This window comes from Trematomus bernacchii, unplaced genomic scaffold (assembly GCF_902827165.1).
Source record: "Trematomus bernacchii unplaced genomic scaffold, fTreBer1.1, whole genome shotgun sequence".
In the NCBI taxonomy this organism is placed as follows: domain Eukaryota; kingdom Metazoa; phylum Chordata; class Actinopteri; order Perciformes; family Nototheniidae; genus Trematomus; species Trematomus bernacchii.
The window spans coordinates 1,565,901-1,637,989 of NW_022987727.1; the positions used below are offsets into that span (position 1 = coordinate 1,565,901).

General features: G+C 40.7%; 5 protein-coding genes across 5 annotated transcripts in view; 4 read left to right on the forward strand and 1 right to left on the reverse strand.

Annotated features, from left to right (window-relative positions):
- Nucleotides 1-2,342: 2,342 nt before the first annotated feature.
- LOC117494281 (putative helicase mov-10-B.2) lies at nucleotides 2,343-6,537 on the forward strand. Its single transcript, XM_034145119.1, has 4 exons — nucleotides 2,343-2,374; nucleotides 2,876-3,035; nucleotides 3,107-3,261; nucleotides 6,441-6,537. Coding segments are annotated over exons 1-4 (414 nt in total). The 5' UTR covers nucleotides 2,343-2,372.
- A 29-nt stretch (nucleotides 6,538-6,566) lies between these two features.
- On the forward strand, nucleotides 6,567-9,876 carry LOC117494074 (putative helicase mov-10-B.2). The gene is made up of 12 exons (XM_034144750.1): nucleotides 6,567-6,640; nucleotides 6,776-6,873; nucleotides 7,294-7,391; nucleotides 7,471-7,569; nucleotides 7,682-7,787; nucleotides 7,928-8,045; nucleotides 8,129-8,320; nucleotides 8,929-8,997; nucleotides 9,095-9,220; nucleotides 9,386-9,474; nucleotides 9,569-9,679; nucleotides 9,806-9,876. The coding sequence occupies exons 1-11, from the start codon at nucleotides 6,581-6,583 to the stop codon at nucleotides 9,672-9,674; spliced, it is 1,161 nt and encodes a 386-aa protein (XP_034000641.1). The 5' UTR covers nucleotides 6,567-6,580; the 3' UTR covers nucleotides 9,675-9,679; nucleotides 9,806-9,876.
- A 1,751-nt stretch (nucleotides 9,877-11,627) lies between these two features.
- Nucleotides 11,628-21,685, forward strand: LOC117494056 (putative helicase mov-10-B.2). The gene is made up of 23 exons (XM_034144727.1): nucleotides 11,628-11,853; nucleotides 11,952-12,054; nucleotides 12,847-13,028; nucleotides 13,231-13,330; nucleotides 13,448-13,589; nucleotides 13,729-13,978; nucleotides 14,091-14,201; nucleotides 14,862-15,042; nucleotides 15,844-15,986; nucleotides 16,095-16,271; nucleotides 16,741-16,853; nucleotides 17,021-17,217; nucleotides 17,476-17,573; nucleotides 17,731-17,828; nucleotides 17,914-18,012; nucleotides 18,702-18,804; nucleotides 18,893-19,010; nucleotides 19,400-19,591; nucleotides 19,738-19,809; nucleotides 19,890-20,015; nucleotides 20,091-20,179; nucleotides 20,392-20,510; nucleotides 20,619-21,685. The coding sequence occupies exons 1-23, from the start codon at nucleotides 11,720-11,722 to the stop codon at nucleotides 20,678-20,680; spliced, it is 3,009 nt and encodes a 1,002-aa protein (XP_034000618.1). The 5' UTR covers nucleotides 11,628-11,719; the 3' UTR covers nucleotides 20,681-21,685.
- A 70-nt stretch (nucleotides 21,686-21,755) lies between these two features.
- Nucleotides 21,756-37,013, reverse strand: LOC117494090 (rho-related GTP-binding protein RhoA-D). The gene is made up of 5 exons (XM_034144774.1): nucleotides 36,902-37,013; nucleotides 26,854-27,009; nucleotides 25,236-25,356; nucleotides 23,944-24,074; nucleotides 21,756-23,225 (listed from the first exon to the last, which is right to left on the reverse strand). The coding sequence occupies exons 2-5, from the start codon at nucleotides 27,007-27,009 to the stop codon at nucleotides 23,052-23,054; spliced, it is 582 nt and encodes a 193-aa protein (XP_034000665.1). The 5' UTR covers nucleotides 36,902-37,013; the 3' UTR covers nucleotides 21,756-23,051.
- Nucleotides 37,014-49,978: 12,965 nt separating this feature from the next.
- Nucleotides 49,979-72,089, forward strand: part of LOC117494331 (chemokine-like protein TAFA-2) — a 70,706-nt gene continuing 48,595 nt past the window's right edge. Inside the window, exon 1 of the mRNA XM_034145190.1 lies at nucleotides 49,979-50,454. The gene's annotated coding sequence lies outside the window, so the exon portion shown is untranslated. The remainder of the gene's footprint in view (nucleotides 50,455-72,089) is intronic.

The following is a 72,089-nucleotide window of genomic DNA, read 5'->3' on the forward strand; positions in this document are numbered from 1 at the left end:
CATCTGGTTTTCAACTATACTCAATACAGTGCACTTTATTGACTATTTAAACATGTTCTGGGATTGTAGACATCAAAACAGTGCTAATGGAAATAAGGAGTTTTTCTCAAAACCATCTGCTCTGTCTACCAAGGACAAGAGACAGGAGGAAGCAATGCAATGATAAGGAATTCACAACATGATATAAACCTTGAAAGGGAGCTACCTCAGCCCTCAACTGAAGAGTTTAACCCCTCCTCCACAGCATCTGTCTCCCAAGCATGATAAAAACACAGCACGTTTAGTTGGGACAACTGCAATTATTTAAACCAACAGCAAACTCTCACTGATATATAATGAGTCTAAGGACATGCCAGGAACCAGTGTGCCAGAAGCTGTGTCTATTCCTGTCTGGGTAATATAAGCACTAGAAAGTGATGTAGTCTGCTACAAATCTGGCTTATCAGTTACAAATGCCATGCCATGTTCAGTTTGCTCCCATCAGACACAATACTTGTACAAAGGTAGCTCTGCATAATAATTCATGTCCATGGGATTTGTAATTAATGGTCTTCTTACTCACTACCTACTAATTGTATATTACACTTGATAATAGCAGTGCAGCAATTCCAATTGAGCCATTTATGAACATATCTTGACCTGAGAGGAAAGGTTGTGATATTGCTTCTATATTTAAAGACAAGCACACTTCAAATCCCACTCTTAACTACTTTCAGACCTCTGAGGTCTTGTCAAAAACCAAACTACTCACTGTTATCTCAACACATTTTGACAATCTCTTCTTATCCTCTTAACTATTACTTATTATCCTACAACACAGGGCTCAGCTGATCTACAATAAACATAATGTCACCGTCACCTCAGATACTCCGACAAAGGGAGAGAAGATCTGCCTCACTGTGTATGAAAACAATGTGAGTATATGATGATTAATAAGACATGCTTTTTGATGATTAAGCTAAAGAATAAGTGCAAATATAAATAAAGTATGAGTAAAGCAAAAGCCGATCGTTTGTTGCTCATTCCTTTAAAGAAAAGAGTATTCTGACTTTATATAATTACCTAATGTATTGTGTGAGCCCACACATCTCTGTTATCCTACAAGGGCCTAGTGTTCTTATATGAATACACTATGACTAAATACACTTGATGGCATTAAGTCTTACCTGGTACAATTCCTAAAGCAGTCTCCAAGAATGTGCACATGACGGCGGATGTGGGTAGTAAGGGGTCATACTAACAATTTGCATCATACATTTCCTTCCCAACAGATAATGGTGCCCCTCACTGTGAAAAACTCTGAAGTCGAAATGGTCTATTTATCTTTTTGGGCTTCTGAACTCGTAAAGGACATTTTCACTGTCAGTGACTGTCATGGAAATATTATCAAGACGCTAACGCAACACCCTCTTAGACCAGGTATGACAAAGACTCTTACAATCAAGAGACAGGTCTCATACGCCTTATGCGAAGTACTCCAGAAAGTCTTGTGTTAGATTAGGCTCAGCACTGGGGACAGTTAAAACTCAGTGGTTTAACAATGAGGATGCTGAATTCATACTGTAACACAAAATATATAGCTATAGCTATTTCATGTGGTGTATCATAAATGTATTATTTTATGATAAATCCAGCCTTGAAATATCTACTATCTTCAGTTTAGTCTTTATAAATTAACATTAATGAATATTGTATAAGCCTAATTTTCTTCAGCTGTTTTCCTCCCATGCACTTTCTAGGAGAGGCATATCAAATCCAGGTCCATTTCAACTCAGAGCATGCAGGCTTCTATGAACAGCTACTGGTCTTTAAGTTTGAAACACGACTGCAGTCTACAGATACATTTGAGGTTATGCGCCTCCTGGAAATCATCCAACGAACATCTTTTGATGAAGAGCCCCTCACTACAGTCCCAGACTCATTGTGCGACATCGAAACTGTGAAATGGATCCCTGTTGAAGGGTAATAAACAAGTTAATATAATGCGATATAAATGTTGTTTAAGTATATGTGTTGATTTGAAATCGTCCAATACAGACACATTTTATGTTTTCACAACTGATCTAATAATCCTAATACATCTCTCATGGCCTTTTTCAGACTTGAACCAAATGTACAGAAAGTTTAAATGTGTAAAGTTTTACATTTTCTTCTGCTTCCTCTCGGACAGTCTTAAATCAAATGGAACACTGTAATTGTTGTTCCCAATAAAGCAGATTGCAGATGTTTTGGACAGTACTATTGTTAATCATTAATGTCTTGTGTTCTTTCTTGTTTTCCTCTCCAGTTTCAATTATTCGTTGCTTCCCATGGTGGTGTCTTTGAAGGGTTACGAGATGCCAGACAGTATAAAAGATCTCAAGCAAACCACAATGTATGTATTTCAAAGTACACAAACACACACATATACACTAAATGAGAAAGTAATAATAGTACATAATCTGTACTAGAATGTATTCATCATAATAAGGTAGTGGTTACCAAATGTTGTGGTATATTTTAAATACTGAGCTTCATTATCAATAAAACAGGTCAGGGCAAAATGTAATAAGTAAAAGAAAATGACTAGCATTGAATAATGACTCTTGGAAATAGTCTCACTCCACCCTGAGCAAAGAGCTGTTGACATTACATAACACATCAAACCAGTTCTCTGCATTTTTATTCCACACAATTTATATTGTTTTAGAAAATGTTTTGCAATAGAAAGGGTCGGTTTGTAGAGGCAAGAATACAAAATAAAGTTTCAAATTGGAGGATCCTTGGCTAAACTGTAGTGAGTGAAATGCCACTATGAGCCATACACTTCCAATAGAGGGAACATGCCTGCTAAGCCTGTTACAGTGATCCAATTTGATTAAGCGTGTTGTTTTAGGGAGCTGGAGAAGATGCCTCTGAACTGGGAAAACTATCCGACGAAGTTTCACCTGCTGCTGTATCTCGAGGAGCTCCAGCAAAAGACAGAAATTGAGAAATACAACCAGGATGCGCCCCTGTTCAGACACAAAGACAACAGAGACCTTCTCATTCTGAAGGTAGTACACAAACACACATCTCACATCTAAGAATAAAACCGTAAACTCACATTAACATTTTGTTTTCTCAGATTGCATGTGCTGCTAAGAACTCCCATTCGAGGCTGGTCGGGAACAAACTGCGGGTGTGTCCTTTAAACCCGTTAGGAGGCCTTAATGAGACATCTTATGAAGCCTGGGTCTGTCATATGGATCTGGAAAATATGTGGCTGCAATGTAGTAAAGGGTAAGACAATTGTTTAAAAACAAGATGTGGACAAATGGGATTAAATTATGAATCCCTTGAGGTGTTGACACAAAGAATATTTGATTGTCTGGTGGTGTATTTGCCCAATATAATTAAATCTATATACGCACCCTCTTTCTTTTACTGCTGCAGATTAAAATCAATAAGAGATTGAGCTATAAAACAGCATTTTGCTCCAAGTGCTAACCAAATAATCAACTTCAAATTGTTTCTGAAACAGGGGTTTCAACACTTTTCATTAATAAACAGAGCTAAGAAGACAGAGGAATCCGATTTTCTGCATTTAGTTTGTTTCACAGCTGGTATTGCTCTAATCTAAAGTTGAATGTACTTTCCTGCAACAACCTCAGGGCTTGAAATGAAATAAGTACATACAACAACATACTAATAATCACTGCACTTCTTCAAAGGTGTCCTAGGGGAGGATGGTGGGTAGTTCTTTTTATTTAGTACTGTAGACGTGGCACTAGAAATACATATTTTCTAAAGTGTTTTATTGTTTGTTTACTGCTATGTTGAATGTGTTAAGTTGTTCACTCTTTAGTGCTGCTCTTATAAATATAAACACAGGTTCCTGAGCTGTTTCAGGGATGGCATGAGGTTCCGTTTCTTCTTCTTTATCAACCGCATGCCATTGCGTAACCAGCACAGAGCAGTTGAGCTGGTGCAAACTCACAGACTGATGGAGGTGCTGTTCCCTACTGGAAAGTTTTCTTCCCACCATTCACGACTAGACAGGTCAGAATTCCTCAAGGTGTAGAAGCCAGGGAAAACATTATGATACGAACAAGGTCATACTTCAGTGCTATCTTATTAACCTACTGACTTACTGTTTGTCATGCTGCTACTCATTTTTTACCCATGTATGAGTACTTGTTTTTTATTAGACATCTGCTTTTTCTCTATATTTAACATGTTAGCAGATAAAAGACAAGCAATAGTTAAATAGCTATGTCACTTTTGATGTAACGCTACAATAATACATCACATCGACCCTTGCTTTTTTCCGAAGCAACTTACATATACCATGGATGCTTGACATGTTGGCTGCAGTGGGAGAGGGGGGGGAGGGGTCAAACCTTTAACCTTCTTTTGCACCTCTATCGCTCTGTCATTAGGCTGATAGAGCTTGAAAGCAACCCTGAGCAGTGCAACGCCGTTCTACATATTGTAGCTGCTTCAGCTAAACCTTCCCCATACCTGGTATTTGGTCCACCTGGCACAGGTACAGTATATGCATGTGGGTTAAAGGTCTCCTATCATGCCAAATGCACTTTTGAATGTCTTTTATACATAAATATGTATCCCCGGTGTGTCAGGGAACTCACAAATACCCCTTTCACACCAACGGTGTTTCAGGGCCGGTTCGGTGCTGGTGCTTGAAAAGCACCGGGTTTTCCTGTTCACACCGCAGCGGAGCAGCGTCATAGCTCCGGAATCCGGTTCGTTTCGAGCACCAAAAAGTTGTCCGTCTAGAAGCAAGAACCGCATACGTCACGCTTACGTCGGAGGGGGGCGAGATTAACCTGAGCTAACACTTAAGGCGAGTACGGCAAATAAAAGTTGTAACAAGCAGTAGTGCTGAGCAAAGTGACTAGAACGCAACCACACACTTGTTAAAAAAAACACACTTTATAAAGTCAGGCAACACTAACCAGGCTTCGTGTGATTCTGTTTATTTGTACCTTACTTTGACCATCCGTTCGGTGTTATTGATCATTGTGGAGAGCAGGCAGACGTTTTGTTTGTTATTATAGCAGCTATCGGATGGAATCAATACATGGGCTGCACAGGTTGTCATGTCCGACTATCACAAGTAGAATCATAATGAAAAATACGTTGGTAAAAAGTGCCTGTAGAAAACTGCTTAGCAAGTAGTCAGTTTAGCTTCGGTTGCTATGCTAACATCACCCATGTTATACCAGAGAAACTTTCATAACAGCGTTGTGATGCCAAACAGCGTCAATTCAGACTGACACCAAACAGCGTCAATTCAGACTGACACACATTCACTTAAGGGGAACTGGGGATATGTATCAGCTGCTTGTGTGACAGTCAGACAGTGAATACTTTAGAGCCGTGTGAGCTAACCCGGAGCTAACGGGAGAATACACTCGTGGAAGAGCAGCCGGCCAGCACTGCAGCGGTCGGTAAATGCCACTGAAACACATTAATAAACAATGAACCACGGCACTCTGGAGAAAAGTATAAGGTTGGAGAAGTCGTTATTTAATTTAATCTGGCTTCGTATGATTAAAAGCAACGCAGTCCCCGGCCCGTTGTTATTGTGAGGTGAGCTCCGGCGTTGGGGAGAAACTCAGCGACGTAAACTGTGACGTCATGACGCAGCAGCGGCAGCACCAGTCGGGCTCTGAGCGGTGTGAAAAGAGCCGGCGCTAAACCGAAGAACCGGTTCTGAACCAGAAAAGCTCTAGCACGGAGCTTGAACCGGAGTTGCGTTGGTGTGAAAGGGGCAAAAGTGTCAGAAAACAAAGCCCTCTCTCTTTTCCTCCTTACCCAAATCTCTAAAAACGGGGGTACAACAGAGCTGATCCAGATTTGCGTCCAATATGACGTAATATCGGAAATGTGGACCCACGGCCCTATCGGAAACAATGCTATCAGAAATGCCCGACGTGTTTTGGACGTAATGTGGTCTTTGTTTACATTAGCAAGCATCGCTAACACTCAGAGATAACCTGTACTGGAGAGCGTATGTGTAAAAAAGCAGGAAATAAAAAAAGGAACTCACCTTGTGGTAAACCTGCAAGAGAAAAAGCATTTGAGCTCCATACTGTTTCAGAAATAATCCTTGATGTGGTTTGGAACATGATATGGCGTTTAATCACGGCAGCATTTAGCTGTATCTCGTAGAATTCTGAGCAGGCACAAGCTCCCCCTCCTCTTCAAGCTAAGGACCCAGAATCAGCCCTTCTCTAACAGGCCTGAAATAGATGGATATGAGGGATGTCTAAAATGCATGATCTGTTTGTATTTTGAGCAACACACATCATAGACATGTTTTTTATATATTTGTATATATCTGAGACCCATAATATATGCCTAAAAATAGCATAGGAGACCTTTAATGCCTCGTGATGCTTACGTTTTGAATTGTATTTCCATTTAAAATAACCTATTTTACATGTTTTTGTCAGGAAAAACTGTGACTTTGGTGGAAGCCATCAAGCAGATAGTGAAAAGGCAGCCCTGCTGTCACATCCTGGCGTGTGCCCCTTCCAACAGTGCAGCTGACAATCTATGTGAGAAGATTCGGGCAGAAAGCATACCCACATCCATGGTGTATCGCTTGTATTCCCTAAGCTACCCTGTGGCAAATATCCCCCCAAAGAGCTTGGTAATACCAATACATAGAGTGTTGCTGCTTCACCTCTATCAAATATCATCATTCATTCTCTGAGACCATTGTTTTAACTTGTGTTGCTGTTGTGTCTATATGTACAAATGTGGGCTTTTGTTTTGTTTTGTATAGTGCAACCTGGAAGAAAAGACAAAAACACTCTCGATTCCCCATAAAGAAATTCTGATGTGGCAAAGGATCTTGGTTACCACCCTGCAAACAGCCGGAAGGTACATTACGTTGTTACATTCTTTTTTAATAGCCAATAAGGATTTTAACCGAACATATGATCATTTTTGACATTTCACAACAGGAAAAGAACAGGAGAAATAATAGTAGGCTACAATGAATGGCTGAATTTCATTTAGGTGTATCAGTTCCAAGTAGTGTGGTCGTGTGCATGCTCGCTCAATAGCATGGTTTACTGGGAAAAGCCATAACTAATGTAACTAGGTACATCTCTGATTCATCAGCAAGTGTCAGCAACAAGACACTTGCTAAACATTCAACAAACATCTCAGCCATAGCAGCAGCATTACTCACATATATATAAAAAAGAGGCACATAATCCACTGTGTGTTACTAGTACTAAACAGCAACTGCTTTATCTTAAATATCTAAATATTTTTGATTTGCTCTCTCTCCTGCAGGCTAGTGTCAGGAGGGATTCCTCCAGGTCATTTCACCTATCTATTTGTGGATGAAGCAGGCCAGGCTACAGAAACAGAGTGTATCATCCCTTTAGCAGGTGAATAGCAAGCAGAGCTTTAACATCAGTATTTTAAATTCTGCATGAGGTGTGACCTTCATTTGTGTTTGTTCCAAAGGTTTACTGGATCCACAAACATGCCAGTTAGTGCTGGCTGGAGACCCTAAACAGTTGGGCCCGATCCTCTCATCCATAGTAGCAGAGAAACATGGCCTAGGTGAGAACTGTCTTTTCCTTTTGAACATATTGGTCAGGTGTTTGATGTCTGTTTATTATTGCCTGTACCTAAAGCAATACAAACAAATATTTAAAATAATTACTCTGTGCAGGTGTGTCAATGTTGGAGCGTCTGATGAACAACATTGTCCTTTACAAGTCACATGAGACGCATGGGTTCAACAACCGCTTTGTATCCAAACTACTGAGGAACTACAGGTGCAGTTGTCATGATGCCCTAATGAGTCACTTTGTCCTTTCACAATGTCACTTTTTAAACCACGGGCAACCATCCCATGCTTTGTCTGAACATGTCCATAATTCACAATAGCCTTTTTTTCCTCTTTACTCTCTCTCAGGTCACATCCTGCAATTCTGAAGATTCCCAATGAGCTCTTTTATGCTGGACAACTTCAGCCTTATGCTGATAAAGCGACATATAGTGCATACTGCGATTGGGAGTGCCTGCCCAGAAAAGTAATGTCCACATGTGCACACACACAAAGTCTCTCTCTCTTTCTACCCCTTACCCTATTCTCACGTCTTTGTCTTTTTCTCAGGGTTTCCCTTTGATCTTCCATGGAGTGGCAGGTACTGATGAACGGGACCATAACAGTCCCTCTGTTTGCAACATGGCGGAGGTGGAGGTGTTGAAGGATTACTTAAAAGCCCTTGTTCGGCATTTTCACAAAAAGGGTGTGACCAAAATTGAACCAAATGAAATTGGCGTCATTACCCCGTACATAAAACAGGTGAATATGTTATCACAATAATCTGGATGTATTAATAGACTTGGATGTAATACAATATTTCTGGAAATACAAAATTAGCTTCTACTTCTTCTAAGGTGCCGAGAACTAAACAACACAAAAATAATCCCCTATGAATCGCAGTACACGTTCCTGTAGACCGCCATTATTAAAACACACCTGTAAAACCGGTGACATGACCTTTATATACACAGTCTATGGACATGACACCTCAAAATCAAACAAGGTCAATATTTATGAATTGCTACTCTTGTACTTTTAATATTTGTAAGAGTTTTTCAGATTCTAGAAAAGCTGTTTTTATGTGCCTAATATCTATCTAAATAGATAGATAGATAGATAGATAGATAGATAGATAGATAGATAGATATCTGTCTAAAATCTACAAAACATGCTGTACAGTATGTTGTGTGAAAATGTAATGTAATGTGATTTAATAGGTTTCTTCTTTGAGCCAGTATGTGTCGTATCCAATATTGCTTAAGTGAAAGTTGCGCATAAGTTTGCATTTGAACAAGCATTAAAGTGACCACAACCACATCTAGTTAGAGTAATCCTGTTAATATCATCCTGTGTTTGTGTTCTGAAAGGTGGAGAAAATTAAAAAAGCCCTTCAGACGGACAAAGATCTCAGGCAGGAAAACTTAGAAAACATAATGGTATGGAGATAGAAAGTTATTGTGTGTTTGTTACAAAACATGGTTAATAAAAGACATTTTGGAACAGCACTAACAATTTGCATTTCTTTTTTCATAGGTCGGTTCAGTGGAGAAGTTTCAGGGTAAAGAGTGCAGCGTTATTCTGGTGTCTACAGTGCGCAGTTATCCCAAACTGACTGCACACAAGCAACAAGTTACTATAGGCTTTGTTGATAATGAGAAGGTGAGAAGCATTGCAAAGACACACAATAACTGAAAGGCAATATTTGTACAAGATGTCCGTTGTATTTTACATGCTCCTTTTAGAATGTTGAGTCCCTTTCATGCCTGCACAACAATCCAAAGACACTCATTAATACATGCACCCTGACAAAAACTCTCTCCTCAGAGGTTCAACGTAGCATTGACCCGAGCACAAGCCTTACTGATTGTGGTCGGAGACCCGAGAGTCTTGAAAACTGAACCAATCTGGAACAAGTAAGGCCTCATTGGTCTAATTCTCTTTCAAGTTTTGTTCGGACAAATAAATATCTAATTCCAACATGCCTCATAAAATAACTTCTCTTTGTAGATTCATCCATTACTGCTCTGAAGAAGGGGGTTACCGTGGCATTGCAGTGTCTGATGGAGAGGAAGAGGAAGAGGAAGATGCACTGCCAAATGTACACTCAGAGTGACTCTGGTAATAAGCACATTCACCAGAACTCCCACACATTTTGCAATGTTTGTCTTTCCATTGTCCTAAAAATCATCTTGATGACTAAGGAATGTTTGGTTTCTCTTTCCGCATTTGATCTACACCCCACAGTGAAGAGTGATTCAGAAACAGCTGCAACCATGTTGAAGGAGCAACACCCCTCACACAGACTGAATATTTAACAAAACAAAAGCAAGAATAAAGAACTGGTTGAGAAACTAAGCTTGAGTGTGCAGTTCACTCAGAAAAGACGCAGGGCAAAACTGCATATCTGAAAAATTATCATTTGTTAACCACATTTGTACATACAATGCATAGAATTGGAGTCATTACTTTCCTATTAGATTGACTTTTTGTGTATTTCCTATCTAAAAAATCTGACAATCATTATTAGGTTATGTAAAACTGTCTGTAGAAATAACAACTTATTTTTTTATATTTAGACTAATGTGAACAAGATGTTTAAGGAAATTGAAGTGGAAATAGATTCGCAATTTAATCTGATTATCGGGCTATTTCAAAAAGAAGAGCTATGTTTCCATGGTTACAATCAGTAACATCTGCTGACAACTGACACATATAGAAAAACATTGACTTACTTTGTGGTTTGCTAATTCTTGTGAAACAAGAAATGCTAGGGGAATGCGTAGGTATGCATATGTATTTCTCAGTTGACATTGAGATGACTCATCAAGTTGTTGAGTAAACATATATTTTAATATCTGTAGTATTTTTATCTTTTTTTTGTATCTCATAACCAAATAATTGTTGTAATAATCACAAAAAGAAGTCATCATCAAGTGTACCAATTACTGTTATGATAAGCCTCCTGTGTGTTTAATGTGTGCAATTTAAGTTTCTAGCATCACCCTTTTTTACAAGTTGAGTACTTAAGAAGCTTTATTTTGAGCCAACACTAATTTCATCTGTAAAGAGGGAAACTAAAAAACAAGGCATTGAAACTAGTTTAACAGAGTGCGTTATCATTTATAATCTGATAGTTGGCGATGCCAGACAAAATAACAAAAGACAATGTGGAAAAAATGTGAAACAGTTGCACAAAGTCATGATCTCATGATCTTTGTTACTTGTAACACGTTTAGCTACCTTATCTTATTGGCCTCATGTATAAAGGTTGAAGGGAATCCAGTAAGACTTTCCTTGCACCCTTTAAACGATAGCTTTACGTTTCCTGCATTAGGGTGGGTTTAGTACTGATAGGCACACACCTATTATCTGGATGTGTGTGAGTGTGTGTGTGTCTGTCTACCTCACTGAACTGCCACAGCTCGCAATCTCATGCCAACATTGTTTTTGATCACAAACATATTCTAAAGGTTGTCCATTTTACACAATCTGCCTCAAATTATAACAGATTATTTGGCACATTCAGAACTATAAGGTTATACATTTTTATAAAGGACCATTTACCTGGTCATTTTAATGTAAACATCCCCATTTTAGCAATAAAGGGCCATGCATAAAACTGCTCTACAGATGTATGAACCTGTTAACATTTCACTCTTGTTTATTATTAGACTGCAGTCAGCAATAATGGTATTGCTTAAAGTTTACTGTATCTTCCATGTTCTGCTACATCCTTACAGTTATAACCGAGTAGGCATTATACAGACTAAAATGACAATCTGACAGGTCACGTTATTGCTGACTGTTCACTGACTGACTCATCCGGATCATATGTTTTTATGACTCCTCTGTTCCACTTGGTTAGGAGTTTCGCTTTGCTCCTTTTGGTGTGTTTGTGAACACGTTAAGTTTCGTTTCTCCGGACTGAGCGGCTGTGTGGGTGCACCTGCTTTATTGAACGTAGCCTGCCGGCCTCAGTGTTGCTGCTCTGTAACACGAGAGACAGAAACACCGCCCCTGTGGACTGTCCGGGGATATAAAGAGAACCGCTGTCTCCGGAATCTATTCTGTGATGTAAATATACAGTAAGGAGTTCACTGTATTAGGTCGAATAATCCAGACGTTTCTTATTTGATCTTCAAACATCAATTTTCGATCATGGTTAATATAAAGTTATCCGTGTGCTGCAGAATTGGAGTCGATTTTTTCGAGTTTTTGAAGGAAAGTGAACGAGCATCCATTACAGACAGATTGGAATTAAGAGACATTTACAACAACGAGTTCAGGAACAGGTACATTCTACATAATAGCGATATCCAATAACATCTTCTTGTATGTATTTTTGACAGTTATTGTTAATACTTTCGAAATGTTTTTCTTTGCTTTTAAGGAATGCATTGCCCAAAGATCCAAGATTCAGTTCAGTTCTCTATGCCCTGATGATGTCCAAGAAAATAACAAGACGGAGGGACAATATCCGCTTCAACTCCAAGGTATGCACTTCCGCATTATATTGTGTGCACCTTAGCCTATGTTTAATAATATTTCAAATGTATGTAAGGGTAACCGCAACTACAGCTTTTGAAAATGAAAATGCAATGTTCAAACTGTGGCTTTCATCAGCTGCAACGAGACCCTTGTCCCTTTAATGGCACACTGAATATATTTCAGATTAAACCTAGAGTTAGAGGGAGCTGGATATACAACAGTCAATTACAAATATAATCTTAAAGAATGTAATTGTTTTAATTTATGGGTCAAAGTCTAATACATATCTGACAGGTCACATGCAATAGTGATGTCACTTTGCACCACAAGTCACTGCTGCAATGTCAAGTATACACATCTGTCTTTTTGTATCCTGGTTCTAAATAGTTCTTCTAGTTGATTGGTTATTTATTAAAAGGTCATTATAGTGTCGTCATTTCCAGGTTTTAGTTTTATTCACTCTCTTTCCTAAAGCGGTGTTTAAGTTCTTCAGTTGAACAAGAAGAATAATCACATTTTTGACTTTCTTTTTATATTTATGAGGTTTATTTATCATTATTGTTAGTTTATATTTTGAAATTGTATTGAATTTCAATATGTTAAGTTGGTGGAATCATGTCTGAAAAAATCCTTAAAATACGCGCACAGAGAAAAAACACCACATGTGCCTTTTCAAAAAGGTGTGGATACCATTATATCAACTGTAAGCAAATCGTCAAAACAGAGGACACTGTTACTTGATTGGGGAATTTTCCATTTTAAGACAAAATTTACATTGCAAGTGATCCTTTGCACAGGTCACAGCTCTTTTTCTGGACCAGTGGCATTCACCAAAGAGACGCCAGCCAGAACCAGTCCTGAATGGAGCGGCCAGTCCCGGGACAGTAGAGACCTTTACCTCTGCAGATCAGGCATTAACGGGAGTTCGAGCCCGAAGGAATCTTGCGAGTCTTCTGATGACCAGCCTGAAGAAAAACAGGTAACGGGTGCCAAATATTATGAGTCCTCTTTGTTTTTCAATGCTGACCTCCTACTATTTCTTTCTACTGTGCGATCCTCTTAAACCAAATATGTTCAGTATTTTTTTGTAGACAACTCAATACAAACAAAAACTGGAATGCGCCACTGTCTACAGACACAAGGCAAAAGTAATTAAACCTGCTCTTTTTTCTCTTCCACAGGGCTCAATTCATCTCCGACAAACATGGTGTCCGCATCGACACTGACACTGAACAGTTCCGGAACGGGAAACTTTCCCTGCGCATTGATGACACATTTGAGGTATTGATGTTGTAAACCAACAGCATTCTCTGTTGACCATCTGCTGAAACACTTAACCCCTACTTGGTGGTGTAAATGTTAAGTTACACTGCATGAATATTTTTATTTTTTAAACAGTGTGTGGTAAATCTGAAGGTGGAAAACACTGGAACAGAACCTGTGTATTTCACCTACTACACCCCGCTGCACTGGCTCAGGGACTTCACGCTGAAGGATGAGCTCAACGTCACCAAGACAAACCCTCTGTGTCTAAAACCAGGTTGCGCATACATCATAAACAAGTTTCATTTTATCTTAATTTATGATGCCATATTTTGCTCAGCTGAGAGAGAATTTATGGACACAATAAACCGCTATGACTACACTAAACATTATGAACTGTTGCTGTCTATTGTCAGGTGCCAGTTATAACATCCAGGTTAACTTCCGCTGCAGTTTGGTTGGTTTCTATCCAGCTACACTGGCCTTTGAGTTCAAAGAAGACCTGCAGTCCTCCGCTGCCTTCCACATAGTGCGCTATATCGAAGCTCAGTGTGTAACTGCCTTAGGACTGGAGCTGGCTCCTGTAGCCCCCTACAAACCCCTCCCCCTCCCTGCCTGGACCCCCGAAGAGTGCTTCTTGATTGACGATGGGCAGAAACCTGAAGGGTACCATCATTCACTCAGCACAATCATAAATATACTGCAGATGTAACAATTTAAATGTGATATGTCCCCTGGTGATGTATCTAAATGTTTCCATGTTGTCTCCTCTTTCCAGGCTGTCAGTGATGCAGCTCAAAAATGTGGTTGAGCTGAAACAGTATAGAATACCACCAAACATGGCCCTGCTCATCCAGTCACTGAAGCAGCTTTACTCCTGTGATAGAAGGTACATTGAGTTTAGTTTTTGATATTTCCAGTAGATAAAGGATAACACTTTTGTAATAACTGGAAAGCCTATCTTCACTTACACGTTTTCACTATGATGTTAATGTCTATAAAAGGTCACAGTGTAGCCAATAGAAAATACATTAACATGCAACTGATTTGCAACAGAAAAAAACAGTTCTAGAAAAAACATAAGCCTGGTCAGTTATTATTTGTCTTTCAACATAATGAGGAAATGTTGGTATTTAACTTATCTGGCTAGTCGCAAAAATGTTATGATACTGAAAAAATCTATTAAATGTTCACGTACAACACATTTTATACATTTTTGCCCAAAATACCCAATCTCGCAATACAATATATACTTGAAGTGACTGTTGCTTTATAAACGTTATGGTATGTTAAGACACAGGTGATGGAAATACTGTAGTTTTAGTTTAGTTCAGATAAATTATGCAATGGCTTAAAATAAAAGCTACAACTTTTATCAACATTTAATCAAAGACATTATCTTACCTCAACCAAAGTGTTTTTGTTGTGTATATTGGCATTTCCATTGAGTCTATGGGTGACTCAATGCAAATGCCAATATTCCTATTTATATACAACTGCAATAATATAGGTACTGCCACATTTGTTCATTCCCCTTTTGTTATTTTAGAAGGGCCTTGCTGGAAAGTCCCCTGAGCTGGGAAAACTACACTGAGAAGTTTCAGCTGCTGCTGTATCTGGAGGAGCGTCAGATGGAGGTGGACATCAAGAGATACAACATCCCCAACAACGAGAAGGAACACACCACCATGTCCAGAGACAAGACCAACAAGAAGCTCCTCATGCTGGAGGTTAATATGTGCTCACTCTCATTCACTCAGTGCTGGCATAACCACTCTTTGCTTCACTTTTTTAAAACGGGTACCAAAAAAAAGTGCATATCATACACCAAAGTTTAAAGGTCCCCTATTATACTCTTTTTCATCAATATAATATAGTTCTCAGTTATATACAAAACATTTCTCTGACGTTTTTTGGCTCGAAATATCAAACAGATCATGCATTGTAGCATCCCATAAACCCCTCTGTTTGAGTCCTGTTTCGAAAGTGCTGATTCTCTGTTTGTTACTTCAGATGAAAATAAGGTGCCACTCCCAACGCCCCCGAGATATTTGGTTAAAAATAACAGAATGGTGCTCTAGGAGGAGATTCAGGTGATAAAGTGGGGGGGGGGGTTACCTTGGTTGGTTATTGGCTCATGGTTACACAAGCCAAAAAATCGTTATGACATCATAAAGTGGCCAAAATCTGATGAGCTCATTTTAAGACAGGTTTTTATTCTTAGAATATAATCTCTTAATGCAGAGGGGACACATATTTATGTATAAAAGACATGAAAAAGTGGATTTTGCGTAACAGGTGACCTTTAAGCCATATAAAGCAAGCATTTGTGATGTGATTGTGTATGTTTCACGTATTTAAGCCATTGATATCCATTCATTACAGGTGTCTTTACAGTATGTGATGGTAGTGGGTGGGTTATGATGCAATATGATGAAGATAAAATACATACATTTAAAATGAATTTAATAAACATTGCATTATATTCACCTGCATATTCTCTTCCTTCCTGTTTCACTTTCTCGTGCCAGTTGCCCGGTGTGGCTGAGAACCGCCCGTCTGTTCTCCGGGGGGATTCCCTGCTGGTGTATCCTGCCGGAGAAAAGAAGGTGAAGTACCGCGGTTATGTCCATAGTGTGCTTCTGGACAGCGTCAAACTCGGTTTCAGCTCAAAGTAAGATCCCTACATTATTGTAAAATACTATAATTAGCAAATAAAAGTATTGATTTATTACGTTTTTTTTATTATCTAAGAGTCACACAGTTTGTTGTGTGTTTGCAGGTTGCTGGATCACTTCATAGATAACATGAAGTTCAATGTTGAGTTCACTGTCAACCGGCTGACTGTGCGTGTTCAGCACCGAGCGGCAGAGCTGGCAGCTGTGTTCAAACTGGGAGAGGTGTTGTTCCCCGTGGCAACCGCTGACCCCTCCCAGCAAACTGAGCTTCCCGACCTCAGGTGAGGCATGCTAGCATATACTGAAGACTGTATCTAATGTTATATAAAGATTCATGTTTGAGCTGGCTATTTCAGTGCTAAATGCTGTATTCAAAATCCATGCCGGTTTAGAATAATTGGTTGTGCAACATTGCTAAACAAACCCTGTGACTTTTTTTACTTGCACATGGAAGAAGTCTGTTGCAGTCTTAATACAGCATGAACACGACACAGACAGTAACCTCAATAAGAGGACAATGTTGGGATCAGAGCAATTGTTTTTTTTCAGAGGGGGTTTTCAAATGTAGCATGTGTAGCTCTCTCTTAGGATGCTCCAGTTTACCATAGGACACACATAAGAAAGGAAGCCTTGAAGCACATTTTCTTTCTCAGTTAGGAAACTTCCTAAGCATTTGATGAGATTTACTGCACGTTCACAATGACTCTTTCATCACATAATACTTTTGTTCCTCTATCTTCATGTCAACAGGCTTTTTGACCGCAAACTGGAGGGAAACCAAGAGCAGTATAAGGCCGTACAGCACATTGTGAACGGCTCCTCCAAACCGGCCCCTTACCTGGTGTTTGGCCCACCTGGAACAGGTACAGCAATTATCAGCATATACATTTGTCTCGTCTTCAAGGGAGACAAATTAACAGAGAGTGTACCCCATTGTTTAAGCAATTTAGATTTGAGCTGATATCATACTAGCTGTGCACAAAGCCATCCATTTAAAAGCACTTGCCTTGACTGTTCTATTCCTGTTTAGGCAAAACTGTGACTGTGGTGGAGGCGATCAAGCAGATAGAGAAGATGCAGGCCACCTGCCACATCCTGGCCTGCGCTCCCTCCAACAGCGCTGCTGATCTGCTCTGCATGAAGATCCTGCAGCACGTGGAAAAGCACAAAGTGTTCCGCATGTACGCCAGCAGCCGCGACCCAAACTATGTCCCAGAAGAAGTCAAAGTCAGTGCCCATTCATTAATCGCATATTTTTTTAAGTTAATCATTGCATAACTGACGTTCACATCTTTCACTCTCAGTCGTGTGGTCACAGTTAGATTATTTACACCATAGTGCGAGTTGTGATGCATAGCAGTGGCATCAGATGTTACAGGACCATTCACTTACTTACTTTCTGCCATACTGCTGCATTTTGTGTTGCTTTATACTTTAAAAAGTGTCTTTTTATAGCCTAATGGAGTTTTTGTGGTACTTTCACAGGCATGCTCTAACCTGTTAGTGGATAGTTACCTTTATCCTGCTAAAGAGAAGCTGATGGAGTATAGGATCATGGTCACCACTCTGTTAACAGCTGGAAGGTAGTGAATGACATTCTCAACTGCATGACGGCATCAAAATTACATTTCACAATTTTATTTTGCAGTATTCACATCCAAATTACTAACAGTCAACTCCTCAGATGAACTTCTATGGAGGTGCTTTTACTGCCTTTTATTAACTCTCTGATTTCTGCAGGCTGGTCTCAGGAGACATTCCTGACGGTCATTTCACCCACGTGTTTGTGGACGAGGCAGGACACTCTGTGGAGACCGAGAGCTTAGTCCCATTAGCAGGTAAAAGGAAACAAGCAGTGTGTTTTTCTGTTATTGAATTAAACTTGGTATGTGTTGCTTAATTTTAGTTTATTGTGTTATAAAGGGCTCCTCAATGCAACGACTGGTCAGGTTGTTCTGGCAGGAGACCCCAAGCAGCTCGGCCCCATCCTCAGATCCCCTTTTGCGATGAAATACGGCATGGGTAAGTGATGACACACTCACATGTAAGCTGTTCTGTTTATAACAAAATGATAAACACTGTAGTTTTGCACATACAGTAACTGCTTTTCGTTTATGCATATACTTTAAAGTTCGCCTATTATACTGTTTTTCATCAATATATTATAGGTCTCAGATATATATACAAAACTTGTCTCTGAAGTGTTTGGCTCGAAATACCAAACAGATCGTGCATTGTAGCATCCCATAAACCCCTCTGTTTCAGCCCTGTTTCAAAAGTGCTGATTCTCTGTCTGTTACTTTAGATGAAAATAAGGAGCCACTCCCCACGCCCCTCTGAGAGATATTTGGTTAAAAAGAACACAATGGTGCTCTAGGAGGAGATTCAGGGGATAAGGTGGGGGGGGGGGGGTTACCTTGGTTGGTTATTGGCTAATGGTTACACAAGCCAAAAATCATTATGACATCATAAAGTGGCCAAAATCTGATCAGCTAATTTTCAGACAGGTTTTTATATAAATGGATCAGGACAAAAATGTAGCTAATCTTTTTTCCTGAAACTTTCAGAATCTCTTTACACAGAGGGGACACATGTTTATGTATAAAAGACATGAACAAGTGCATTTTGCATAATAGGTGACCTTTAACGTAAATAGCAGACTTGCCCTTCTTGTGTGTGTTACTGGAGTTTAAAGGCTCTGCTGTCTGCAGGGTTCTCCTTCTTGGAGCGCATGATGAAAGATTGCTCTCCCTACCAGAAGGTGGATGGCGAATACGACAATCGCTTTGTCACCAAACTGCTGAAAAACTACAGGTGTTGTAGAAGACATGGATATAGATTACACCTCGACAGACATGTTATGCTTGATATCGATTAATTTATTACGGTTGGTCCTTTTCAGGTCCCATCCTGCCATTCTGGAGGTTCCCAACGAGCTCTTCTATGAGAGAGAGCTGCTGTATTGCGCAGATGAAATTCTACGCAACTGTTACTGCGGATGGGAATACCTCAAGAATAAGGTAATGCTTCATCTTTTAGCACGTACACACACTGGACAGACGGTGTCAATAAGAGTACAAAGCAATATGCCTGCACCTTAAGACTTCATTGTGTCATTGTTATTCAATATATAACAGAGCCATTTATTGTCCTTCTAGAGCTGAAGATATTTGTTTATCCAAGGACATTTTAAACATTTTGTGGTGTAAGGATTTGCTTAGTTTCTCAGTTATATATTGAATATAGAATTCAATAGATTATGATGTGCATCACACTTGGTTGGTATGCACATGCACTATGTACATTTTTTTCTTCTTGCAGTTTAGTCCACTTCACAACAACTCAGTATGTAATGTAAAGTTTTCCCAAACCATTTTATTAACCCCTTTAAATTAAAAATACCTCCCAGAACTTCCCGGTGCTGTTCCACGGTGTGACCGGTGTTGATGAGCAGGAGGGCAACAGCCCTTCATTCTTCAATGTAGCAGAGGTGGAGGTGCTGATGGACTATGTGAGGAAGCTGATGCAGACGCAGGGCAAGAAGGGCCTGGCCATCATCTCCCCCAGTGACATCGGCATCATCGCCCCCTACAGGAAACAGGTCAGAATTAACTTAACACACATTGAATAAAATGTACAATGTAGCTTATTGTTGCATTACTGCAGTCCAAGTACAAGTTGAAGTACAACAATTATTATTATTATTTGTGGATTAAAAGCAAGAGCTGTTTTATCTTGATGTCACAGGTGCAGAAAATCCGCAGGGCCCTGGACAAAGTTGCGAAAGAGCTTAAAATACACACTATGAAATCTCTAAAGGTAACAATATTTTTCACACTTCAGTAAAGCAAATCAAACAGAATCAGTGTCTTTAGTGCGTTTACATTCGTGTGTGTCAGGTCGGTTCGGTGGAGGAGTTCCAAGGCCAGGAGAGGAGAGTGATCCTGGTGTCTACGGTGCGGAGCAGCCCCGATTACGCAGAGGTAGACAAGAAGTTCAACCTCGGCTTTGTGAAGAATGAGAAGGTATGAAACACCAACACATGCACCGTGTATATACACACAAAACATGATTGTGACACATGCTGCTCTCTCTTCCAGAGATTCAACGTGGCTGTGACTCGAGCCAAAGCCCTGCTGATCGTGGTGGGAAACCCCAGAGTGCTGGACGCCGATGCTACCTGGGCCCGGTATTTGTCGCCAATATCAGAATATTTACATGATATTTTAAGTGTATTCACATTTTATTTAAATGTCAATGTAATCATCAATACATGAAGACAGATACAGCGCTAGTCGCATGGCTGACTGGTTTCTGCTTCAATTAAAAATGATATAATAACGTTTACATTTTAATTTGAGACAGCAATCCCTGATAAGATCCTTTTCTCCCTCCCTGCAGGTTCATAAAGTACTGTCGAGATGAAGGAGGCTACACTGGCTATGAGCATATGGAGGAAGACGATGATGTGGTGTTCAGACTCTCTGCCCTCTGCATCGACATTGGCATTGGTATTCAAGGTAACTTGCAGATTTTTGAATTTTCATTAATATCTTATAATACACTTTCAATTAGTGTAATTCAAAACTGTCCACCTCTCTTTGTTTCTGTGAATCTTTTCTCCCCAGTGGAGACAGAAGAGAGCGCTGTTCAGCAGCTTCTGGACCCCGAGTGGAGGAGCGACCTGTGAGGAGAGGAGCACAAACCTCCCTCCTGATACATTTGGTTTGCAAATGACATGTGCCTTTAATCCCTTCAAGAAATTGAGCTTGATTGGCATCTTTCTAAAAATCTCAGTTTTTATTGGTTTATGTAAACTTTATGAACTCGACCAAATGTGAGAAAGGAGCAGCTGATAAATGTTAAGAGCAGACCAATTGTCTAAGCTACCTCGGTGGACTGCACTCATTCCACTTAACTTGAAACAGCTTGTAATATTCACAACAAATTATTTGGAGACTTAAATCTTAAGTTTTAAATGTATTGAGATGAAAATATTGAAAAATATTATTTTTATCGACTGAGTCTCAGGGTTGTTATACTTTTTTTACTTTTCTTAATCATCACTGCTTTTAGAATAATGAATAAAGGTGGGGTAGGTAAGTTTGAGAAACCGTCTCGAGATACACTTTTTGTTATATTCCATGGAATGCTCTTAACATCCCGATAGCAATGAATATCTTAAGTGCTTTGACAAAAAATCCTTAAAAAATGTTCATCTGTGGAAGCCGTAGTGCTGTAAAAAGTACGACCAATCATTTTAGCCGGCCCGGCTAAAATAACTGGATGGCCTACCTGCCTGTCAGCCTTCCATCTGTGCACAAACTTATCTCGTGCCCTCATTGGTCATGTGCGCGTTCGTGTGTGTTGGAGGGGGGGCTCTGTAAGGAAGTGGCAGATTTTCTCCGGTTGTGTATTTTCAAATTCTAGCGATCTCGAGCCGGTTTGTCAAACTTACCTACCCTACCTTTAATTGTTTAATCTATTTATAAATCACTTTTAGACAATACTGCCTTTTTCTAACCAAATAAAAAATGTTAATGGTCATTTTTGAAACTGTAATGCATTTTCTGAAAATTCTGAAGTTTTCTTATGTAATCCAAACAAAAGTCATTGTGCTATTCAGAAAGTTATACAAACCATGCTGGAACATGAATGTAAATGCATTTATAAAAAGATTAAAAACTTTGAAAGATTTTGTGTCAGCCATTTTGTACAAATATTTAAAAAGAAATGCAAGCTAAACCAAACTAGTTAAGATTACGCAGTATTTCAAAAATACTTTAATAACATTCAACACATCCCACTCCTGTTTGTAAAGCGTCATCACAATCAACATTTTATCGTGGACTATGACGTGTGATATTACAGACGTAGAGGCACTGTCCAGAAATGAGCCAAACCCGTAACATTCTGATCTCCATGGAGCTGAATGTACTGGATGAAAAGATCACCACGGTTGTTGCTTATGATGTTGGTAAGATCAATGTAGGGACTAGAAAATATGCTTATTGTCAGTGGCATGAAATAGAACCACTGGCTATCCACTCAGCTATCCAATCACATTTCAAGGATCGTCCCTTGTGTGTAGAGTCAAATAAAGGCCTGTTACACAAAAAAGCCCCAGTTTTAAATAGTCATGGGTGCTAATGATCTGTGAGCCAAACCAAGGACATGGCACATAGGTAAAAACAACATCTTATCTGTCATCAAGCTGTCATTTAGACATTTGTATACACATAATATGCCTATAATCTGTCTGAATATTAATCTGTAAATGTATCTAAACCTGCAGATTGAGTACACAGCGATATGTACTGTGTATTGTGTCCATGACAATAGACCACTGTTTTCAGTGCCGGCTTATGCCATCGCCATGGAGGACAGACGGAGCAAGGTGCTGTCCAAAACCTCTCTGCACAAATAGTAACTGCTGCTTCAGTTTATGTAGGTTTCAGTGATTAATGCAGAGTGAACAGGCTCTAAATGTAGTCCTTAATGTCAGGAGAGAAAGGCTGGGGAAAATGGAGGTCTGCTGATTTAGCACTTGGTGAAATAAGGGTGTAGAATGAATAGGTGGGACATTATGGGTGGATCGTGACTGAAGCTGATGTATAAAAGGAGACTAAGGAGAAGCAGGGGTTCCATAATGTTAAAGGAAAAAAAAATGCTATTTAGTGGAAATGTGACTCACAAAACCTTCTTTGTAAACAACCATAACACAGGCATGATATATTTGTAAAGTATATGCACATAGAAATACAAACATACATTCATATAGGAGGAAGGGACAGGTTGTTCACACAAAGGGGCTGCTGGAGGAAAACCAAAGAACAAACAAACAAGTGTGTGAGTAGCAGAGGAAAAGTTTAGAAAAAAAAAAGGCTGATTTGTTTTGCTTTTAAAAACGGGTGCGTCAGTCCTTCATATTATCCTGTGGCATATATTGTGAAGTAAGTATAGTCCACGGAAGCCATTGATTTAGGTTTTCTCTAAGTTTGCGCTGTGTGTAAGGGGGGAGTCGTCCCTCAGGTGCTGATTGGCCGACAGACTCCGTCCCTTCACAGCAGCAGGCAGGCGCCCCTCTTCTTGTGCTTGCGGACCTGCAGCGCCGCCCTGGTGGCCATCTCGAACACCTCCCGCACGCCGTCCTTGGTCTTCGCCGAGCACTCCAGGTAGCCGAAGGCACTGATGCGGTTCGCCATGTCTCTGCCCTCCTCAGACTTAACGGGCTCCTGGAGGGTCAATATACAGGCAGTGGGTTAAAATGATGCTGTGGATGTACACATTCAACAAGGAGATTGTTTGTTTTGGGAAATGGTTGAATGCACCTTAAGAATTTACTGAACTATTCACAAGTATTTACATTTTATGCAAATGTCAAACATCTCATGGGAAATGAATACACCTTTTCATTTGTCTGACTGTTGAGTTATTTCCCACCCCCTTCCTGTCCATAGTAAACTCCAGTATCCATGTATCTCCAGATTCAGTGATTTTTTTAGGTTTGGATGAACTGAATAAAGCACTCCTTTATAACTTGAGAAGGTTCTCCTTAAACTATTTAAAAACCTTGGATCAGAATGCTAATCCATCGGCACACAGCTAAAAGTTGTCTGACCTCATGAAGGGTTAACATTTTAGAGATAAGTGGTTCTCACATGACAGCAATGCTACAAACATGCTGATCTTAAGAATCTATGATATTTTGCCGTAGATTAAACTACCCAACAGAGTATATATAGTAAAAATAGCTTATTAAAAAAAACAGCTGCAATAAAATCCAACATTCAACTAAATGCAGCAGTAAAACTAGTCCCGAACATGATATAATAGTACAACATTGACAGGGAACCTTTTTTTTGTAATACTTTAGGCACAAGGTTGGTGATAATACTAACATAATTATACTTAAATATGTATTTTAAAAAGGATACAGAAACACACACACACCTGTTTCATCTTGGCCAGCTCTCTGCGTGTGTGTTCATCATTCCTAAGGTCCTTCTTGTTACCCACGAGAATGATGGGGACGTTGGGACAAAAGTGTTTCACTTCGGGCGTCCATTTCTCGGGAATGTTCTCTAGAAGGAAGAAGAAGAAAAAAAGTGAAGTCATTATGCAGCAAATTCCAGACTTCTTTCCCTACATGGGCAGTGGGGAGAGGCCCTCACCATTTCCCTTGTGACTGCACAGACAAACATTGAGAGGTCCCTGACCCCTCCCTGATACATGCTGGAGCCTGCTAGACCAAAACTTGTGCTGTCTTGGAGGAGATGCCAGAATACGATTGAGTAGGCATCCCATCTGGAGCAAAGCCCATATCTAAAAACCTCGCGGGAGAAAGCCTGAAGTACACGTGACATTTCCGACATACGCTTCGAAACCCTCCCAGCAAGAGCAGCTACGTTAAAGTCCAAAAATGTGTTTGTTGTTCTTGTTCCCTCCTTGTTAATGTAGAAACAAATACATCTCTTAAAGTCTATAAAAGAACCATTCATCAGAGTCAATTAAAAAGAGGTCAACCTTGAGAACTGTTTATAGGTTATTCTATTAACTTCCCGTTGAATAAACATTTTTGTTTTCAACTGTATTTAAGTTACAACTTCCTAATGATTTATTCAAACAAGTTTAGCTGCGAAACAGTCATGTGTTAAGAAGTGTGGAATCACCTAATTTACTGACTAAACCACAACAGTAAACAGCTGTCTTAATGGCAGCCAGATTCATTACACCAATGGTTTAATCACACAAACACCATCTGAATAAGTTATCATAAAATGGATCATTCATTGCATGATGTCTGCCAAAAGGTTGAAATCAGGGAAATGTACTGGAAAAAACATAAATTATTCAAAAAGGGAAAACCTCAGAGAGGCAGTGCAGTATATTTCACTCATTGTGGTTAAAAATGTGGAAATATAATGGAGCATTTGCCAAATTGCCTTCCTGCATCTCTATTGATTATCACTCTTTCAAAGCACAGTTTTCGATGCTCAGAGACAACTTCTGTTATCAGTTTCATATATCAGTGATACAGTAGCATCAGCAATATCATTGTTTTTGCATCTGTGAATTAAACCCACATATGGACTTTTTCAAGCTACCAAATCAAAAAACATTTATCAATTTTTGAATCAGATTATTTCTGTGTCACTGACTTTTATACCTGAAAATGACAGAATAATTCAGAAAATGTTACTTTCAGTGTTGCTCGTGTGTTAGCAATTTGTGTGTAACCTTACCTAAACTGTCAGGGCTGTCTATGGAGAAACACATGAGGATAACATGCGTGTCGGGGTAGGAGAGAGGCCTCAGCCTGTCGTAGTCTTCCTGACCTGCTGTGTCCCACAACGCTAACTCCACCTGAGGAAACGGGAAGAAAAATCACACGAGTGAGGCAAGTGGCTACTAGCTAGAAACTCAATTTGAGACATCATCAAAACAAAGAAGGACCTTCCCACTTCATCAACAGCAGGATGAAGAGACAAAGACAAAATGGGCAACAAGAATAGGAAAAAAGAAAACTAGTCCCCAGAGGTGGACATGGTTCCCACAAGATGTTCTTAGGTTGTTAGTCAACTTCTAGAAGTACCAGAGAGCCTGACCTGTTCCAGATTTTTAAAAACGCAGAGAAAAAAAGCATTGGAGTTCAGCCGGGTCAGAAGCACATGCTGGCAATCCTACAATTCAAGTGGGAGCCTAGTAGCGGCTTTGCATTCATCATCTTGATTTTGGCTTAAGAGTCTCCAAACTCTTAAGCAGGCTTTGGACTGCAATCATAGTTCCTAGTTTATCTTGTGTCCTAGTGATTTAATCATTAAACAACCTTGTAAACATGACAACCACAGCCTCACTGGCAGTTTCCATGATATATCAGCGGACTGAGCTGAGCCACATCTCCTGTTTGGGAAACTGGGCAACACCAAAACATGACCAAGCCTTTTCCATTTCAGCTGCTTTTGGAATCTTTTACCATTGAGTGTCTCTCAGGAGCCGGCCTCCATCTGTGGCCTGGCTAAACTCCTCCTTGAAGCTTTTGGTTTTGGTTGTTGTAACCATAACAATATAACTAGTGACGCTGTTTCACTGACTCATGCAATATTTCATTCATATTTTTAAATGCATCCGTCTACCACAGTTCAGAGGCTTATAGTACAGTCCATCTTGTATTATGCCGCACAGGAGACAGGGACAGGAAATGGGACATTAGTCATGTTGAATGGGGGGGTTTCAACACATGGAAGGAAGGTGGCACTGATTCATTTCCTGTTGTTGGCTGGAGGTCTGGCGCTTTATAACAATGAAAGAAAACACACATTTCCTAACAATAGGCATTTTCCCAACGGATCTTGATGGTACTTGGTTCTCATCAGCAGCATTGTTGGTTGAGGTGCTCACACATTTAGCTTTATAATCCACTCTGAACTATAATATAAAACCTAATGTTCATGTCTTAGCATTTTAAAGACTGGGACAATTTGATTTAGGAAATTTGGAACTTTCTCATTTTGTAAAATATTAAATAATTCATCCAGTTTTGGCCTCAAACTGTTATTGAGATGAGTTCATTTTAGAAGTTTAGAGGGAAAATGGTTCCTTGGTAATAACTCTGTCATCTGTAACGTGACAACAACCACCACACTGTTAGTATGTAAGAAGTGACAAGTGGGGTTGACTGGTATTATGCTAACAATGTGTAGTATTTCAGAAGAGTATCATGTTTTTAAATGTATAATTGTATTCAGTAAAGTAACTTCAAAATGAAAAGTATATCCAAATTGTGCAACATTTTCCTCACTGCTAATTATTCATAATCATCCACAAATGTAAATAAAAGTGACATTTAAAAAAATAAAGTACCTGTTTCCCATCCACTTCAATGTCAGCGATGTAGTTCTCGAACACAGTGGGGACGTAGACCTCGGGGAACTGGTCCTTACTGAAGACGATGAGCAGGCAGGTCTTCCCACACGCTCCATCCCCAACTATCACCAACTTCTTCCTGATAGCAGCCATCTGCAAACAGAATACACTGAGGTCAGTCTATATATTAAACAATGAGACGAAACATCAGTAAAGTGGTGAGAAGAAAGTGTCTTCAACCAGAGGGGGGGGGAGGGGGAACAATGCAACCAGAAATAGTACAGTGAGGCGACGAGGGGAAAAAAGATGATCTAAGTCTATTTTAGAGCCGCACCCTCTTCCCTTCCTGTGCGGCATCCTGTGTGTGAGGTGGAAAACAGAGTCCGGCTGAGGGTCTGCACTGGGAGGGGTGAGGGGGGGTGTGAGCAGTGGGAGGGGAGGGAACAGGAAAAGAGCCACAGTGTCTGTAATGCTGCAGCCTCAGTGCTCTGACACAGTGCTGCATGTGCACAGACTGACACAATCACATTAGAAACAACCCTCGTGTGTCTTCTACCTCCCGGTGGCCTGGGATCTAAAGCTCTGGATGTTATTGTTGTCTCCTGTATTGCACACAATCCTCTTTGCTTGTATCCATTAAAAGGTGTATGCGTGCCATTGTATTGTGTCAGTTACGTGAGAATGACCACATATACAGTATGTGAGGGAAATGTGGAAATATCTGGCCACACACACGGATCGATAGCCATCTCCCACAAGCGGACTATAATGGAGAGAAGGCAGTAGGGGATGACACAACGTACTGGCGGCCTGCTAACAATACAGCTTTCACCATCCTACGACTAGCTGGACCAAAACAAAGACCTACCCTTTTGCCTTCACACCAAGTGTCAAAGTCAAACAGCACTCAGGCACAGAAAACAACCGGGTGGGGAACAAGGTGGAGCATTTAGCAGCTGAGGAGCAGTTAGTGGAGCGAGAAAGGGCTAAAGAGGAAAAATAAGCACCCGTAACTAAGGATGCTGTTTTTGTATCTACTGGGTTAGTAAATAAGAATCTGTTTGATAACAAGTTCCCCATATACATGTAGGGGTGATTATATGCAATGATTCTGTTTACAACTTGTTTTCCCTGCAAAGTGGCCAAAAATAACTTATTGCAGGCTTAAGAAAACAAGAAGAAGGCCTTACACAAGAAAGCACTTGAAAAATAACTGAATTGATAATCATCAACTTCATAAGATCAACAAACCCAAACACATACACTGGTAACTGCAGCATGACCCATATCATGTTGTGCTGTGGGATGGTAAACAGGGTTTTGCTGCACTTATGTGAATAAACAGTTGGTTCCTCTGAACTGGTCAGCAGGTGGGCTGGGGAGGTCCTGTTGATACCAAATATTTAGAGAAACTAAAGCCAGTTCAATTCTTACAGGCCGCATGGTGGCTCCTCTACGCACTGACCAACACCGTTTATTCTATCATTTAAAGACTTCATAATGATATATCATTTCTTTCTACAGCTTAGTTTAAAGAGATAATGAGCCCAGACGTTTGTGGATGGTCAAGAATGACATTTGCATTTCCACACCCTTCCTTTGATTCTCAGCTTGTGTTGGCCCCGGCTACCATTTTCACCACAAGAATTGAAAAGACAATTGTTCAGTTTCTCTCCCACTCATTCAATCAGACCAGTGTGTTGTCAGTTTGTCTCTGGAGAGAGCCACCTGTTCTCTGTGATAGCAGGCTGCTGCTTCCACCCACCCACACCCACACACCCACCAAATGGAATAATTCAATGTATACGACAGTGCCATAGCTAAGTGTGTTAGGTCTAAAGGTGTGTTTTGCTCCGCTCACCGGTCCCTCACAGCGGGCAGAGCTGTAGCAGCTGATCTCTCTCTCTCGCGTCCGGTTATACTTCACTCGCGTTTATGTCCAAATCCATCAGCTAGTTCTAGCTAATGATATGGCTGCTGCCCCTCCCTATACGCAGATCACGCAGACTCAAACCTCATCTTATGCCCAAATTCCAGCTGAGAGGGTCTTCTCTACAGCTGGCCTGATTGTGAATCGCCTCCGCACCCGCCTCTCCCCTGAGTAGACATGCTCATATTCTTAAACAAGAATGAGTATTGAATAGCTGCATTCTGAGCATAGGCCCTGTTATAGGTTGTTGATCTCTGTTGTAATTGTTATGTTGTTCGTGTATGATCCCTCTTGAACCAAGTTATGTTTTAAGCATGAAAGCTGTAGGCCTATAGCTGTCAACTGTTCAAACTGTGATCACCAGCTCAATACATTTGACAAATTCGACTTGGTTTCTATACTTATTTGAACATGTATTTATTTATTTTTCAAAATTAAATTTTTTTTTTTTTTTTAAACATTTTTCCCCACATTTTTTTTTTTTTTTTATAGATTATGTACATTTCGGTTAACCGTTTTTTTGGGGGTCGAATATTCGAATATACATTTGCTTTCAAATTCCCATCCCTAGTATTGACGAGGAGCTCTCTCAGCGACTGTGCCAGAGGCAGCACACGGTGCTCAGTGGGGATAATGCCCCCTTCCCTTTGCTCCAATGTGTGGGCACACTGTGCTAGAAAAAAGGCTGGGACAGAGTCTCCTAGGATTTCTTTTCTAAATAAGAGTTGATTTTAGGGTGCGTTCTGCTACCCTTAAACAGTGATTTATACGACAGGTGATTAGAGTTTATCAGTAGAAAGGCTGAGCAAACCAACCGCCTGTTCAATATGCCAATACATGGATACACTTTAACACACTTTTTGACAACAATGAAGAATGAGTGGCCAGCTGTAAAGAAAGCAGCTGTGGAACATCTTGATTTTTTTAAAAGAAAGTGTCATGGTTTTTCTATTTAATAATAACTCATCAACTATCCATTTGTATGCTATATTACACAGTTAATAGTCTCTGCTGGTAGCTCCAGTTCAGCAAACAGAGATGGCGTTAGGTGAACATCTGCAGGTGCTAGTGATGATTTGTTTTCCCATTTTTGTCCTTAATTAAACAATTAAATGCAAATTAAATGCAGAGCATCATCTTGGAACATTGTGTGCAGCTATTTATTGCTATGCCATTTGCTTTGTATTATGACAATAATATTTTAAGTCAGGCCTTGATTTCATGTAACGCAAGTAGACCTTTATCAGTGTTTGGGGGAAATTGTTTTAGAGTGGAAAACAATCAAAATACACTCAGTTAAAATTCAAGTGAATATCCTGGTTACATTGAAATTGCTCATATAAGCAGAAGTGAATTGGACAGACAAAGCCGCAGACGAAGCCAGTCACATGATCACACACACACACACACACACACACACACACACACACACACACACACACACACACACACACACACACACACACACACACACACACACACACACACACACACACACACACACACACACACACACACACACACACACACACACACACACACACACACACACACACACACCACACACACACACACACACACACACACACACACACACCACACACACACACACACACACACACACACACACACACACACACACACACACACACACACACACACACACACACACGTCTCACAAGGTGTGTAACTGTGCAAAACACTCCGTTTTCACACGTGTCCCAGGAAGAGTGATCCTGTGTTGCGTAATGTTTGTCCCCGTGTGCTGATGCAGGGGACAAAGTTCTCGTTCCCCGTACATGCTGCAAAGACGCTTATTGCTCCCTCATTTCTCCCCTCTCACCCCAGATTGGTTACACATTAGCCAGTCTTGGTCATTAGAACTGGTAAGAGGAAACTAAAGCAATAAAAGACACATTCTAAATCACATGGATCAGCAGACTCAAGGTTTTTAGAGAAATACTGCAATTTGTGGACCATTTGATAAAGACAATAAACATACAGGCTCTGTTATTAAATGTCATGTACAAGACGAACTGAAGCATAATCATCGAGGTATGTTTCTAGATGTGTTTTCACCTCAGTTGTTACAGGACAAAGTGTCCAACTGAACACAAAAGTGAGGGGCCATAAAGCTAAGGTCTTATCAGTCGCCTATAAGCTTTGAGACTTATCTCCAGAAGTCCAAATGATAAGCAACGTGAGACTCACAGTTACTGCAAGCCATATCTCATTGTGATGACATTGAGCATGGTGACCGACACAACAATCCACAGAATCTGAGCTGATCCAGGTACTTATCGATGGATCCATGCTGACTATAGTCGCAATGCATTTCAAGTCTTTACTTGTTTTATTCCTGTGTGCCAGCTGTTGAAAAATGCCCTGCTGTGTCTTGTAGAACCAACCAGAGTTGTGAGTGAACAATGCGTGGAGAAAACAGCTGTTCTCTTAATGATATTTTCAGCAGCACGAAATGCAATGAGCTGCTTTGGGATTTAAAAAATGCTTCTGTTTCAGTGGCAATACGCAGGTAAACCGCACCTTTAAATTGTTGGCAGGTGCATTTTGGCTTAAGTATTTTGAGTGTGAAGCTGTCCAACTTCCTGCCACCCTCAATGGGAGTGACTTGACTGGCAGCCCTATTATAAACCATTATGATATTATTCATTTCAAAAGGTTTTGCATAAATGTGACATCTCATCACATGATGCTTACCACCTTTGCTACGGCTGTGTTTAGTAGGCGTAGGCTCTTAACCTACGCAACCTTAGGTCATATGACGAGGCACTGCTGCATGTATTTCCAATTAAATGCATGCTAGGGCACATTCCTGGTGGATTACTATGCAACATGAAGAGCATATTTCTACTTTTCACATTATGAAAAGTTTCCAACGTGATGACCTTTGAGAAATATAAAATACCATCTCAAAAAATGATTAAGTCCAATGAAAATCCACACAGAAACCTGAAGGTCTTGTCTCATTTTCCCATCTGTTTGACAAAGCATGGGAATTGTGATTTGGTGAATTATGTTATGTAATGGATGGACTACAACTTACGCTTGTTTCCTCTATTTTGTCAAATTCTAGGTGCATTATATACAAAATCTCAGCCCCTAAAGATGTTGTCCAGAAGTTACTGAATATGGGCAGAGAAATATAAACATTGAATAAGGACACGATAAACAAACAGGATTGTAGCTGCTCAGAAGGCCTGCAACTAAAAACACAAATGACTCAGCATTTTCTCCCGATTACCTTTTCCTTGGGAACTGACAAAAGCAGCTCTGGTGGGACAGCTCCCTGTGAACTGTGCACTAACAGCACACTTGTAGGCGCCTTATGAGCGAGGAGTTTGAGTTGTTACAGACACACATTTTTTACTGAGTGTTAACAGTTCAGGTATCGACACACTGATTAGTGTAAGCAGCAAAAATGCATTCCACGTGATGATTAATAGCAGGTCACTGAATGCTCACACACACAACTCTGTCAGACTGTGTAACATTGTGGGAGGACGTAAGCTTGGAGGAATGTCTCACCCACTTTCAACACCCCTCACCCTTTTCTTCTAAACACACAGCATCCCTCCCTCCAACAGTATCTCCTCCTTTTGCTCCTGGTTGAAATGTTGAGGACTGGATTATACATGAAGCACAACATGGCCGACATTTCTGAGTGTCTCTGTGAACGAGAACATGGCACAGATTGGGAACAAGTGTCATGTACAGTTGATTTATTGTGGATTGTACAATCCACGTGGAGCAAAAATACAAAAAATGTACATCAGTCTAACCCTTATCGCGCTGTGTTAGAAACCATGGTTTTAACACTGTTGGGGTCTCGATGGGCAGTTTAAATAAAGCCTCAACATTGATGAAACGTAACTTTTTTTTATCGTCAAAACCCGCTGCCTACATTACCCACAATGCAACTACAACGGCCAACAGCTGAGTCATGGATTTAGTTTTTTTATGCGACAGGTCTGGTAAGCTTACTTTTAGAATTGTTTTCAGTTTCAAACGTGTTGTCTTCAGACGCCACAAATACTGCCCAAAGGAAGTAATACACTCCTGTAAGTCCTGTTAACAGACTTAAGCATGAATTCAAGTTTTGTTTTAAAGGACACTATTAAAGAAGCTGCCGGCTGTACTTTCTTTTAAATGCAGCGCTCCTTAATTGACCAAAGTACTGAGAGTTCTTCATTCATTTCAATGAAGACACTTGAGGCTAAGTGTTCAGTATGGTGCTGTATAATAAAGCTAACTAAATATTTAATGCTTAAGTATACATACTGGATCGAACTCTGATTAAAACTGGCTAACAAATTGTAGAGAAGTGGAAGCCAAGCTCAGATTATGGAGGTTGAATACAACTAGAAGTGTCTGCTCAGGATCCAGGCCAGGGAAGCAGCTCAAGAACGAGAACCTGAAATAGGACAGAGCCATTGAGACTCCCCCGGCCCGATTCATCACAGTGCACACAGCTCAGAGTAGAGGACGAAGGAGAGAGAAATATCACACAGAATCATCCTTTCATCCGCCCTCTGTGCGCAGAACAAACACACAGAGAAGTCAGACAGATCGAGGGAAGGGAGGAGAGGCGTGGTGATCAAAACTGCTACATGAACGTGTTGTAGCACAAGAAACAGATAGAGAAACTTAAAACATACCAAAGTGTAGTGAGTAGCTATTTCATTACTATTCCATAATTACGGGATGAATAAATGTGGATTTGGAAGGGAGCTAATCAAGGTTTTGTCTTCACTGTTCCTTTATCTGCCTCTCTCCTACACATCCTCCTCCGGTCTCTTGCTCTCCTCATCTCATTCTTTTCCTCTCTCCCTTTTCCTGTGTTGCAGTGTGATGTCACCATCAGGCAGCTAATGTACCGTATCCTTAGGGTGCTGCATTCCTCCTTTCCGACTCACACACAGCACAAATGAAAAGCCAAGGCTGACACACATATATTCAGCTTGGATGGAGTCACCAACACCACCACAGATCCTCTCATCCACCCAGTCCATCTGTGCTCTGCAGTATGTGAAGTGCGAGGGTTGAGTTCCCATTGCATCTGAATATTATTCATATGCAGCATCAAATCTGAATTCTTTTAAATGCCTTATGTTTACCTTTCAACTTTGGCTGCAGTGAAATGCATAAATAGCTGCACCTAAGAGATGTGTAATCACCTTTTGTTCGCTTATGACAATGAGGCAGAAACACTTCCGTTTTCAATGTTCAAAGCCTGCACCTATAAGCTGGACATATTCAGACACACACACACACACAGATGTAGCCAACTCACTCCAAATACTGAAGGCCCTGATTCCGAATTAAAAAATGACTGTCAAATGTTGATATATGATTAAAGGTTTAACAGGGAGATCCTTTAATTGATGCGAGTTGATAGGCTCAATGTTTTCTTTAAGAGAAGACTCAAACACTCATTTTTCAGTGGAGCTACGATCTTTATCTGAATACAGACAACAGCGTCAGAGAGCACAGAATAGCCAGCAATCTTATTACCATAGCAGTTACATTATTCACAACACAGCTGTATACACAGTGTAGTGCCTGCAGCCTTTAGGTTTTCCATTACTCTTCGATAATACAAGAGTGAGGACAGATAGAAGGTTTCATGAGAGATGTGTTAGCATCTCTGCCTAACAAATCTGGGTTATTTGCCAAATGGGAACTGGATCCAAAAAAAAGGAACGGGCTATCATGCACGGACTCTGATGCTAATGTTACTCAGAAGAAATGTTTAGATTTACAAATTGGGCTTTTAGGGATTTCCTGAAACTGCAAGTACCAAGATCCCAACAGGAAACCCTCCCAGAGATAATTCTCCTCCCAGATGATTTTCTCTTCTACATCTGACACACGGACCAGCCCACAGACACCATTTTCCAAGCGGCCATGTTTGTACATCACCATCAGATAACTACAAAACAGAAAGTAGGCTAAGCATTAAACTGTGTTTGGTGTAAAAGAAACTGCTTGCAATATGTTTTTCAGTATGATACTAGCCTCCCTGGAAATCACTGTTGATGGAAAGTTATCCTGACTAATCTAAGACCGGATTCTGTGGAACATTGTGTTTGAACACATTGACTGACAAGCACCTATAGCTCGACAATACACAAAGTAGCAGATAGAGTACAAAAAAAAAAGAGCTGGTAGGATGGAAAAACTGTTCATTGGGCAACCCCCTTTCCATCCCACTTCCTAAAGCTTTGCTAGGAAGAACTTCCTGTGTTTGCCTCAGTCTGTAGGTCAGTGTTGGAGAACATGCCAAGGGGAACAAAATGGAGTTCAGCGCCAGGGTGAAATGGCCTCTGGCAATCCTGGCATATATGAGATGTAGCTCCATAACAGCTCCATTAAGGCTTATGTACTGACCTAGCCATTCAGCTTCTTCTGAGATGACCCCAATAAGGCAAGAAGAAAAGAATAAGGCTGCATTCCACACATTACATACACTGGTGGTGCGGCTGGGTGGGAGTGTCACTCAAATGACCCATTTAACTTCAAGTGACTGCACTATGATTGACATCTTAGTACTCCCTCATGACAGAGTTGTACAGCAAGTTCATTCCAATGCTTATATTCAAACCAATGTTGTTCCGACACATATGACATTTACTGGCTTCTTGATCCACAAAAAGTCCCGATTCAAAACTATAACCGTAAATCATTTGTATAACAATATCGAGGAAATACATTTAATCGTATTTCTTGTTTATGCACCACAAGTCAGAGAAAGGCTTGCAAACCATTAATAAATCAATGTTTTATTTATAGGTATCTAACTTTTTCAATACTTTAATTGCTTTCTTGCAAGGATTTCTCCGTTGATATGCTCTTTTTTTTCAAAAGAGTACACCACAACCTACATTTGTTTGGAAAAACATATGTTGGCTTTTAAATAGAGCCCACTTCACTCTGGATTACATCATTTGATAAAGTGAAAGTGAAAACTGATGATTTTGACAACAGCAGACATCACGACTTCTGCTTTTACATGAATGTGTTCTAGATGGGGAACTTTCACAACATGTCCTGACACTGCAGTAGCACTGATTTGTGTTATTTGTGTATGACTGGGTAACACTTCCATTTCTGACCACTACCTGCAAACAGCTTAGTCAGCTGTTCATCAATGACATCATACTTTCTCCTGTAGTAGCCACAAAAACACCTGACTCCCCAGCAAGCACACATATAGAACTGAAGATATGTGTAATCATTCCTCCTCGGTGTATCTGACTGCAGTTTAACATTCTGTGTGCTGGGAAGCGTAGAAAGAAACACAAATGCATTTTGTGCAGCTGCAACATGGCATTAGTTTTGCAGATCTCATATAAAATAAAAACAGGGAGCCTTTTTGTCATGGGGGACGTGCAAAGACATGCGGAACGTGCAAAGACGAGCCTGTGAGATATGAGGGTCTGTGCTACAGGAACCGAGCAGCACAACAAGGGTGTGGTGACTCCGAGAGGAATTTCCTCGGGACGGATACATGTTTTTATCAGTTATTAAAAGAAAAACAGGCGAAGATAAGAGACTTTTGGACCACACAACTAAACAAATAAGCTCACTCACACAGTTGTCTAAAAGTGTTTTGATTTTTTTGCTTTACAAAAATTCCTGTTCAAAGGAAAACCATCCGATGCCATCAACTCCCCTTTACTAGTCAAACAGGTTAATGAAGAGAAAGAGGCGATACAGTTTTAACAGCGAGTAGAAATGCTTTCTCTCTGCCTGAAGTCCGTATCATTAAATTACGTAATGAAGTAAATTGTGGGTAGAGACAGGGCTGGGTCACGGTGGAAGGAATGCCGAGAAATGACCGACTGGAGAGAACAACCAGGCGTGTCCCCAAGTTGATCTTACTTTTCATCATGTATTACTATCAACTAAATGTCGAAACACTACAGCCATTCCGCTGAAAAACTTCTAAACGAGTAACAGGTTTCCACTCGCCGAGTTGCTGCTGGACCTCGGCTCCTTAACGCGTCTATTGAAGCTACTTTTCCTATTTACATCAACGTCTTCTTCAGGTTAGGCTGAATTAAATGAGTTTAAGTAAAAAATAAAAACTCTTACCCTTTCAAGAGTGAGCTGTTAAATTGTTAAAGACCTCCGTGTTCCCCTCCTGCTGTCTTCCGTCCCTTGAAGTCAGAGTAAAAACCAACCAAACCGATACTCACAAGACCCGCCCATGATGCTGCGTTCATAGTCCCCTCCAAAATGTTAAGGAACAATTTGTAATAATTTATTATATGTAATAGTTTATTTATATTTTTGAATTAAGAACCTAAATCTACACAGTAACTAAATATGTAAAATAAATGCAGTGGAGTAAACAAATTAAAAATGTGCCTCAAAATGTACTAAAGTCAAAGTATAAAGTAGTATAATGTGAAAATACTCAAGTACAAATACCTCATTTTTTACATTCATTAATTGAGTAAATGTATTTACATGTCACCACTGCAGATACAGATGTCAATCACACTGTGACTCAGGTACTGCCTATTTAAAATAGGAGAACATCAAAAATAGAAGGCTTGCCATTTTGGGCTCTAACATTTGGAGAGTGTTTTCGAGTCCCCTGACAGGCATACATTATCACATTTGCGAAGTGTGTGCTTCTTCGAGTCAATTCGTTTATTTTCTTATATTTGCATCCAGTGACAAAAACAGCCCATCATTACGGCACTCAAAAATGTGCCATGGCCTGCATACTGGAAAACTGGTACATTTCGCTCAGACTTTCAGAGGCACATTCTTCCTTCAGAGCATAACGTTTGAGATTATAAAGTTCCTACATGCACTTGAATGCAGCACAGTGTCTTCGCTGTTTGAGATTCCAGCGCCCGCACGCTATTGGCTGAAAGGATTTAACCGTTACAAGGTCCCTGCCCTTTACAGGAATAATGACATCAGTATGTTCAGAAGTAATTTGTATATAAAGTTGTCACCATTTGTGTTTTCCATTATCTCTCAAGAAATGTTTCAATGTTATTCGCTGTTTTCTCTACTTCTTCTTCTTTTTCCTTTTCTTCTGATTATCATCACCATCACCATTATTATTATTATTATTATTATTGCTTGTGTAAGGAAATGGACTTTGACCCAAGAGCTTTTCTCCCACAGTGCAACAGGAAATCACACAACAGGGATTTTAGCTTTTTAACATGCCATTCTCTCAATAGGGTCATACATTTATTCCCACTAGACTGCAGTACACTGTAAAAACACAGCGGCTCCAGGGTACGAAGTACATTTCGAGGAAATACAGTGGGCATACTATTAACCCATGTAGCCTTTTATAAACATGCTTATGAAGTAAATCAGAAAGTCTTATTGTAACCAAAGAAAAACAACAGCAGCAAATGTCTAGTGATTTTGCCTCTCTTGTGGGATAAGAAAAGTCAAAACAAAGACTTAGTTGTTGAAAGGCATGCCACAATCCTCCAGCAAACTATATGCATCTTTAGTCTCTGTATCCTGGCTCTTTGAAAGTAATTTGAGCAGATCTCTGCAGTTTCCATGGTAATACTAACCCACATACTGTAGTTTCAGATAAATCGGCGCACAGTGGCACTTCCCAGTCCCATAGAGCAGTGATGCTATTTCTGTAAACTGAATGGGAGGGGGAGCTGCTGATGTGTCTCGACTGGAGAAAGATGAACGTTTGAAGTGCAGCTGCAGTTCAGAGAGAACATAACCCTGCACCCCTACTCTCTATCTTTCTCACTCTGTCCCTTATCAAATGGATATATTGACACAAGGCAATGAGGTGCATCAGCTTATTCCTAAATAGAGATTGTTGGATTGTTTAAAGACATTTAGAGTTTTGGGAACTTTTAATATTCAATTGGGTTACTGTCTTTATGAATCACACTTTTGAGTCTCCCAGGTTAAGAGCACTAGCAATAATGACAGGTTACATCTTTCACATGTAAAACTATTCTGTTGACAAATCATCTGGACAGTGCAAGCTTTTGAAAAGACCGGAAAGACATGCAGCATGGTTTTTAGTCATGAGATAGGAGTCAAAGGCGCAAATAAAATCTGTTAAACAAATTGTCAGAAAAACAATTACTCGTCACCATCATGATTCCAGTTCCAACTTCTTCACAAGGAGACATGACTCAATTGCAAATATGCTACCCGCTGAGTCTAGGAAAACATGAATATGGCAAAAAAACTAAAATATTACACGAATCAAGGGTCATTTTCACCAATATAGAAAACACGATTATGATACCTGAGCTTATTCCTAAACAGCACAGAAGCATGGACCAGGATGAGTGTTTCCAGTGTTTAGGAAACACTGATGAGCCTATAGTTCTCAGTACAAAAGTCAAGGGCTATTATATTGAACTCCTTCAGCACCTCCAAATGCAAAATAAATGAAACTTCTGAGTGAGCTATAAAAAAAAAGAAGATTTCCTGACCCATTTAACAAAACATCAGGCCCTGAAATTAGCATTATCTGCTGTATCCAGTTCACCCGCAACTACGTTTAGTGGAGTTTCCAGTGCAGGCTCTGTTATATACAGCGATACAAGTTTGTCAGCCTCAAGGCCAGTCTGTCAACATCCACACTGCTTTAAGTAAGCTCAACTTGATCACAGTCATTCATATGGGTGAGTAAGGGAATTTACAGTCTTACTGCAGTCAAGAAGATCTGCTGAGTGATTTACTGTAGAGAGGGAGGCTGATGGCCTGGAAGCAATACACAACAGCCCCACAAAGAAAAATGCAAAGTGTTTTTAGTTTCGTGTCATGACACTACACCAAGCCTATCATTAACAGCTCTCCACTGTTAACGATATATTTTAAATGGTTGTAGATTATATTGTAGGATCGCCATCCATTTGACATCTCTAAGTGATTTAAGTTTAGGTGATGATAGAAAAATAGTTTAGAGAAACAAACACACTTCTGGGTATCTACATAGACGTGACTGATGAACATAAACCCCCTTCCCTGCCACCCAACGACAACCACAACCATTTCCTAGAAAGAGGTATAATGGGACATAAATGTATACAAAACTGCTATATGACCAAAATAATAATAAAGAAAAACCACTACAAAAAACTCAACTGGAAACACTGTACTACAAAATGCCAAACTGATCTATAGAAAATTGGTAATGAAATGTGGTTGAATAATACACAAAGAGTTAATCTGCAAAACAGCATGTTTAAATGATTCAAGTGTTAAATAAAGATGGTTATGTTGATTGTTAGATCTTTAGTTCCCACACATAACATGTATGTCTTCTATGCCTTTTGATTATTTATCCATTCATTTCTTGAGAAGTTAGTTTTTTCTGAAATGTTATGGTAAGAGCACGTCATGCATTGCGGGACTCGCACTGGTCTCCATTAACTCTTAATCTTGGTCATGATTTGGTTATGGTGGTATTAACACTACGAGACACCATTTTATACACCACTGTTGTGATTTTAGTTATCAAAAAATGAATAACTGACCATATAGTATAACAGTATATCCTGACATTGCATCACATTGTCCTGGTTATCATATAAACCTTAATAAAGGATAAACATTTGATAAACAGATGTTTAGAAGCGAAGCCTATATCATTCAGTTTCACAGTTCCTTTAGCCTCAAGACACAACACCAGAATATCCTTATTATTTCTGCTAATCCATTCCTGGCATTTCTCTTATTTTCCCAACACTGATCAAAATGGATCAGCAAATACAGACAAAAAGAGAAGAAGCTTGAAGCTGCAGTGAACTACTGAGTCACCCATCCTTCAGAGAAAGTTTACTCATGAGAGAGGAGAAGGACTAGATGTCCTCACTTGACTCTTGTGGCATTAAGAGAGCTAACATGTAAAGACACAGCGCCACTTAGTGGTGTAACACACACATTACAACCTGTGTATTGCTTTTTACAAGGTAATCTGCTGAGAATATAGAATGCTGATGACAAGTAACAGAAGGGAATCCCTAACCCTCATCAAACTCATTTTGTTGAACCAATAGAGACAACATCTGGACTCATTTTCAGTCCACATGCTTTGAAAGTTAAGGTCCCGCCCTTAATTTACACATCATTTTGGCAATAGACCTTCATCATGCATCACATTCACAATGTGGACGGAATATCTTTAGATAAAGCCAGCTCAAAAAATCAAACCTAAATGTCCAAATCTAAAAAACAAATGAAAAGTACACTTAAATAAATTAAACATAAAGAAGACTCACTGGCTCAAGATTCTATATTTTTTTTAGTTTTTACTGAAATGTACGTATGTGAAATGTCACTAAGGACTCTGGGAACATGAGATGGGTATTTTTCCAAATTTGCTGACATTAACGAACAATCTGTGTATCATGAGAAAGCATTAATAAGCTGCAGGCTTTAGCTACAAGAATAGTTCAAAATTAGGATAGGGAAGGCAGATCAGACAATAAGAAGTATCCAAACTGGGTTATAATCATTATATTATACTGTTACACAGCATGTATTCAATTTGATAATGCACCAATAAAGAAGCATATGTCTAGTGGAAACAGTTCATTGACAGAAATATCAACAAAACATAAAAAGGCAATTAGCGATGCGTTAACTGTCTCAGGTCTTTGAGATATTATTGATTGTTATATTGTGTGACTTTACAAGGTAGATGACCCAATCATAATTGTATTCGTATCTCCCTACATACCAGTCTACCACCTGGGCTTTAAATAAAACTAATCATAACAAATAGTCAAAAATGACCACATCATTAATCTGTGATATAGTAAATGCATTTTAGCAGTGTAACATTACATCTCACTGTGCCATTTTCATGCAATCTTTGGTCAAATTAGACCTGACCACTAGAGGGCCCTAAAATCACATAAATAGTTAAATAGTGACACTAAAAACAACTCCTCTGTTGCAGCTTGTGCTTCTCTGTGTTGCATAACAAGTAATTTTCTTTTCACAGAGTGCTTTAAGAGACACACTTTTACCTAAAAGTTTGTTTCCTCTTCAAAAGATACGTTCAGGATTTTTAAACTAGGCCAAAAGCAAATAAAAAGAATCATATATTTCCACAAGATGACATTTATAACTTGCAATCTCGTCTGCTTCCTCCTACTCATGCTTGGAGCTGATTTGTCTTCAAAATAGTGCTATTAGTAGCAGGGAATGTGGGCTCACTGGTTTTCTCCTCTCTAAAGTGTCTTTCATCTTAGCTCCCTCTGGTGTCTTCTTCCTCAGTAAGCTGGAGTCAGTTGAGTAAAAGAGACAACTGGGAAAAGAGAAAGAGAGAGTCTAAATTATCCCTGCTGCCTCATATAAAATGCTCCCAAATTGCAGCCAATAGCCAGCATGGGTTATCATTAATCATCAGTAGGTTTTGTCATCAGGGGGAAATGAGGAGGTCAGATGAAAGAGGTGAGGGGGAAAGGGGAAGCAGGTGGGAAAGGAAGGGTGAGGGAGGGGTGAGACAGATGAATGACTGCAGTGTAGTCCCACTGGCAGCGTATACAAACGGACTGAATCGCCTGCAGTGGCCGTGCTTTGCACAGTGATGCCTCTATGGGGTTATAGATATCTGTATGGATGGGATGTGGTCTGCCTATCAGGCAATTTAAACCTGTATGAATGTTGTGTTGAAGAAAATCCAGCGTGGACAGACTTTTTGTTCAGCAGACCATGTTCACAAGGAGTTTAAAAACAATTGCCTCCTTCTTGTAAGGCTTTACAGAGATGAGCAAGCCACGCAAACATAAAACCAGGAATTGAGCAGACAGTACAAGTTTAATCCCATTTCACTTGGGCCAAATATCCAGCAGTGCTGCTCAAATATGTTAAGCTAAAGGCATGCATCTGTGCTTGTGTCTGTGTCTAACCCAGTGGTTCCCAAACTTGTTGTGCCCAAGGCACACCAAAGGACAAGTAAAAATCTCAAGGCACACCTATTGTGCAAAATAGCCCTTATAACACGTGTTATCACTCATATCATGTAAAATATCTGTAAATGTGCATAATTATTTACTAATGCCAAATAAAATGTGACAAAGACAACTATATTACTCATGAAATATTTATTAACGAAATATTTCAGAAATTAATTTGAAACTTTATCAAATTAGGCTTCATCAAAGCAGCACACTCATTTAAACCAGACAGGTCACAAAATTAAAATTTTTGGAGGATCAGGCTTTGGTGGTCGGCTCCCATCTCGGCGCACAGCTGGGAGAAGAGGCGAGATTTCAGGGGCCTTGATTTGATGTAATTCACCATCTGCACAGCCTGATTCAGCACCTCAGTCAACTCCGGGGCCATGGTTTTGGCAACTAATGCCTCTCTATGCAAAATGCAGTGGTTTGTCACGATATGTGGGTTTTGTGCTCTCACCTTAGCAATAAATCCTTTCACTCTCCCCGTCATGCTTGCCGCGCATCTGTGCAAAGACTGACGCACATATTCCAGGTCAGACTGTTCTCTTTTAAATAGTTATTAGTTACCCTGAATATTTATTCTCCCGTAGTATGGCTTTCCATTTCTTTGCAAAAGAAAAACGTCTCTTTGATAGAGTCAGCATCAACATATCTGGCGTTTGCCAGAAGTTGGGCAGCCCCACTTATGTCAGTAGATTCGTCTATTTGTAGGGAAAATCTGGCGCTCGCCTGCAGTGCCATAAGACAGGTAACTTTCATAATACTGTCTGCTGACAGTTTTTTTCCTCTTTTCTTTCGGTGGTGGGTTGTCGGCAGTCTCTGCACTGGTGGTTGGTAGTTTGCTCTGCACAAGAAAGCGCTCCATTTTCCCTCTTGCGTGTTTCTCTGTTTTAATGTTGTCCTTCAGCCTTCGATGTGTCACGGTCTTATAATTCCCACCTGCAACTGCGTTAACAGCGAAATATGGGGTTCTGTGAGTTTTTTTTTTTAAATAATTGTTTTTAGGTATAGAGTTTGCCTCTGTATTATGAAATGAGTGCATACAAAGTACTGATATAGTAAATTAAAATATAATTATTTTTGTGTAGTTGTATATTGCAATAATAACGTATGGTTGTCACAAAATCCCACGGCACACCCGGACTTGCCTCACGGCACACCAGTGTGCCGCGGCACACCGTTTGGGAACCACTGGTCTAACCCATTGTATGTATACTGAACCAGAGTGTGGGCAGAGTGGTGGATGCATGGACTGGATTGCTTTTCAATGCAAGTAAAAAAGCAGTCTCCACACCTTGAGAAACGATAGGCTCTCCGTCGCTCTCTCTCCTTTACTATAGTGCAATATACACCTGACAAATGTATTGTAAAAAACGTTGCTCTTTCGCCTCCAAATAGAGCCCTTTCTGTCTGATTCCACCCTGATAAGAACTAAAGCTGTTTATGAGATTTAGAGAAAGAAAGAGGGAGGGAGAGAAAGGCTGGAAGAGAGAAAGACAGAAAAACTGAGCGCAGAGGGGATTAAAAGAAAAAAGGAAGGGAGAAGGAGCTACAGATATTCCTGTCCCTGAACCGGTAGTGTGGAACAACATAATCCTATATTTTTATGGCTGTTGTTTTTCCTGAAAAGCTTTGGATTATGAGTGGCTGTATCTCATTGTGCTCTATAGGAGATTATAAAATGGGACCCCATGGCTCAGATGAGTGGAGCTGAGAGGTGAATACACAAGAAGGGAAGGAGACCTCTGAGTTTAACTAAGGATCTGTTAACAATTAAAACAATCTCTCTCTATTTCCTTACATATATTACTCTCTACTGATCCCCAGTAACTGTGAAAAACATACAATATATTCTGCCTTTTTTGTCGCTTGAACTTGTGCCATCATCTCCACCACTGAATATTTAAAAAAGCCATGGAAACAAGTCTCTTGTTGCACTGAGAGAGCTCTCCAGCTGGTGTGCATATCATCGTCCATGTATGAGTTAACTGACTCCATCAGACATGGATAGCTGGAAAGTTAAATGATCATCACTCTGAGTCCTCTTGTTCCAGAGCAGCTCATGTGTGACTAAACTGGTATCTCTGCATTCCTAATTAACACCTTTGAGCATTTTTCTATTATTCTTGCTTCTATGATCAATGTGTGTACACCGGCACTCTATCTCCAGGTTTAGCACTGAATGCAAACATTGCTCAAACAGCCCCGAAGAGAAAGGTTGGCTCCTGCCTGTTGAGGACAGTCTATTCCTGTAGAGGTGTCCCTGGTGCCCTCCTGTTGCATCTGCGTTTGTGTTAAACCCAATGAAGCGTAAAGGAGTGACATTTTGAGAGCACAGCAGAACAGAACATCAAGTAGTGACATGATTATTTTCATTTCCTCCTTGTTGTGTTTATCAAAGTCAACTGGATGAGAGGAAGCTACTGTCCAGCATGTCCCTAAGACTACATGTGTGGGCGTTGGACCACTGTGTTTACATCTCATAAGGATTTAAGGAGTTGTTGCCACTTAGTCCTTTGACAACACTGGTGTGGATAATTTGGAAACGATAAGGAAAGCAATTACTTCTTTACATTATCATATGAATTCATTTTGTTGATTTATTGGACCGACTACAAAACAAAAATATGATGCTGGAGTGATCCAAGGTGTCTTTAAATCTAAATTGAGTTAGCTCGCGCTAAGTGACATCCCACAGAGAATTATAACCCTTTGTTGTTGTTTTTTAATTGGCCGCAACTCACATTCACTGTTGTCATCAACCATGTTTCCACTATGCACCAAATAGCAGGCAGACATAGTTAGCGACGAGCTAGCACAGTGGAACATTAAGCATCTAGAGCAAAGCTAAAGGAGAGTACATCATTGATTTATATATTTACAAAAGTATCTGCATGACCAAAGTTTTTGCTAATATTTTATTATAGCGAACATATGTTGAGGTTAAAGTAGTCCCACAGTGTTAAAAGAAATGAATGCTGCTTTAACAGAGGTATGGGTTATTTCCCTCCAACAGCTAAATGCATCTTCACCCACGTTTATACATCCATCTGTTTCCGAGCAGCTCCAGCAGGTTAAAGGTTATCATTATTTCATTACATTTCATTTAGCTGACGCTTGACCAATTACAGGGACATTCTCCCTGGAGTAACTAAGGACTAAGTGCCTTACTCAAGGGCACACTAGTGGTGGTGTTCTTGATGGGATTTGAACTCACAACCTTCTGATCTTCAGCCCACCTCACTATCCATTAGACCACCACTATCCCTAAAGGTGCAGACAGAACACCATAGATGTTCTTTTTTAAAAGCAGCACCGTCCCAGCTCTCCCTGGAAATGCTGTCAAGTCACTTTGTTGTGTTGCTCTAGAGTCAAATGCCAGACTGGCTCTCCCAGGAGAAAGGCTCGAGTCTGACCATCTAAAAAACAGCGGGGGCTCTTTGTTGGTGCAACAAGATCATTCAGATCGTTTCCGTGTACTGTAAATGACATTTAACATACAAATAATTAGACTGAAATGGGATCAGTAAGGTGTGTCTAAGATGTCTGTAATGTAATTTTAATGGACCAAACGGTGGTGTAGTTACCGCTAATGAGAGTCCCAAGCAAGGCTCATGTAGCTTTCATGCTGCAATGCGAGGCCATCAATTAGCAATGAGGGCGTAGACGGGTCTTTCATGGTCTTTCGGGGCTTTAAAAGAATTAGTCCGTTTGAACATTTACATCTTTGAGTAAGGGAAGGAGAGAGACAGACAAGAGGACGGAGTTCAGTTTGTAGGTTGCACCCTGCTGCTATCTGAGATAAAGTGTTCTTTGCCGAGGGCAGCTCTGTCTTTCAACTCAATGTACAGCCTGTGATAAATGATCTACTGTATCTCTTCTTACACCATAACTCGCATGCTTCTGAGAAAAACTGCCAGAGTAAAAAAAAAAAAGCCTCTTCAGCTGTTTCAAGTTTAAAATGAATGCAGAGATTCCTCGATCAGGGGGAACTATGAAAATAATTATATATTATATATTATTTCCAGAAAATGTTAAAATTTCACCAAGAAAAACTAAATATGGTAAACAAGTCATGTTTATGCCATTTTGGTCCAGGCTGTGTTTAATGATTGTCCACGCTGTATGTCCCCTACGTTCTCTCAGGGATGTGATTAGTCATATAGGAAGGGTAGAAAAAAAAAGGACTTTGACTGACAGACAAAAGGAGACACACAGACAGACAGGAGGGAGTGCAACAACGCAAGTTAGCGAGGCGAAGGTTAGCAAGAACAGAGGAGCTGCCATCAGAATGGATAACACAACAAGTAACAAGCAGCAACAACAGTGACAGCTACACCTTCCAGCTGCTGTCTTTCATATGCTAATGCTGGTATTACTGCCTGCCAATGCAACACAGAACACAAAGTGTGTGTTTTGTGTGTTTATTCCAAATGAAGCGCTCTGTGCCACGTGGTATTGATGATAAGAGTCATCTGGCAAGGCTTTGAAACGCAGGCGCATGTTCACATGTAATTCTGTGTAGAAAGCTTTCATCTTGACTTTGAAGTTTTTACATGAAAATGAAATGTTACACAGTATTGTACTGGGCACTTTGATGATGCCAGTTATAATATATTGTAACAGATGGCAACCAAGGAAATTGGCACTTTTTGAAAGGACAAGACTGGTGATGTTATATACTTTTCTTACTGGCAACAAATCCCACGAGAAGACAAGCCAAGAATTAGCTGATCCTACTAACACAAATTGTCTGTGGAGGCAAAACCGGTTGCTTACTTTGGACTTTAGGCATTTATTATTGTCCAAATCTGTTCAAATAATCCACAACCTCATTCTTTGAAATGAACATGGGTCATGAACTTTTGAGTCAATCCCACGTTCTCTGTCCAGCAGCTGTAAATCAACAGTCTGTTGTTATAGAAAATATTGATTATAGCTGCTTCAAAGATTTACTTCTTCAGCAGGAAACAATGGGCTAAGGGCTTAAACCCAGAGAAAGGCTGAGGAAGTCGTAAAATATTGAGAGAGGAAAAAGCACGTTGCTGCTTTTGCTCTTTTCATTCTTTGAAATGTATAAAAGCTATTTTTTCTCTATGAGGTTTTGCATGTGACAGCTGCCCCATGGTACATTGTCTACACTCATTAACAGCTCTGATTGAGCATATCAGGGCCATGTGGCAAACTCCTCATGCCTCTAAGGATTATCTCATAGTTTGGCAGCATTTGTCTCCATGTCAGTTGATTTGTTGAGCTGATTTCACTTTAGTGATTGGAAAAAATGTGTAACGAATGAACGTGATTAGATTAGTTAAATCTGCTCTATTAATATATCTATGTGGCTGTGTGTGTGTGTGTCCTAGCGTGTGCAACACAGCAGCCTCACCAAGGCGGTCATGTGATCTGTAAAGCTTCTCTCTGTGGGAATTGACTATCTATTCTGTGACAGAAATGCACCAAGGTCTCTGATTGGCACATGCTGAATCCCACTTTGTGTCACTGAGAGGCCACCAACCGGAGTGCGTGCATAGTGTGTGGGTGAAGTTCTATGTGCAAATGCCACATATCTCAAAGGAATTAGGTTGATTTTTGAGGGCTTCCAAGCAGCCCTGGGATCTTTCATGCATGTGTGTCTCTATTTGTTATCTTTCAGTCCACATGCTGAGTTCAACTCTGCTGCCAGAGAACGGTGCAGAAGACAAATCCCATGGCTAGGTTATCCCTGATTCACCAGTGTTACTTGAAGAGAGAGAGAGAAAGCAATGGAGAGATAGACAGAAAGACAGGAGGAGAGGTCTTTGGTGTATTGAAAAGATAACATTACAGGATCAAAGAATGAGAAATGAAAACACAGATTGTTAAAAAAAAAGAGAGGAAAAGTGGAGCGTGTTGAAGGCTCGAGAAGAGGGCCAGGAAGGAGAGGAGAGATCAGTAATCGGAACTCTTTGTCAGCGTAACAGATTAGCTCACTGGGTGAAAAGATATATGAGTGGCACTGGGCGTTCGCACACGCGCACACACACACACACACACACACACACACACACACACACACACACACACACACACACACACACACACACACACACACACACACACACACACACACACACACACACAATGGATCAATTACCCTGTCATCCATGTGTGCGACCATACATCATCACCCCGATTACATCACACACACACTAAATCTGGTACTTGCATGCAGACCAGTATATAGCATACGCACGCACAGCTAGAACTTCAACTGCACTTTCATTGGTTGTGTGTGTCTTGTGTTTAACGGGCACATTTTTCTAATGCCTGACTGTGGCCCTAATACCTATTACCACACTTTCTATTGGAGACAACACACACACACACACACACACACACACACACACACACACACACACACACACACACACACACACACACACACACACACACACACACACACACACACACACACACACACACACACACACACACACACACACACACAAAGAGCCAGTGGGGCTGCTTCCTCAATGAACTGCAGAGTGACAGAGTCTGGACAAAGTCATTTGTTGTGAGTAAACTTCTTTTGGCAGCTTAAGTCCTTTCAGGCGATGGAAGACTGAGACCACACACACACAGACACACAGGTCAGTTTTGTCTGGCATGGTGTCGATCACCCCTCTGCTACTGTTGGTCTAGTCTACTGGGAAATGCCCGTAGCTCAGATAAAGTGAGTTCAATTTAATTTGAACTTCACACAGCTGAGAGGGTGAGAAAGAGAGACGAGGGGGGAGGGAATGGGAGATCCAATATTGTTTTGTCCTTCCTGAAGTGACACAAACATTTTAGATTGTCCCCATGTCCAGCATCCAGCCCCCTGAGAGCCATTGCTGACGCATTTGGGGTTGTGTGACTGTATGTGTGTGTGTGTGTGTGTGTGTGTGTGTGTGTGTGTGTGTGTGTGTGTGTGTGTGTGTGTGTGTGTGTGTGTGTGTGTTTATACATTAGTTAATGCCTCTTCCTGTTTGGCTGCCACTCTATGCAAGAGAGAACACATATCACATATCCAACAGGTCTTGGCGCAGCCCATATGGTCTTCTTCACATTACTGTACACAGTATCATTTACATTTATTGCATGCTCCTCCTAAGTCAGCTGTTCCCTCCTCTGGCCGCTAGGGAGCGCTGCTCCACTTCACAGCTGACAGTGGATCAGCTCTCCATCTTCAGGAGGACACACCGGAGCGCACCAACAGTCTGCCTGACTCCCCGACCGCATCGCACCTCTGTCCCGACACACTCCACTACTTTCTCGTCGCTCGTAAAGAGGATAAAGAAGGGGCTTTCGGGGCAAACCAAAATCCTGATTCGGGAGGTTTAAATTGGATGTTTCCCTCCATGTTGGTATGGCTTAATAACTAAGTTTCCTGTGTCACGGCTGTGTGAACGAGCAGAAGAGGAGCGGAACTTTCAGGGGACCCTTTTCTTGCAACGGAGTAACTGCTGGTTTTAACCCGTGAGGTCACATCTTCCACCGGCTCCGTTTCTTTCCTGCCCGGCTGCGGGGGTGGATGGTATGGTGTAACTTTTCGGCTCCAGTCGAACCAGAGTGGCTGTTTAATGGTACCGGAGAGGGGATGCGAGTCTCTCCTCCGTCTCGGATAGCGGAGCGGCAATGAGGAGAGAGGATCACCTGCTGGGCTAAAAGAACAAGACCACACCGCACCAACAGGTATGGATCACTGCTTTTTACACCTGCACAGAAAGCCTGGTGCATCCCAAGGCTTTAATGCGCTTTCTGTCAACTGTATGAAAAGTGTGCGTGATCAAAAGTAAATTAACGGCACACCTGCCACGCTTGGATATTCATGTCTAACAGTCTACTGGTTATTTCGTCTTTGGAAAACCATTTACGCACAGGATGGATTACACTTCATCTGTTCCATTTAGGGAATGGACAAGGATCTGATTTTATGAGGGCATGAGAGTTATGGAAAAAGATTGCTCGTGGTAATATCCCATCAGCCTGCTCTGATGTGCTATCAGTTTTATTATCACTGTGGTGATTTTATAGCAAAGACAAATGATTGCGGTTGTTTCAGGTGTTGCACAGGCAGCTTAGGCTTGCCCCTTTTTCTTTCGCTCTATCTCTCTGAAACACACACACACACACACACACACACACACACACACACACACACACACACACACACACACACACACACAAACACACACAAACACGCACGCACGCACACCCACAGGGGTACGCAGGTCTTATGACTGTGCGTATATGGGCATATGGCGCCGGGTTCAGTGCACTATTTTATGCATAGCTGGTGTTTAGCGGGGGCAAACAGCTGCTCTCTTCCTGTTGGCTGATTCTAGAGCTGTGCTTTGTCCAGAGTTGCTAAATGATAAGTATGTTGTCGCTTTATTTCAAGGACAAAGAGCAGATAAGGAACCTCAACGTCTCCTTCACTAGTACTTGTCTCCCATTTCAATTGTTTTCCTCAACGATGATTTGTCTACTTCTTACATGCCAGCAACATACAGCTTTCACATATCAAACATGTGAAGTGGTGTGTGAAGCATGCAGGGAAACTCATCAACCTGAAAGCAGTGGTGGGCGTCCTCTGTGCAGCACCATGGATCAACTGATGTACTGTAGATGGTGATTCATAACATGACCTTTATTGGTGACAGTGGCCATATAGTGCATCAATTTGGAAGCAGGGTAGAGGCTGTGAGGTGTTGAACTTGTTGTAGTGGCTACTTTATGCTCTAGATATCATAACATACTACTAGGTGAAATTGGTGCATTTGTGTTTCCTGATCATATTATCTTCTAGCTGTTTCTGGCCTTTTAACGACCTTGCCCTGGTTTAATTTATACAAAGATGGTCATCCCCACTGTGAATATATTTTAGACATGCTCCATCTGTCTCTTACTCTTCCTCCATTTTCGTAAGTTTCTGCGAAGCTCATAAAGATGACGCAGATGAGGGAGTAACAAAATAAGAAGGAAAATAACTGTGAGGCATGATTGACAGGAGAGTAAAGAAACAGGGAGGTGGTGGGTAGAGGGGGTAAAATAGTAGGTTTTGGGGATTATAGAAAAAATAAATGAATACATTTAAAGAAACAAAAAAAGGAAAAGTCACTAATTACTTGCTCCTAAAATTTTTCTCAAATATGTTTAATATAGCCACAGGCACCAACATTTCCTTCAAGAAACGAGATAAAGGAAAGACAGAAATAAGGACAGTGCTGGAAGAATAGATATGACGTATATATTTTTTCTAAATGTATTATCATGTACGTTTTCTTTTGCTTTGTAAGAAAAAATAATGTAGTCATCGCAGTCTTCTTTCTGCGATAGGCTGCACACCTCATGTGTTATTACTTAAATATGAATTGCTAGGATGGCTGAATCACATTAACTCCTTCAAAACAAGGTCAATTATTTAACTGAAATAACACGAGATATGGAGAAGATGATGTGCTAAACAAGACAAGGTTGTGTTTGTGTGTGTACTTTTAGACATTGCGACTTAGATCTAGGACATTTTTCAAAAAGGGAGTTTGAGGGTTGGTTTGGGAGAGATTAAGTTTAGCTACGTCTTAAATTATGACCCATATTGTATCAAAGGGGATCCCCAAAGATATACAAATAAAAGGGATGTGTAAGTAACTCCACTTACTGTCAGAATGCAAATCTGTCTCAGTTAAATTGTGGTGACTCATCCCTGGTTCCTACAAGGATAACATTTAATTTGTTATATGTATGACTTGTAATGCCTTTATTAAATGTGATTAGTGGAAAGGTGACAGGAAATGAAGGAAAGAGAGATGCAACAAAGGTCATGGTGCACCTTAATCCCTATGCCACAGAGACGCCGCGGTGTACGTTTGCTTTTGGAAAATTAATGGCTGTACGGGAAGAGCAATGTAGGGGATAATACACTAATTTGCAAACTAGCAGAGTGATCAAATTACCCTTTGCCAAGTGTATTCCAATCGTAACTGTATAACATTTCACCATTTCACAAAATGTACCCTTGCCAAATTGGGCATGCCTGCAGGCCAGAGGACTTGTTCAAATTGAACCATTTTACCCTGCCTCCCTATGGCAACATGACCGAAAGCACACACAACGAGTCTTTCTGCAAAAATACGGCAAGCTTTCAACTCCTTTATGTCTCCCTGTGCGCACGCACGCACACACGCACGCACGCACGCACGCACGCACACACGCACACACACACACACACACACACACACACACACACACACACACACACACACACACACACACACACACACACACACACACACACACACACACACACACACACACACACACACACACCCTTTATCCTGCTCTTCTACAGAGCAGTTATAGAATGTAACTGTTATACTGTATTGATATATCATTTATATAAAGCAATCTTGACGCTGTACTGTTGTGTAAATATTGATAATAATATTATTCTGTTATATTGTATTTAATAATAATATTATTTTGTATTACTGCTTTGGCACAATTCAAATAAAAAGTATAGCATGCGTAAAATGTGATCTTATTTTCCAGTTCCTGTAGCTGTGCATGATGAGAATAGAAAAAGGTAGAATGAAAAATAAGACAAAATCCGACACAGTGAGGGAAAGAGAAAGAAAGAAAAGGGGGAAAAGGAAAGAAAGCTACAGGGTATAAATACAAATAAATAAAAAGCATGTGTCCTATAAAAGGTGTTCTGTATTGCATTGGATATCTCCAGTAGCTGGTGTGCCGAGGCCCAGAAGGGACGAGTAGCCACTCTAAATGTGTGTAACCCACATAAAGAAATTGTTTCTGGGAGATCGGGCCCCGTAAATTAATTCCTAGCCGCCAGCCCTGTTCTTATCCCACCTCCCAAAGGTGAGCTATAACATCCAAACACATATATTTTTTAGATTATTTTCCTCCACACACACACATACCCAGACTTTTCCACTAAACACACACACATCCAGACACCTTCCCTTCCGCACAGACACACATCTTTCAACCAAAACTAATTTTATCTGCAGCAGTTTTTGCTTAGGATTCACACAGGCATACACACACACACATATTTTTGTTTGTAGACAGTCTTTTTTAGTAGAAAACACACACACACACACACACACACACACACACACACACACACACACACACACACACACACACACACACACACACACACACACACACACACACACACACACACACACACACACACACACACACACACACACACACACACACACACACACACACACTTCGGCTCCCAAATGTCTTGTGTGGGACAGTAACGGTGACAGCTACAACAGCATCAGTACAGACTGGATCAGAGGGAAACAGCAGCAGATGCAGCTCTCACAGCTCCAGGATTACCTTAGCCTGAGCAAACTCCATTACTGCCTCTATTACCCAGGTATATACAGCCCAGGAAAAAGCACTTTGCAGAACCACTGTTTACCCAGCACCCCTGTGCCCCACACACTGTTTCCCTTGACTACAGAGCAAGGAAGGGGTGAAGACCAGAGGGAGGAGAGAAGGTGGATGAGAAAAAGCTTATCTTTAAGGGACTGTCTTGCTCGCAGACAGACCTGTGTGTAGAGGTTAATTAAATGGTCAGATGAGATAAATTAGAATTATTAATCAATCAGTTAGTTTATCCTCAAAAAATTAATTGCAAACATTTTCAAGACTCAAGAGAAATTCAACATAGAGAGTCTCTACTTAACCTCTCCATTTACGGTATGTATACAGCAGGGAGGACATTTTGTTTCTCTCAGATGTTGATCAATATTGCTACCTCTAACATTCAAGCTGCGCCAGACAAAACAAAAACATATTCCTTTTTCTTGCTCAAATATGAGGATGTGCTGCTTTACTATTTTGAATATCACTTATTGAACATATTTGTGCTTTATGCCATTTCTTAGACAGAGCAAGCCATTTTTAGATTTTTACAGACTTAAATCCAGAATAAAAATGATCTGTAGTTGCAGTCCTAAATAAATTGCTCTATGATATTCATGAAATAGAAAATGCCAAACTTCTGCGAGGTGCTGCATATTGTATTCATTTGTATTTAAGTGGCTGGACAACATAAAACATTTTAGGACATTGTGTTGAACTGTCCACATTTATAATGCAACCATGTGAAAATAAATTAGGTCACAGCATCTTAAATAAAGGTCATTCTGCTTTACGTCATAAATAAATTGAGTATCTTTTTGTTTTTTGTTTTAACAAACAAGGCTGTCGGTTATATAATTGAACGATTTGTGTTTAATTTATCTTTATATTTATCAAGTGCAAATGTAAATAACCTTACTATTAACAAAATTATATTATCCAACTTTTGCCAGTTACCATTTTGTAATAATCTGAATATGTTTGGGATTTTTTCACAGTTGGTAAAACATAAAAAGCTATTTGAAGACATTGGGTTTTACTCGTACTTGACCTTTTTTAGACTAATGAGGGTATGTGATAAGGTAATGGCAAGTGATGATGCTGTGTGTGTGTGTGTGTGTGTGTGTGTGTGTGTGTGTGTGTGTGTGTGTGTGTGTGTGTGTGTGTGTGTGTGTGTGTGTGTGTGTGTGTGTGTGTGTGTGTGTGTGTGTGTGTGTGTGTGTGTGTGCGTGCGTGCGTGCGTGTGTGTGTGTGTGTGTGTGTGTGTGTGTGTGTGTGTGTGTACACATAAGTGTCTTTTAAGGCTATATATGTGATTGCCGGGCTGGCAATACATTGCTGAATAGCATGAGTCCGTGAGAGTAGATGTGAAGAAGGTTAATAACGGAGAGAATGAGAGACACCATGAGTGAATGTGTGTTTCTGTGTGTGGAAATACACTGTAAGAAAGTGTGTGTGTGTTTACGTCTGCAGTGAATGATGATCTGCCATGTATTTGAGTTGAAAGCCATCCATCACCCTCATCAGTGACTCTGGGGTCCTGTCATTACATGTTTCCCTTCATTTAAACTGTTAATGGCCATCTCTCTTGACCAAACTCTACTGTGCTGTCCAACTCTCCGTCTGTCTCTCATTCTCAAGCTCAAAATCTAATTTCAGAATAGAGGTAGACATGTTGATTGATGACTTCAGTTCAGTAAAATCACTCTCAGTCACTGACTATGCAGTTTGTTAACTGTTATCCCTAAGCTAAGCAATCCAATGCACTTTATTGGTTACATCAGTAAGTGAACACATCACTTATTTGACTTAACATTTTCAACAGGAAGTGAAGTACTGCATCTGAGTTGACCCCCAGTTCTATAAGTCACCAGTGAGAGAAGCTCCACAGCTGAGAGCTGACTCAGTAAAGCCAGTACACAAGAGTTGGTATTAAAGTATTACATGTACTGAACAATTACTTTTTCAGTTTGTTTTATTGACATTACTATAATCAAGCATGAGTGTAAGTATAACATTTCCTTATCTTGCCAAACCAAGAGTGGCTTGCTACATAGTGCATTATAATAAAAACAAAAGCTGAAGACAGTTAATTAAAAACAAAACGAGATAATATATAGTTTAATTGAATGTTATGTAATGGTAACAATCATAAAATGTACTGTACTGAGCTTCATTCAAATATCTTCCTCTACAACACTCACAGAGATGGAGAACTGCCGGTTTGCATTGTATGGCAAAGCTGTGCAGTCTCTAGACCTCCATCCCTAAACAAAATACATTCTTGTGCTTTTTTATCTGAATGATGATAATTAAAAGCCCGCATAAATACAAATAAACAGTTTTAAAGCCAATGTTTTACTTTGATTTCAAAGCAAACAACTTGACAGTAAGCAGTTTTGTGCTGCAGAACTGTCCAACCTGCAGGCTCACTGAGGTACATTTGAATATTGTAATGAGTGCAGCAGTGCCTTGGTGGCTTAATTCATGATGGGCTTTATTGTTGCTATTGTAGCAGCCAAGTGTGACCAATGCAACTTATTAAAAAAGCATTTTGATTTGTTGATTTTGGCACGGCTATAGCTTCTGCTAATGAGTCTGCAGTGACAGAAGTCTCCACCAGTGTGTGGGCTGGGATGTGATAACACTTCCAGCAGCGGTAATAAATGACCGGCACAGACACTGGAGCTCTGGCGGTGTCACGGCTACCTCGTTATGGCTGATGGCAAAGAGAAACCGTTACCCAGAAGTCAGCGCTGTGCCACATATACAACCCTCTGGCTCCGGCAGCTTTCTATAAAACTACTCAACAATCACTGTGGTGTTTAGGACAGCATATAGGCCAGGCCTGTGTATGTTTATATGTGTGTGTTTTTCCTATCTCTGTCTGAGGCGTGTTTGTGTGTCTTGCCGTCATCATTCCTTTGGTGAATGTGATGGAAAGGCTGCGAGCAATTGTCTTCCCAAAAGGCTGTGACATGAGAATCAGACCCACTCACAGTCACTGATGAACTGAGTATAATGAAAATCATAAACACACTCACACTCACATTTATTTTTGTTTTGCTTGTGTGCAGCTCAGAGCGTTTGCTACTGGCTTCCTGTGTTTGTCTGTGTATGCCCTTTTATCTTGTAGTCTTTCATTATGTTCTTATAAGTGGAACCACTAGCTATTTTATGGCTGCCTCATTAGGTTGTCAGGAAAGCCCACAGCACATGCAATTATATCTAATTATGCAATTATGAATTCAGTATCAAGCTTTATATAATGTAGATTGGTATGTTTGCAGCTGAAGCACATGCACAGTAGCAATTACTGCAGTCTGAGGGGTGGTTGTGTGTATGTATATAAGTAGCTGGGCTCTAACCAATGAGGAAGGTGAAATATACAGTGTGGGTGAACACACACACACACACACACACACACACACACACACACACACACACACACACACACACACATTTGATTACTTTTGTGGCCACATAAGTCAGATGCTGATTATTGATGTGCTGCCGGATATGAAAACTTCTGCTTATACATAGCAATGTTGTTGTATGGCTTTAGAAGACTGATTCATTTATACAACAATTGAATCAGAAAAGCAAACCCAAAAACAGTTCATCATGGCTACTGACCTCTCTCATAAACATGATCAAATGTTAAATAACATTTTCAAATAACTAACAATCATCCTTAACAAATGGAAAATGTATACCTAACTGTGATTTGCCAAATATTGAAATGATATTATTTTCACGGTTTATTGGTGCACACATTATAAAATGTTGTTTATATATGATTAAGTATCAAATGTTTTGTAAACCTTGAAAGAATGACCTGAGCCAAAATGGACACCCGAATAATGTTAATAAATGGTCAGCAAACAAATTAACCTTTAATCAGAAATGTTTAAGAAATGAATTCTGATCGGTTTGTATTTAGTTTAATTTATATTTCCAAAAAAGTAAATATATATATGCAATTCATTGTAGATGGTTATTATAAAGTACATTTTGTTTGTTTGTCGTATTCTTCTTAATGACCAAAAGCCCACTGCTTCTGTTACAACAATTTCAATATGCTCAAGTATCCCATGTGTACCAAGCTTTCTTGGATTTGTCATATTTTTGTGTCGTGTTGCTGTGATATGAACGGACTAATGGAGCAGGAAAGGGATGATATTTTGGTAATAGCTACAAATAAGTGGGTCTCATGGATGCTGTTGACACTAATTAAGCTTAATGGCTGGTGGGGCTCTGCATGTGCGTCTTTAACTGAATGCTCAATACTGTTACCAACACTGCATTGTCAGAAACGTACTGTTACGTAGGTTATGCTCTTTAGTCACTGAGAAGTCACTTGTCTCTTTGGCTTTAACTGCGTGCTAATAGAACCATCCTTCGGGCAGCTGAGCGGAAATGGTGGAAATCCAAAAACCCTGATAACCTCCTAACCTATCAGGCTCTCCTCTCCTCTTTCTCTTCTTCGATCTCTCAGGCAATTTCAGCATTTTCTTTCAAGATAAGATCCATTCTTCCCACTCCAATCCCAAAAAACTATTCTCTATCTTCTCCACCCTCCTTGACCCCCCCAGAGCCCCTTGCCCCTCCTCCCTTCTTCCAAGCGACTTTCTTAACTACTTTGAAAAAAAGGTTGATGATATTCGTTCTTCATTCTCCGACTCACCATTACTCACCACTGGGTCACCAGACCCACCTTTCACCCACACACTAACCTCCTTTTCCCCTCTCTCTTACCCTCATTAGCTCTGCCCGTCCTACCACCTGTCCTCTGGACCCTATCCCCTCAAACCTCCTTCAGACTATCGCTCCTGATATTCTACCGTTTCTCACCCATTTCATCAACACTTCTCTAACTTCTGGTCACTTTCCAAACAGTCTCAAGGAGGCAAGAGTAAACCCTCTCCTAAAGAAACCCACTCTCAACCCGTCTGATGTTATAAACTACAGGCCTGTCTCTCTCCTCCCGTTCCTGTCTAAAACACTTGAACGCGCTGTCTTTAAACAACTCTCCTGTTATCTCCATCAGAACAACCTTCTGGATCCGCACCAGTCTGGTTTCAAGGCAGGTCACTCCACAGAAACTGTCCTCCTTGCTGTCTCTGAGGAACTGCACACGGCTAAAGCAGCCTCCCTCTCCTTTGTCATCATCCTTTTGGACCTGTCTGCTGCATTCGACACGTTGAACCATCGGATCCTCCTTCACACTCTGCAAGAACTTGGAGTTTCAGGCTCTGCACTTTCCCTCCTCACCTCCTACCTCAAAGACCGTTACAGGGTAACTTGGAGAGGGTCCGAGTCCGACCCTTGTCAATTATCTACAGGGGTCCCTCAGGGCTCTGTTCTTGGTCCCCTCCTCTTCTCCTTGTACACAAACTCGATCGGATCGGTCATTAGCCCGCATGGTTTTTCATACCATTGCTACGCTGACGACACTCAATTAATTCTGTCTTTTCCCCGTTCTGAAACCCAGGTCGTCGCACGCATCTCTGCTTGTCTAGCTGACATCTCTCAGTGGATGTCTGCTCGCCACCTCAAGCTCAACCGTGACAAGACTGAACTGCTTTTTCTTCCGGAAAAAGATTGTCCCACTCTTGACCTAACAATCAACATCGGCCTCTCTGTTGTTTCCCCGACTCAAACTGCAAGGAATCTGGGTGTGACCCTAGATAACAAACTGTCCTTCACTGCAAACATCGCTGCCACAACCCGCTGCTGCAGATACACTCTTTACAACATCAGGAGGATACGTCCCCTCCTGACCCAGAAAGCGACGCAACTTCTGGTCCAGGCTCTCGTCATCTCACGCCTAGACTACTGCAACTCCTTCCTGGCTGGTCTACATGCATGTGCCATCCGACCTCTGCAGCTCATCCAGAATGCAGCAGCTCGTCTGGTCTTCAACCTTCCTACATTTTCCCACACCACGCCGCTCCTCCGCTCCCTTCACTGGCTTCCAGTAAGTGCTAGAATCCACTTCAAGATACTGGTACTTGCGTACCATGCTGTGAATGGATCTGGCCCTTCCTACATCCAGGACATGGTTAAACCATACACCCCAGCACGTGCACTCCGCTCTGCATCGGCCAAACGGCTCGCTGCACCCGCACTGCGAGGGGGACCCAAGTTCCCATCAGCAAAAACACGTCGGTTTGCTATCCTGGCTCCTAAATGGTGGAATGAGCTCCCCATTGACATCAGGACAGCAGAAAGCTTACACATCTTCTGGCGCAGACTGAAAACTCATCTTTTTCGACTCCACTTCGAGCGATAGAATTACTAACAAAGAATTGCTAACAAAGCACTTATATACCCACAAAGGACTGGCTTATCTAAAGCCAGTTGAGTAGCACTTGAAATGTTTTGGCTCTATGAAACCTGATGTACTTATATGATTCTGTTTTCTTCAAGTTTGTATCTTCTTGGTCGAATGCACTTATTGTAAGATAAGATAAGAGATAAGATAGTACTTTATTGATCCCAATTTGGGAAACATTTTTTTGTTGCATAAAAGACAAGGCATTTTACAATAAAACAAAACTAGAAATAAACAAGAAAAGAAAGAAAAGAAAATAGAAAATATACATGTTGAATTTGACAAGATATTATATATACAAATATATATATATACATAAATATATGACATATGGAATATTAATATGAAATATTGAACAGATTATATATGTGTAAAATGTACAACGTGGTTTTATTACAAGAGAAACTAGAGCAGAGAGTTCTCTTCCAGCCAGAGGGGATTTATTGTACAGTGTTATTGCAGTGGGCAGGAATGTTTTCCTGTTCCAAGTAAGTCACTTTGGATAAAAGCGTCAGCTAAATTAAATGTAATGTAATGTTTAACCATAAAGTACACAGACTGCCCAGTAATAGGGAACACATTGTTAAGAAGCTCAAAAGTGTTGGTCTGGTTCTGCTAATCTGCACGCTTCAACCTTCCACTGCAGCGCGAGCGTTTCTGTTTTTCTACCAGACAAGTTTCACACCAGCACTCCAATAGATGAGATAAAAACCCAGTGGAAGATAGGAATGAGCTACAGTAGGAGGTACATTTTAGTGTGTCATGTTTCTCTACAGATCCTATTGAGAAAGCAGGGAAGGCTGCTAGGCTTCCAGTGTGTGTGCGAGACAAGGCTGACAGTAATACAAGCAGTATCTGGCACCCCCTCCCAGGGATCACATCCTTAAGACGGTTTCTCTTACTAATCCCCTCGTAATATGACTAATATTATGACACTGCTATTAGCCAGAGCACTCTGCGGGCACACACCGCAAGAAAGATTATAGCCATGCACATCCGTATGAACAGAAGATCATTTTGATGTATTATTCTTCAACATTTCATTCAAATAAACATATTTTAATGCTCTGTTTCTGACTGAACACAACATCTAACTAGCTTTTATATTTTTGGAAAACATACTTATACAAATGATCATAATCCTCTGGGTGGTTTGTGTCATATATTCTTTGGAGTTGACATGCTTTAACAGATTAAATATTTGCAATTTGTCATCATTCAGTGCTGGTTTGGTAATTCCTAGAGAGTCATGATACAATAAAGAAAGTGGATTTTACTAATACCCACTCTAAGATCATTTAGAATGATAGTATTTAAGTGGTTATGTTTTTGTAAACAAAAATTAACAAAGTAGGTCAATAACACAACATCCTCTCAGCTCGAGTTGGGATGAGACTCGGGTTGTGTGAGAGGCGGAGAGAGGCTCTGAATGCAGAACAAGAATTCCAATTTTAAAGCCTTGAATTACCCAAAGACTGCTTTCAATTTGATGGAATCCAACTTTATTAGCATTCCGCCTGCCTTTATGTGATGAGGCTGAGCCGGCCCTGTGTCCTCTCCCTGACTGCAGCTGTGGCAGAGAAGGGCACAAAAAGGAGCTTTATTTGTGACGGTGATGGCTTCAGAGCGTTCGGTCACAAGGAAATATATTGTCAATTATCCTTTTTCCAATATGTTTTCCACACATTGTGTTGCTCTTATCTCACATCAAAATGATTTGGCTTTGACCTATTAATAATGTCTATACTATTATGTACAAATTAGATTGCTGCCACCTTACTTTATATTAAAGTTAGTCGTATGGATCTATATATGGCAATTTTGATCTCATGATCCATGAGCACAAATCCTGTTGACTTTTGTAATCTCTTGAGTTTTCCTCTAGCACCACCGTGAACTATGTATACAAATAAATGTGACAAATTAAAATTACATTGAAGCATTATATTTCATTCCACTGATGACATTTCGACACCTTTAGTTTTACTGTGTTAAGCGCTAATTAGCATTGAAAAAAAGTATGAAATGCTAAACAAAAATAATGAACATGTTTAACATTATACATGTTAAATATCAGCATATTAGTATTTTCACCGGTAGCATTACTTGTGTTGGGATTTAGTCATAGCCTTGCTTCTCAATTGCCTTAGTTAACCATCAGACTTGTGATGTTGATGAAAACATGTGGATGACTTTTACTTTGAAAAATTCAGGGAGCTAGGGAGACAGAGTAAAAGTATGAGACTTAAACTTAAACATAGCCTTGGTTAAATCTCATCACGTTTTGCCAGGTGATGCAAGATTCAAGCATCCATGATGCACGCTGCAGAAATTAGAGTAAGACGAAGCTTTGAGTTTGTCTTCTTAGAGGTGGGAATACTCTGCACAATCAGCATACCCCTGACTGCACTAATGAGACCCCTAAAGGCCCCCGGCCCCCTTTCTGAGTATTGCTTTCCTGTGTCATCGAGCCTGCATCTAATGCAGTAAGGAGCTTTCTGTGGTGCTGACTAATGCGTCAGGACTCAGAGAGGGAGCTGTCCGTGGTGCCGCAGCAACAAACACCAGGAAACACACACGTTAACAGTGGTCTCTTTAACCCACTCGGTATGCATGACATGAATTCATCAGATCACAATCATTTCTCGCTGTGACTGTTATCACTATGCAAACTTTTGACCCCCCCAACACAATGCTGACTGTGCCTCCCTGTGCTGTGTGAGGCAGAGGTGCCACTGCTTTATGGACAAATGGATTCACCACTGAGACTTCACAGTGTGGGGAGATGTTGATCTTAAGAGTCACCTTGACATAAGTCCTTCTAACCCTCAAAGGTGTTGTTAAAGAGGAGATAATACAATGAGGCATGGTGTTGGAAAATCTATCTGACGTGGAGTTGTTTGTTCATGGGGAGCAAGAGGAAAGGGGAGGGCAACAGGTCGCTGCAGAGGAAGAACAGCTGCTGGAAAAACTAAAAGGTTTGCTTGAGATTGAGGACATGGAGGATAAACAAAAGATGGTGATTTGTAAAGAAAGCATTGTGTGCTTTCACTTTTTAATGGATTTTATTTTTAGGGGGACTTAGGGTCTCCTTGTGCCACCCTAATTCAATATGGACTTTAAAGCATCCTATTAAACGACCCCTCTCAAACTGTCTTTCTCACTCTGTGGCAGTAGGTTTGCGAGTGTGTGTGTATACGCGAGTATACGTGCATGCATGTGTGAACTTGCACCGCATTAATAGATGATAACCCTGCTGGACATCACTGTGCTAATGCACTTGTTGTCCATCCCACTTCTTCTTGTCTCTCCATGTCCACCCCTTGCAAATCTACCACAGCTGCTATGGACTTGGATAAACTGTGAAGACTGGAATGGGAGTTGGGGATAGGGTTGATATGAGGATCCTGTTTGTGCGTATGTGTGTGGGTGAGTGCGCACAGAGTAAGCCTAAGGGGGAAGCTTTTAGAGGTCTGAGCAGAAGGGTGTGAGTGAGAAGGAGAGGACAGACTTGAGCAGTTATCTCTCCCAGCAGGCTCCTGTCCTGTCTGCCCACATATCCACAAACACACACACACACACACACACATACAGCATTCCTGTCTGTAATCATGTTAACCATGGCTCTCTCACACACATACACAGTTCAGTCCGATTGCACTATCACATCCGGCTTGAACACAATGCCTGTGTGGACCAAGTCTTGCTGCTCAGTATTTGTTGTGCAGCAACAGCAAAATCTCTCCACTGTTTCTTCTATTGCTCACCAGAAACAAGCCCTGAGCTGCAAGCAGACAGAACATTGCCTGGGAATGTGGAGTTGATGCTATTTTTACAGCCAGTGAGATGAGGGGTGTGCTGAAAGAAAGCTCGTCTCTCTCCCCCTCCCAGTAACTTTAATTAGAATTGCTGCAGTTTTTGCTGTCTCACCTGTCTCTTTGTTCCCACAAAATGAATACATGCTAGGAAGATGCACGTAAATGGATAAATGGAGGGATAAATGAAGTGAGGATACAATTTGCAGCTGCTTTGTTTCCTGTGGAGGGAGATTTGCACTGGGAGTCGATAATTATGTTTGCATAAGTGTGTGTGTGTGCTCACGCATGGCACAGAGCTTTGAGGTCCGAGTGGAAATCAATGCAGAGAATATAGTGGCAATTACAACCGCAGCCTGCAAGTGAACCTTGTGGAACAAACTAACTAACACATGAATAAATAAGCACAGTGAAATGTAGATGTGAGTGTGTGTGTGTGTGTGTGTGTGTGTGTGTGTGTGTGTGTGTGTGTGTGTGTGTGTGTGTGTGTGTGTGTGTGTGTGTGTGTTTGCAGACTGGCCTGTAGATCTTGGACAGTCCTTCGCTGTGCCAGCCAATTAACGAAGTGTGTAAAGTGAGCTCATTAAAGAAACACAGCATGACCACACACACACACACACACACACACACACACACACACACACACACACACACACACACACACACACACACACACACACACACACACACACACACACACACACACACACACACACACACACACACACACACACACACACACACACACACACACACACACACTTATAAAGCCAGACTCGCTCCTATTTCAATACCATACTACAAAGTGTCTGCTTGTTGGTGGTTGCTATTGTGTGTATGTCCTTTTATGTGTCCGAGTGTACTTGTCTCAGTGAGTCTGTTGTGGACAAGCTGTAAAAGATTGATTTTGAGTTTGTTGCTTTGTACCTTCTGCCAAGTGCTGCCTCACTTACCCTCCGTGTTCAGAGAACAAAAGCTTTTCAAGGTCTCCACCTACAAACCATTCCTCTCTCTTACTGTCTGCTTCCCTGTCTCCATGACTCGATGCCTCTTGGCTTCTTTTCTTGTCTTACACTCATCTATTTCAATCTGGGTTCTCCATTTCTGAGACTCTGCCCTTCTGTTTTCAAGTGGAGCCTGAGTGCAGCACAAATAAAAGCTTTTCATTTGCCTAACTGTTATATTGTTGAGTTATGAAAATGCTGTTTTGGTTAGTATCTTGGGGCGTCCGTGTCTTTTAACTTTCTCTGCTCAATAGGACTGTGAAAAATAAGCAGCCAGGAGACTTAGGTGAAAATATGTTCTCTTACTGCACTTAATAACCATGATGCATGGAACTGTGTAGACTATTATTAGTCATAGAATAAACAGAATAGAGTGGGAAAACAGAAGTGTGACTCGATCAGATGGTGGGGTGTGTGTGTTTTCCTTCGATGTCTAGGTGTTGAAAGATATGAAGTCTGTATCTTTCGTTTCGTGTCCTAATAAGAATCAATTCAATTTACTTTAATTTAGTTAAGTCTATATTTGCATGAATGGTAATAAAGACTGTTTACTATGCTACAAACCAAGAAATTACAAAAGATATGAAAAAAACATTACATTAAGACCATTGAATTGCCACCACATTTACTTATTTATGAGTCAGTTAAAATAAGTACAATTAGAGAATAGTTGCAGGTTTATGGCTTGTCTCTGCTTCATATTAAGTTATTTGCATATCTTTGGGGTTTAGTTTTTGGTCAGAACAGAATCATTTTAGCAGGAGATAAGTTTTGCCTCTAGTAACTTGTAATAATGGCACCTGTCCTTTTTTACCACGTTTTACTGTGAAGAAATAATTGCTTAATCAAAAACTAAACATGAATCAACAATGAAAGTAGTCATTAGTTTAAGCCTTAATTAAACGGATTCAACCCTGAAGTGCATGTGTGTTTGTGTGTGAACAGTGAATGGTCTGAGTTTAATTTGATTTATTTTTGTTCTCACAGCTAACCAAACATGCTATGGAAAGGTTATATATACTGTACAAATACAGTATATAGGAACTGAAAGTTAATACAGAACACTGATGTATCTTTTAGTTAAACCTCTTGCAAAGTGATACGTGTCTGTGTGTGCATTTCTGCTGGGGAATTGGGGCATATTGTGGATCTGTTCGCATATATTAGTGTCTGAAAGAAATACTGATAATGTGCTGAGCGTAGGATTCGGAGGATAGGGAAATAAAGCTGCTGTGTTCAAATGTTTCTGATTTTCATCAGCCTCATTTTGGAGCTACACCATAAGTGTGTAACCTCACACTGCATACAGAGGCATAAAACAATTCTGCAGCATACATTCACAACAAAGGCGTGGGCAGCCTTGCCAAATTTCTAAGTCTGCATCCAACAGATGGCAGATTTAAGTACAAGCCACATGCTATATTTCTAAAGGGAGTCTAAGAAGTGTGTCATTTTGAAAAGCCTGACTGCAAACTGGTAATCAAGCCCCAAGAGCAAATCCTCCCCTGAGGCAAACATTCATGTATTCACATGCACTTATGAAGCAATATAGCCTGCGGGCCACCCATGGCTCTAACTGTAACCTGCACAAATCAGGACTGGTCGGGGGAGTACAGCTCAGGATGTGTTCTCTTCAAGATGGAGGTTCAAATATAGGCTGCATGCTTTGCCTTATGTGCTCCATCCATCCATGTCATCCTGTCATCCTGTGCAAAATGCCAGTAGAAGTCGGCAGACTGAACGGTTGCATGGCTTGGTGAAGGGCCAGCAGAGCCAGGTGGTGGCAGTCTGTTGGAGATTAAACTGCTTGGTGACCAGCTAGCCGGCTCACCCTGGCCCTGACAGACGTGGCACCCCTGGCTGGTTGACCCCTCTGGCTGGTGCCGAGGGTACGGTGGAAGGTCAAAGCCTGCCCTTATCGCCCTTGTCCTAGCTGGGGACAGCTTGGTGATGCTGCCTGATTAACATTTGCCATAATGCAATGCCACTTCAAAAATACTTTCCAAGAAAAAGTCTTAATGCAATCCTATTTATAGACATGAGGCCATTGGATGAATTCAATATAATCCTGGATTTCATTCAGTCACGTTTTTGACACGGAATGCAAAGTCTTTGATGACATTTCATGATGAGTTTTGAATGTGCTTCAATGGGGCCTTGAGTGAGGCAATCTATTTATCCTATTGAGCACTCTATTCTGGTTTTATGAATATCAATTCAAATCAGAGATAAACAGAATAGTCGTGTGACTATACCGATACTCAGAGAGTTTCATACCGTTTTAAGCTTTTGGTCATTACTCCTCATGGTCACAAAGCTCTATTGAGAACAGTATAATTGGGAATCAGTGATCTTGAAAAGAAAGGGAAAGGAACTCCTACTTTTCTTGGTTGCTGATTTTTTTTTCAAGGTCTCTCAATTTGTCCCAGTGCTCTATCTTTCCCCTCTCTTTTATTTTTGCTTTAGCTTTTGTGTGCAGTTTTAAATGTATGCAAGTCACTCGGGAGCTGCAGACCTTTACCTGCTCTGGTCTGGCTGTGTTAAAGGTCAGATATGAGAGGATCCCACACACTGGTCTCAGATGTCAGCAGCACCCCACGCCTCCCACAGCTCGGATTAAAAGGCAAGGAGACAATTGCTGCCAGGAAATCACTTGTCCTCCAGTCTGTCAGTAACAGTCTGGATCTCTGTCAGGGGTGGAGTGTGTGTGTGAGTGAGAGTGAGTGAGTGAGAGACAGAGAAAGAGAGAGTGAGCAGTGAAGGTGCATGCATGTGTGTTTGTAATATCAATATCCCACTGATCCTAATCTCCCTGCTGTGTGTGTTTCTGCGCATCTCTGATTGCCAGATGTGTTTATAGAGTCTGTGTGTGCACGGATTTATATTTGTGTGTGTTACGACCAGGTGTATGTCTGAGTGTCTCGCTCGCAGCGTGAGATCTTTTTGTTGACAGGGCTGATGTTGTTTATTTTGGCAATATGCTGTCAGGGCCGGTGGGACACTGGCTGTGTGTGTGTGTGTGTGTGTGTGTGTGTGTGTGTGTGTGTGTGTGTGTGTGTGTGTGTGTGTGTGTGTGCGCAGAAGTGGTTTTGCCGCTGATGGGACAGCGTGGGCCGTGCTATACATCTGAATTGCTGTCACACCCAGAAGACAGCAATCTTTAATCAGGCCTAATCAGGTGGTGAGAATGTGTGTGTGTGTGTGTGTGCACGTACTGTTTGTTTGGATGTGTTATTCTGAAGAAGCTCAACAGAAACCAAGTTTAATTATGGACCACACACACACACACATATACACACACTTAAACACCACAAACGCTCTTACAGTAAGCTGTGTAATTCCAACAGCAATTTTAACAGACGGCTTTTGTTATTCGTATACCTCTGTGACCACTTAATTGTTTGTCCGCTGTTGTTTTTGATGTAGCCTTGTCTGAGAGATAGCACCCTATAGCTAACTACAGCTGCTAGATAGTAAAAACCAGTGAGGGGGGCTAATGCAACACTATCATTTATTAGCACCACAGGGAATTACTTTAGGTGTCTGGTGTCTAACTTGGGTCCTTGGGCACAAACACAACACATATGGTGTAATAGAAAAAAAAGGATTATTCTCTTTATCCATCAAAACAACCGACTTGCTTTTGGGGAGGAGTTTGCCAATTATAAAACAAAGGGACAATTCTGGATCCTTAAAATGCAAAATTATTTCCCACAAATGTTATATTTTTGTTTCCGAGGGAACTGGTTCTGCACATGTACCTAATTACTTCTTAGTAAATATGCATAAATAAGGCTATCGCTGTCCTGACTGACTATGTTCAGTGAGTCCCACATACAGTATGTGAATGGTGTGAAAGTGCAGACCTACTGTAGCTTCCAATCACTGATCACCATTGTTTGTCCTGGGTACTACATTTCATTACATTTTCTGTAAGTATCACAGAGTTTCTAAAAGATAATTTATTTCAGTGACTGGATCCTCTATTTTTCATATTCTTCACATTTTACATTAACATTCAACTCCAGTCCATAACAACTTTTATATTAAAGTGGACCTATTATGATTTATTTGAAAAATATATTGTAGGGCCATACCTATACAAAACATGTCTGTGAAGTATTTTGCTTAAAATACCAAACCGATCACCCATTGTAGCCATGCCTCATACTGCTCATACCCATGGATGTATAATAAGAACTGGATACAGCGTGGGAGGCGGGGCCTCATTCATTCCTATGAGAGTTGCTCATTCGCGCATGATGATAAAATGGCCCAACTTTTGAGAGAGCGAAACGTCACAGATTACCCGGCATGCCTGAGAAGTACCCGTATGTGCGCTCATAGCGCATGCACAACTTTAACCATGCCCCCCAAAATGCTCGTTCACATCAAGCACGTCAATTTGCGTACACGTAACAGCACCGCACGTTCATGACAGCATGGTAATGGTTTGTTATTATGATAGATTTGATATTAACGAGGCGGCAGTTAGCAGCTAGCGGTTAGCTAGTAATTATGCTAATTTACACATCAATCGTTATGTACTTTTATATTACGCTGTAACAGGATCTAGTGATATCCAAGCAACAGAGCTTCATTTAGCATGAAAGAATTATTGCACCGTATATATATATGTATATATATGTATATATATATATATATATGTATATATATGTATATATATATATATGTATATATATGTATATATATATGTATATATATGTATATATATATATATGTATATATATGTATATGTATATATATATGTATATATATATACATATGTATATATATATATGTATATATATACATACATATACATATATATATATATATATATACAGTGAAATAAGCTTCTTAGTGCAATAAGAAGCTACAGGGACGTTAATCTACGTCGGTAATATTAACTTTTTTAATACAACATTTACGGTACAAGATTTAATCACACAGCCCATGTAGTATAATATTTTACAAATGATGAATTACAGCAAACATGTGCAATATATCCATTATTACAGCTCCGTGGGCTGGCAGTAAGGCGATATGGGTCCGTTCTTATTGTGCATCCATGGGTAAAGATAAACGCATGTAGTGCTGAACACGTAACATGAACGTGCCGGGCGGCGCGGTCCCGTGGGTTAGATGCGCGTTCATAATGCAGAGGGAAATAACTCACAGAATAACGTTATTAGCACATTTTTACAACTTGAGGAACGAATGTTTTTAATAAGGGCTATACAAGTGTTCATACTGGGTAGTTTATTTAGTTTTAAAAAAAATTATCCAACGATTTACAGACCACTCTTTCCCCATGTAAGTCAATGGGAAAAAGTGTTTCCGGGCCTGGCAACCAAAAGGAAGTGTAGTACCGCCGTTTGGCCAGCACGAATATTTTCATCTGAGTCCGGCGCACTTCCTGGGGGCTTGCTCATACCCCTCTATTCCAGCCCTGTTCCAAAAAGGCTGATTCTGCTTTAAATGGAGCGGTTGCTGCTAGCCACGCCCCTTTGTAGCGTCACGCAGCTTTCCCTTCTAAGAGAGTTTTCTACCGGGAGAAGCTCAGCTAAACGCTGCCGTGATTCAAGGTTCAAGGTTCAAGGTTCAAGGTTCTTTATTGTCAATCTGACATAGCTACAGAGTAATTATGTAGTTGAAAATCTTATGTCACAGGCTTCTCCAACAATGCAACATAATAACATAATAACAATAAGAGCAAGAGCAATACCAAAAGAATAATAGTTATAAAATAAAATAAAGTTATGATGTGGAATAGTGCAGTACGAGTCTATATACAAGTTATTGGAATGATATATATATATATTAGGTATTAGATACATACTACTGAGTAGCAGATGAATGTTTGAAGTTGTTTTAACAGTTCAATTTTTTGTCTCACTGCCCGCGGGAAGAAACTGTCTCCGAATCTTCTTGTCCTTGCCAGGATGCTGCGGTAACGTCTGCCAGACGGCAACAGAAAGAACAGTTTGTGGCTGGGGTGATGGGGGTCTTTGATAATCCGTAGTGATTTCTTCCTGAGCCTTTCTTCTCCGTCCTGGGGATGTGCTGTGCAGTTTTCACCACCCTCTGTAAAGCCTTACGATCGAGGTCGGTGCAGCTGCCGTACCAGGCCGTCATGCTGCCAGTCAGGATACTCTCTATCGTGCACCTGTAGAAGTTGCAGAGTATCCTAGAATCCATTTTGAACCTCCTCAACCTGCGGAGGAAGAAGAGCCGCTGTCGGGCTTTCTTGGTGATGGTGGTGGTGTGAAGAGACCATGTCAGGTCCTCAGTGATGTGGACCCCAAGGAACCTGAAGCTTTTGACTCTCTCCACCGTAGTCCCATTGATGGCGATGGGGGCGTGTCCCTCTCCCTGCTGCTTCCTGTAATCCACAATCAGCTCCTTTGTTTTGCTGATGTTGAGATGGAGGTTGTTATCCTGGCACCAAGATGTCAGGTTTTCGACCTCCTCTCTGTACGCCGTCTCGTCATCGTCTGTGATCTGGCCGATGACGGTCGTGTCATCAGCAAACTTCACGATGGTGTTGGAGCTGTGTGTGGCCACGCAGTCGTGGGTGAACAGGGAGTAGAGGAGAGGGCTGAGCACGCAGCCTTGAGGGGCACCGGTGTTTAGAATCAGGGTGGAGGATGTGATGTTTCCCACCCGCACTGCCTGGGGTCTGCCCGTCAGGAAGTTCAGGATCCAGTCACAGAGGGCGCTGTTGAGCCCGAGGTCTCTGAGCTTGATGGCCAGCTTGGAGGG

Coding starts and splice junctions, on each gene's coding strand:
- LOC117494090 (XM_034144774.1), bottom strand. CDS start 27,009: ATGGCTGCTATCAGGAAGAAGTTGGTGATAGTTGGGGATGGAGCGTGT. Junction 25,357..26,853: donor TTGAAGTGGATGGGAAACAG/GTACTTTATTTT, acceptor CCGTTTCCTCAG/GTGGAGTTAGCGTTGTGGGA. Junction 23,226..23,943: donor AGCTGGCCAAGATGAAACAG/GTGTGTGTGTGT, acceptor TTGACCCTCCAG/GAGCCCGTTAAGTCTGAGGA.
- LOC117494281 (XM_034145119.1), top strand. Junction 3,036..3,106: donor GAGACCTTCTCATTCTGAAG/GTAGTACACAAA, acceptor TTGTTTTCTCAG/ATTGCATGTGCTGCTAAGAA. Junction 3,262..6,440: donor TGGCTGCAATGTAGTAAAGG/GTAAGACAATTG, acceptor TGTTTTTGTCAG/GAAAAACTGTGACTTTGGTG.
- LOC117494074 (XM_034144750.1), top strand. CDS start 6,581: ATGGTGTATCGCTTGTATTCCCTAAGCTACCCTGTGGCAAATATCCCC. Junction 7,570..7,681: donor AGCAGAGAAACATGGCCTAG/GTGAGAACTGTC, acceptor TACTCTGTGCAG/GTGTGTCAATGTTGGAGCGT. Junction 9,475..9,568: donor ACTGAACCAATCTGGAACAA/GTAAGGCCTCAT, acceptor TTCTCTTTGTAG/ATTCATCCATTACTGCTCTG.
- LOC117494056 (XM_034144727.1), top strand. CDS start 11,720: ATGGTTAATATAAAGTTATCCGTGTGCTGCAGAATTGGAGTCGATTTT. Junction 11,854..11,951: donor AACAACGAGTTCAGGAACAG/GTACATTCTACA, acceptor TTTGCTTTTAAG/GAATGCATTGCCCAAAGATC. Junction 12,055..12,846: donor ATATCCGCTTCAACTCCAAG/GTATGCACTTCC, acceptor TCCTTTGCACAG/GTCACAGCTCTTTTTCTGGA.